At 26.9% G+C, this 62138-nt stretch overlaps 7 protein-coding genes and 1 non-coding gene across 10 annotated transcripts; 2 read left to right on the forward strand and 6 right to left on the reverse strand.

The window, feature by feature from the left end:
* Nucleotides 1-9214: 9214 nt before the first annotated feature.
* On the reverse strand, nucleotides 9215-16837 carry LOC113558427 (histone-lysine N-methyltransferase setd3-like). The gene is made up of 6 exons (XM_026963885.1): nucleotides 16393-16837; nucleotides 15995-16318; nucleotides 15734-15931; nucleotides 14961-15025; nucleotides 13759-13817; nucleotides 9215-9257 (listed from the first exon to the last, which is right to left on the reverse strand). Exons 1-6 carry the CDS (start codon nucleotides 16505-16507, stop codon nucleotides 9230-9232), a joined length of 789 nt encoding a protein of 262 aa, XP_026819686.1. The 5' UTR covers nucleotides 16508-16837; the 3' UTR covers nucleotides 9215-9229.
* Nucleotides 10107-12707, forward strand: LOC113558426. Its single transcript, XM_026963884.1, has 2 exons — nucleotides 10107-10248; nucleotides 10321-12707. Exons 1-2 carry the CDS (start codon nucleotides 10111-10113, stop codon nucleotides 12562-12564), a joined length of 2382 nt encoding a protein of 793 aa, XP_026819685.1. The 5' UTR covers nucleotides 10107-10110; the 3' UTR covers nucleotides 12565-12707.
* A 3622-nt stretch (nucleotides 16838-20459) lies between the features above and the next one.
* LOC113558683 (talin-1-like) lies at nucleotides 20460-23458 on the reverse strand. Its single transcript, XM_026964186.1, is given in 3 exon segments — nucleotides 20460-20488; nucleotides 20491-20685; nucleotides 20744-23458. Coding segments are annotated over 3 exon segments (2931 nt in total). The 5' UTR covers nucleotides 23451-23458.
* A 467-nt stretch (nucleotides 23459-23925) lies between these two features.
* On the forward strand, nucleotides 23926-25214 carry LOC113556234 (THAP domain-containing protein 2-like). Its single transcript, XM_026961059.1, has 4 exons — nucleotides 23926-24243; nucleotides 24339-24574; nucleotides 24673-24792; nucleotides 24863-25214. The coding sequence occupies exons 1-4, from the start codon at nucleotides 24170-24172 to the stop codon at nucleotides 25033-25035; spliced, it is 603 nt and encodes a 200-aa protein (XP_026816860.1). The 5' UTR covers nucleotides 23926-24169; the 3' UTR covers nucleotides 25036-25214.
* A 4701-nt stretch (nucleotides 25215-29915) lies between these two features.
* LOC113556475 (thiamin pyrophosphokinase 1-like) lies at nucleotides 29916-37881 on the reverse strand. 3 transcript variants are annotated; one of them, XM_026961437.1, is made up of 5 exons: nucleotides 37805-37881; nucleotides 33997-34143; nucleotides 33701-33931; nucleotides 33336-33629; nucleotides 29916-30355 (listed from the first exon to the last, which is right to left on the reverse strand). In XM_026961437.1, exons 2-5 carry the CDS (start codon nucleotides 34130-34132, stop codon nucleotides 30225-30227), a joined length of 792 nt encoding a protein of 263 aa, XP_026817238.1. In that variant the 5' UTR covers nucleotides 34133-34143; nucleotides 37805-37881; the 3' UTR covers nucleotides 29916-30224. The 3 variants fall into 3 exon arrangements, with proteins under 3 accessions (XP_026817238.1, XP_026817236.1, XP_026817237.1); XM_026961435.1 differs by lacking the exon at nucleotides 37805-37881 and adding an exon at nucleotides 34295-34589; XM_026961436.1 differs by lacking the exon at nucleotides 37805-37881 and adding an exon at nucleotides 34210-34588 and having other exon boundaries at nucleotides 29917-30355.
* A 4698-nt stretch (nucleotides 37882-42579) lies between these two features.
* On the reverse strand, nucleotides 42580-43803 carry LOC113558291 (zinc finger MYM-type protein 1-like). Its single transcript, XM_026963764.1, has 3 exons — nucleotides 43778-43803; nucleotides 42777-43652; nucleotides 42580-42658 (listed from the first exon to the last, which is right to left on the reverse strand). The coding sequence occupies exons 1-3, from the start codon at nucleotides 43801-43803 to the stop codon at nucleotides 42580-42582; spliced, it is 981 nt and encodes a 326-aa protein (XP_026819565.1).
* On the reverse strand, nucleotides 43786-47690 carry LOC113556912. The gene is made up of 5 exons (XM_026962135.1): nucleotides 47609-47690; nucleotides 45072-46523; nucleotides 44720-44794; nucleotides 44348-44446; nucleotides 43786-44095 (listed from the first exon to the last, which is right to left on the reverse strand). The coding sequence occupies exons 3-5, from the start codon at nucleotides 44720-44722 to the stop codon at nucleotides 43805-43807; spliced, it is 393 nt and encodes a 130-aa protein (XP_026817936.1). The 5' UTR covers nucleotides 44723-44794; nucleotides 45072-46523; nucleotides 47609-47690; the 3' UTR covers nucleotides 43786-43804.
* A 5250-nt stretch (nucleotides 47691-52940) lies between these two features.
* LOC113559509 lies at nucleotides 52941-53063 on the reverse strand. Its single transcript, XR_003406008.1, has one exon. It is a non-coding gene; the product is annotated as a U5 spliceosomal RNA (small nuclear RNA).
* Between the last annotated feature and the right edge of the window lie 9075 nt (nucleotides 53064-62138).

A 62138-nucleotide genomic window follows, 5' to 3' on the forward strand; every position in this document is an offset into this window, starting at 1 on the left:
AACCCGGGAGTCTAAATTATTTATAACTAAAATATTTCTGTATTTATTTTATTATGGTTAGTCAAGTTAACTATTAGAATGTTTACAATGTGGATATAATATAAATTTAAACTTAAAAACAATTAATTCAAATTACGAGCTGTTTAAAACAGATTTAATATTCGAATACTAAAATGTATTTTATGTTGCGTGTCAAAAAAGAATTTGAGAAATGACTCTTTAAGAAAATCTCTTCAAAAATGAGTTTTCTTAAGCAGATAGATAAAGGACTGTGTTTTTGATATAAATCATGATGTGTATTTGAGTTTTTTCTATTACAAATACCCTTGTATTTTTTGTTTAAGAGATTATTGAGATAACATCTTATGGACTTTAGTAGTAGGTACTACATAGTTCCAGATCAAAACATATTCAGTAGCGATTGTTAATATTCGTTATTCAAATTATTTTATAACTTACATAGTGGTACAGTATACAATAACAGTTTTAAAAAGTGCATTTTATTTTATTGATATGATATGATATTATGTAATGATATAAAACTAAAACCTACCTAACCAATTTAAGTAAACATTTCAAAAACAAATCTTTAGTTCTAATCAATGGAATTTAGAACAATAAAGTAGGTATAAACCTTATAAATTATAAACAATAGTAACATTTCGACATGTGAATATCTTCAAATGTTACATGGCTCCATTCCTCCATTTACACATTATGTTGTAAGACATTCATTTTCAATTACAAAATAAAGAAATTAAACAGGGCATTATTGCACTACAAATTACAATATTCACGTGATAGTTAAGTACCTACCTATATAACATAGTTCTGTTGCATGGTTGTGAAGTCTACAATATTAGTTTTTTGTAATAGGTACCTAATATATAATTTCATATATTGATATATTGGAAAATCTTAAACATAGATTTTATAAACAACAACTTTAGTCTGAAACCAATAATTGTTATGTAATAAAAAATATTAATGAGAACCAAATATCTACTTTACAAAAATGAAAACAGTTTTATGATTTTGTGTTGATTTGTAATTGAATCTCACCAACGTAACTATAATTAGTAGTAATTAATTTAACGAAATATGGCTTGTATTAATTAAATACGTAAAATAATTAAATTTTTTAATTAGAAACATAATATGATTACGACGCATTAATAATGCTATACCTAAAGTTAACTGTAATAATTGTTAAAATTGTTTTTAATATTAAATAAATATTAAAACACAATGCTCCAATTTATATACAAATACCTAAAAAGTAGCTTACAAAAAAAAAAAAAAAATCATAACACACGATGCGTATAAACCATATTGTTATTATTGCGGTTGATTTTACTAGTATATTATAGGTACATTCAATAGTATTCAACTACTATATAGGTACAAGTTGGAAATTATAATTTATTATTATTATTATTTACCTTGAGGCTTTATAAAGGATCATTTATTTTTTGATACTATTATATGCGAATGCATTTTGTTACATTTTTGATAACAATCGACTTTTCATCTAATCACCCGCTACTACGTATTTGAGAACAATTCATTTTATTGTAATACTAATATACTGTATGCTTAGGGCAATAATTCTGGTTTCACCGGTACAAAATAAATAGATAAATAAATAAAATATAACTAAAAAAAAGAGAGCGAGGTCCGACACGCCGCGAAGTCCACTGCACGACCTATGCCCTATGTTATTTTCTGGTCCAAAATAGACACTTCTTAGTTTCTCAATACGAAAAACCTTCTAGAATTCAATTTCAATTTTATCGCTATATACTATGTATATATAGAATCCAACTAGGCGGAATTTAGAAAGGCGCTAATTTTATATAATTAAGGGGGTTCGTTATTTGCGCACTAATAAGCTTATTCGTTTGATCACGCTTCGTCTGAGAAAAATATGATTGCACAATTATTATCAAGTTCACGTGTCTAATAAATCACTCGAGTTCGTTTCCTAGTTCCGAATATCATAATCGTAAGAGTATATAGAAGTGTAAAATTGACATTTTCGAGATGCCATTATTTGGCTTTCTCTCAAATACTAGTTGATGCCAATATAAAGTTAATAATTCAGTGATATTAGTAAACAACGTATACATAAAAAATGAAATAAAAATTATGCGTAATATTATTACTATTCTCCATTCTTATTCGTCACGTTATATCATGATTTGAATATATTTTCTATGTTGATTGTTGGCAATGAGTGGATTTCGCATAAACAAAATATATAATACGATACTTTCTATGAGTATGCATTAAAATTAAGTATGTGTAATATAAACAATGTTACTGGAAAGCTAATTCGTTCTCACGAAAAACTGTTATTCAATTTAAATTAAGATATTCTAAGTAAGCATCGTAGGTACACTATAATATTTGAAGGTACATTTTAAAATCTAGGTTTTCAGTAATTTATTCAAAATATTTTATTTATGTACATAAATGTGTGAGTAATTTAATTTCAAAAAAAACTAAAACCATAATATAGCCTATAATAGCAAATTTAGTATGTTTTATGATGTGTTTTTTTTTTATATAATAGCTATTAAAGTTATTTATTTTACTTTTAATATTACGGAAAGTTGATGAAATTTTCCCGAAAATTACATTTATTATATGATTAGCATTTAATTATTATAATATCAACTTATATAAATTCAAATTTAATAATATATTTCTGTAAATTCCGTAGGACGATAAAAATCGATTCATATAGTATATTACATAGATAATATTTCAAAATAAATCAAAAATGTCATAACATATAGCAAAATTCATAATATAATATATATAAATGTTTTAAAAGTCCACGAATGTTTTTAAATTATAATAAAATAATTAACGATGATATTTATTGTTAAAATAAGTAATTTGAACTTAAAATGTTTATAAAAATAACCATCTACATATATATATATATATGAACTACTAAAAATCTTGTATTAAACTTCAAAACTTAGAAATAAAACAAAATGGTTTTATGAATTATTAACTACAAAATAATGTGCAGTTTTTTAATGTCAAATACTTATACATTTAGAGATTATAAAAAACATTGTATTCACGGATTTTCAATATTTTTTAATGGAAAAATTAACAACTTAAGAAGATTTTTATATTAAGTTTCTAATTATTTTTACCTTGCGAATATTCCGTCAACTTTAAAAATTAAATGCATGTAAATAAAATTATGACCCTGCATACCCAGTATACCTACGTAACTGTTTTTGATATTTTTTAAGTGCTACTTAAAAAATTCCAGAGAACCTTGTGTTACTTTTTCAAACTTTTTTTACTAAAAAGTAAATTTTATCATACATATTAAAAACTAGTCGACAAATTAAAATATTTATAAATAGCTTCAAAAAATCCAAATTATTCTTAATATTCTAACTTATCTAAACATTTCTAATATAACAAAATATTTGGTGAAAAATTTAAGTCTATAGTCATTCATTTTCGAATTACAGCAAAGACTGCCTTAATGCATCTTTATTTAAGTGGCCAGTAGAATTTTTAAATTCAATATATAATGAATATTAAGGAGTACACATCATAATTCATAGTATTTAAGTAATGTATAAAAATATATACACGAACAATAAATATATTGATTAGTAATTTATACTAATCCCGAATTATAGCACGAATTTGCATTTTTATCTTGCATGTGGATCGAAATGCCGACGATTTATATCAACTTTAAAAACACAAATTTTATTTTTTCATACTCAAAGAATTATTACTTATTCGATCATATTAGTTAAATTCACATTTCATGTGAAATAAATAAATAAATTAAATTTTAAATAACACAAAAAAAAATTAATAACTGGTATCATTTTTGTTGTTAATTATTGGTGGAATAATGTATTTTAATTAATAATGTATTATTTTAATTTTGATTAATTTAGTGTTTCTTATTGCTACTGATAAAAAGAACAGTGTTGATTTCCGGTGTAAAAGTAATGTATTTTTAAACAATTTTTTATCAAGTCTATCAAGTTTAAATATAATGGATATAACTGCATATTTTGTTACTTTTTCTTTGAATATATGCATCATAATAATTAAATAAAATTCATTTAATTGCATTTATTAAATGCATACCTATAATTTCGAGCTCTTGACTAATTACTTTTAAATTTTAAAATAGCTTCCTCTAAAGTCACTTTGCGCCTAACTCCAGTTTCTTCCTTTTTTAAACAAAAATCAAAAATAGTTCAAACCTAGTTCTAAAAGAAAATAATTCTAAAAATCCTCAATAAGTAGCAGTAATTTATTAAATGGGTTATGCATTTCGAAGAAGATGTTTAAATGATGAGGAAAGTAGTTTTAAGTGCGACGATTAATACTAATCCAGTTAGGATCCGGTTCTTCAGCTCTTGTTTTATCATCGTGACTCTGTTGTATTTAGTTTAATGAAATGAATGATACTCTTGCTTTCTCTAAAGTGTACTAGTGTACACGAAATATTACGATTAAATAGACGTTGTTGATAAAAATAATAGAAATAATTTCGTAACACAAGAAAACTTCGTAACTCATTTATACAATATACTAATCATTATTATTATTACTAAAATTTTCTATATAGGTAGTTCAGAAATCCAAATTTAAAGTGTAAAATATTCTCTAAACTATTTTGTGCATTCTAGGTCTAAAGTTTAAACTCCAAAGGATAAAAAAGCAAACAATAGCTCCAAAAGTAACCAGAATCTAAGTTGGAAATAAAATATTTTACATAAATGAGTACGCCTTTAGAAAAATTAATATATATTTTTTTTTTTTTTGTAAACGTTGATATCTAGTAATAGGCAATTTTACTTCCAGACACTTATACCACTTATTGAATAAAAATACCGATAAGAATATTCCGTATCCCGTAAAAAAAAAAACAAAAAATACTAATTTGTATAATAAATATTATAATTATATACAAAATAATTATTGCAAGCAAAATTTTGGTCAAGGTTTATTTAAAATATTTAAAAAACTATTAGCATATTTTTAAAATTGTATAATTTTAAAGTAAACGTTTTTCGATATTTTTCTTACTTTTAATGTTATATATATTTAACAATTACTTAATGCATGCAATTCACATTACTGGTTATAACCATTAATTTAAGAAATAGTTGTATAATTAATTTCAATTTTTATTCCCTATATTTACACTTTCTAAAACAAATTTAAAAAATCCACTAAAATACACAAGTTGTTAAATATAAAATATAAGTACTAAAAATTTAAATTATAAACTAATCCATTAAATTAATTATACAATAAAAAATATTATATACCTAACATAGTTTAAAAGTGCAATTTTTAAAATTCAACTTATTAAAAATCTGATGCTAATAATTCTTACATTAAATGAACAGAGATGAAAAATAATAAGAAGTATCAATAAGTATTTCAAAATAAATTATGATGGATATAACAAATCGAATAAATGTCTAGGCATATTAGCAAGCGCACTTTATATACCATTATCATATCTAATTTGAACACTACTATTATTTCTTAACATTTATAAAAAAATGTATTTTTTTATTTCTACGGTTTTAAATTTGAAAAAAAATAAGAAATTTAAAGTAAAACAACGTATAAATTATAATACTATATTATATTCATATTAATGCAATATATAATAATTATAATATTGTTATTACTTAACCAAATCCTATTAATTTAATTCAAAACTTAATTACTTGTTGATTTGATAGAATCGATAACTTTATACTAATGTAATATATGAATGTTAGTTACATTTATTTTATTAAAAAATCAAACATTACTACATGTTTAACAAAAAGTAATGATAGTCATGAATAGTATCACTGGACTTAATTCCATCAAATTATTCAGTTATTGCAGATTTACCTCAATTGGTTTTTCAATTTTACAGATTGTACAATATTTTTATTTATTTAATTAGGTATAATTATAAAAATAATACAATTAGTGTAATTAGTGTAATAAATAATATTTTTTATATCTTTTTTCGTTTATGTTTTATAAGTACCTATTCGATTTGATAAATTAATATACTAAACCTTGAAACTGTTATTTTATTTCAACGGATCATCTCCCCTAAGAACATATTCACTCTTATTTTTTATCTTATTATTTATTTTATGTATTAAGCTTTTTGTTCAACTTCTGTAACAGACAGCCTTAATAAAATATTATTTCAAATAAAATGTATATATGAAGACTGTAATGAACTTATAATTATATAATATGATAATGAATACAAATATATACCTCAGAATAGTCAGAATAATATTTTAATATTTTATAAAAACGATTCAACTAGTAGCTAAACCAAATGTTTAATATATAACTCATACTTCAAAGGTATCTAAAGAAATAAAACACAGAAAACGCTCTGCTTATCCATTTACAGTTTATACATCGATAAATAACAAGAAAGGTAGTTGAGATTTTAAAGAAATAAATTCTTGATGAAAATGTATAACAAAACATATGCGTGAAATCGGTAAATAATAATAACTAATAATTCATGTTTTAACTTATTTATTAATAAATATATTCAAAAATTAATACTACCTACACTATATTAATTATTTATGTTGAATTTTACACATCCAACGTTATATTCATGATATTATTATCATTATATTGATGATAATAGTAATCATTTAATTATTTTACATTCCGTTCTATATCCAATGTATTGGATAATATATGTATTAGAACGTAACGTAATATGTCGGTACCCTATTACGTATTTAATGTTTTATTATAAAAATTACTTTGGTCTCTATTGACATACATAAGTATGAAAAAATAGGCATATTATATTATACTATTATATACGTATCACATATGCATGCGGCAAATGAATAATAATTGAGTCTGCCAAATTTTAACGTGTTGAAGAAATGATACACAATAACTGAGATTTTAATTTAAAAACGAAAAACTTTCTACAGGATGTTTTGTTTGACAATTTGGCATATTATTGATACGCGTTTATAGTGCCAATAGTTCGTTTTATTTTTACATATTATTTTACCCTTTCGCCGAAAAATTCTGTGTCAACCGTCAAAATCAAAACGCATAGTTACATATTACATAGATATTTACTACATATTATACGTATGTCTGTAAGTATATATGTAATATGTATAGCATGGAATTATTACTTAATAACCTATAATTTATTAATTCATTCGTAATATTATAAAAGGTGTTTTTTTGTTATCAATGACAAAAAAAAAACAAAATACAAAACAATAGCTCCGTTTAATCACAATTATACGAATTGGACCATTTCCTGGTGTGAGTGTTGTATTCATTTTTGTATCTGCTTCTAAATACCAACTCGCAATTACTTTCTCTTTCTGCACTGTTTTTACTATCCATTGTATTTTAATTTTTTAACTGGATTATCTCCCTATCACGTGTGATCTAGAGTTTTTTTATTCTTAAATTGTTTTATTTTATTTCGACCGTAACATTCATGAGTTAAGTATTCATTATGTAACAAATTACACGTATACACGCTTCAATAGTGAAAATTATTATCTTCGCGAAGTGTTTAATCTATTATTATAACAATAATAGAAAAAACGTACAAAAATCATAATATTTTAGATAATTTCAACCAAAAAAAGTAATAAGTTGGTAATATTTACATATAAGTCATATAAATTAAATAGCGAAATAATATTTATAAGTAATAAGCTATTTAAAACTATTTGAAATTCTTATTATATACAATCCTATTGAATCTCGTAGTTAACAGTTTACAGCTTACGCTTCCAAATAACTTTTAAAAAGTTCCATACAATTTTAAGATCCATAAATTGATTTAATTTAAAATTATTAATATTATCGATTAAAAAAATATATAATGGTAAGTTTTATCGGAGCTTAAAAGGGATTTTCCTCGTGTTTTGATTGTATGTATTTATCAATATTATTATTAAGTATACTGTTCAAATTTACTAATATATTTACTACACTGCCAAATACAAGTACTAAATATTTAATAAAACATATACATAGCAATAATTATGAACCCTTTAGTATCATCTTATAATTTTATGAACCTTATTTTACAAAAATATTTACAATTTGTAAAACTTCATTGTTTTTATAATAACGAAAAACTGTAAGGCTCTATAAATGTAAATATTTAATATTATTGTAATCCCCAATTAACTTGTTATCAAATAATAATTATGCGATGCATATATGTATAATAATATATGTGTGTATAACTTATAAGGATTTTTGTTTAATACGATACATAACTATAGGTTATAACTCTTAAAATCGGTGCACCGTAATTTCGCAAGCATCGTGGCCATTTTATAATAGGTCAATAATAATAACAATTAATAATTCACAATTAAATAATTATTAATTTAATAATTTAATTTAACAAAATTTAACATAATTTCATTCAATAATTAATATCACTTTAACTCCGCATACAAGGTTTTTTTAACACCCCAACTCCGCACATACGTTACTGTATACAAAACTTATCTCACTTCTCATATTTAAATACAATTTAATTTAATAATTTAAAGAATAATATTTTAAGCAACTACTAGTTAGAGAATTCGTCCCGTAAACGTTACACACGGGTAAAATAAATATATTGGTTTTAATGTTTTCAATTATATCAGCTTAATGGTGAGTGGACTTTTAGTGTATAAAATTTATTTAGAATGCGGACCTACGGTGCATCGTTTTTCGACCGCTTAAAGATAGGTACATGCGGTGTTACGGATTCACAAAATATTATTATTTATGTAGAACTATGGTGCGTCCAATAAAACATCTACTAATCTCCTAATGATGTCTTAGACATGAATATATTGCAAATATTTAAGAAAAAAATATTAGATAATCATCCATGATAAGTTCAATATAAATTATAAATAAACCAATATACATACACACATATATATATATATTTGTGTGTGTGTATGTATATGTAATATTATGTACAACAGTGCATCAATAATTTTTTTAACGCTTACAATAAAAAAAAAAGATAAAAGTTCAAAAATGAATTATAACCATTATTGTTTAGAATGTCGAGTGAAATTATAAATCGTTCAAATTTTCTACTGACAAATGAAAATAAGAAAAACACACAATGATCGGGATAACATTATAGTTTATAAGGATAATAGACGTTTTTCAGTTTTCAATCCGATTCTAATCCACCGTGAAAACTATAAACATGACAAAAATACACCATATAATACTATATATACACACAACTATAAATACTATAAAACTACTTTAATAGATGTTATAAAGATGGTCATACAGAGATTAGTTTCACTTCTTCATACCATATTTGTGAAGATTAATTGCGGAGAACTAGAAGTTAATTTGACAAAATTAGTGGTGTATGATTTTTGCGAGATTGACATTAATATCCAACACCTAATGATTACAAAAAAAACCGCAGAAACTTCTTTATTTTTAACAATTCATTTTTCATAATATTATTATTATTAATATTATTTCGATTTGATAAAATTCAGTGTACCATGAACCTTAAACATGTCTCGCGTGGTAAACACACGATGACAATGAACTAACATTGAGTAGCTAGATGAGTTTCATTTTATTTGATTTTCGAATGCACACGATTTAGACAGAGAAAGTATTCTTTCAAGTTCGCAATTATTATTCAACTGACCATCAATCATTTTTGTAAGTTATTTGACGTATAGTTACTAGAGCGTACTGAAATTTAATTTAAAAATCATTAAATCATCGAAACCATACTATATAGTGGTTGTTTGTCAATTGATATGTTACATTCTTAAAAAAAAAATAGTTGTAGATTGAATAACTATATGGTCATCAATTCAAATTATTTCGATTTTTCTCAAAACTAAAACAAAAACAAATCACCTATATTACAAATAGCTTGTACCTAAATAATTCATTACGAATGCATATACGACAAAAATATCATGTTAAACTGATTACAATTTTGTGAATAATAAATAATTATATTTTATAATATACCTAATATATATATATATATATACAATTTTTTTTTTCAGAAAAATGAAGAATGTTGTTTGGATTTTTTTAATACACACTTTAGTATTTAATCTATTCACGGTTACTTATTGTATTAAAAATAAAGAAGAATTAAACGTTAACCTGAAATTGTCTAACTCTTCTACTCGTGGAACATCTGATGTAAGTACTCCTTCCGTTACAAATTAAAATACAAAACATGATTTTAAAGATATATTATTAATTGTATTTTAGAACCATGAACTTGATGCCGAACAGATAAGTAACGATAACGATGATTTTGAACTTGAAGAAACTATTGATGAAGCTTCCTCAGAAATTGTTGAAAGTCAAGTGCCATTTCCGACAAATAAACCTGATGAAATTGAATCTGAAGTCCTAGTAAGGAAGCCTCGTCGTAAAAGACGTCGTCGAAGAAAACGTCCGAGGACATCGACGCACACTTACGAGGAAAATATAAATCATCCTGTAGTATGGAATCAGGAACCGCTAGAGCCAGACTATGCAGAAGGATATATTCGACGACGGCCAATTAAGAGACGAAGGCGACCATTACAAAGAAGGCCATTAATTGAAGGGGGTGGCATTGCAGAAGAAGAAAATATTTTACCACGAAGAAAACTTATCCGCAGGCCAGCTGATTCTGGTAATAAAGTTAGCAATGAAGATGTAAAACGATGGGAACCAATAACCTCAACCGAAGAAGGTAAATGGAAAATAGTCACGACAACAGAAACCACAAATACAATTTCAACAGTAACGCCTAAATCTACTTCTATTGCAACTACAACGACTAACACACCAAAAACATCTACGGTTTCACCAACATTATCAACACATAAATTACCTGACGATAATATCAAGATTAACCATAGAGACATTGGATTATTGAAAAAATCAAATTCATCGCGAGCCGACATTATAGTATTGCATAAAAGACCGATAAATAGTAACTTGCCACCAACGTCTGCAGTGATAAGACGTCGTCTTAAACCACAAAATACGACTATTGAAGAAATAACAACAGTTAAACCGAAAATTACAGTAATAAAAGAAGAACTACCTTTATCATTACTTCCCCCAGACTTCAAAATGACAAATAACGAACCACCTAAAGAATCTAAAAATAGCACGGATGATTATCAATTCAATGACGAAGCACTAACGAAAATGATGAAAGAGCAGCCAAATAATAACAACGACGAATACAAATTCAAATCCGATAGCATACCTAAGGTCAAAGACGAAATATTAAGTTTATTAAAAACTAAAACTGGATCATCGTTATTATCAAATGTACTAAATCTTAGAAACATGACTTTAGAAGAACTTTTACAACACAGAGAACGAGGATCAAGTCAACGGCATCAAGAATTTATAGACACAAAAGAAGAATTGGTAGACATAAGTGCCGATGAGCCAATAGTATCAGAAAATACTAAAAATTTCACTAACTATTTAATAGAAACAAAACGTTTAGCGCAAAATAACAAAATTACATTACAAGCGGGAAAATTAAATGACTCCGAACAAACTAAAGATAAAAACAAAGAGTTAACAACACAAATATCAACGATACCTACAAATTTAGATGAAGAAAATCATGACAATATATATAAAAATACAACTAATGAACCAAAATCAAAACTCACACAAGAGAAACAAATTGATGATATTAAATCGTCAATTCAAATTGACGAAAAAACGCTTGACCACGAAGTCGCAAACTTCTCTAAACCACCAATAAACAATGAGCATTTAAATAATTTGAAAGTTGATCAAGAAGCGGAAATTGGTAAAATTCAATTGGATACGATTTTTGAGGAGAAAAAAGTATTTAGTTTTCCGACAACGACTACATATACAACAACAAATGTTAAAAAACCCGAGAATGAAGGAACTTCATTTGTTTCAAAAACCCCAAAAACTCGTATCATTATTGAAACATCTGAAAGAGAACCGCGTCTTTTTGATAGCATGCCAGATTTCACTATAAAAACTACCCAAAGGCCTCTTATAGCACCGACTATTCCTTCACAGGTATTATTCATTCAAGACACAAATCATTTAGATAAATATCAAAGTTATTCAGAGAAAAATAAAGACATAGACGAGGAAAATAATTTGGTATACCGTCGTTTTGAAATGAGAAAGTTACCAGTAGCTGTTAAATCGGCTATCATAGCTAGTGCTGCAATATTGGCAATAGCAGTCTTAGGCTTTTTCGTGTTGCTCATATCATGTAGAATGAGGCAAAAAAAACGGGTTATAAGAAAAAAATCTGTGTTTTGCCCACATAATCTACATCATGACCCAGATCTTAGGTCTAGCGCTCGTAGTACAAGTCCTGTCATGGATAAACATTGCGAGGATCAATACTATGATGGATATGGAGGACGTATCGATGCTCACACAACTGCAGTTAATCGTCAATATTACCTGTGGAGAACATTGAGGAAAACATTCCGTTATGACTGATCAATGTTACAGTTGTTCAATGTTCGTATCTTGGACAAAGTTTAAATTATTTTTTATATTGTTAAATTTATACTATTAAAACAAATACGCAATTTAAAATAAATGATACATTATTTTGTTTTTAATCAATAAAAATAATCTCATTATTTATTGTAAGATAAAATAATTTGTTCCTGTATTATTTTATCATACTCATCGCATTCTATGTATTGTAAATTAAAACTACATATTATCATTAGCCAAACAAGTGCTAATAAACCATGATACGCGTATTATAAATTAAATAAGCAAATAAAAAATTCGATATAATATATGTGAAACAAAAATTATATATTATAACACATAAATAAAAGTTATATTATAAAATTGACAACTTATTAAACATAGAGATCTTAAATTTTGGTTCTAGCTTTTAAGTATATAATATATATATATATATATATGTGTGTGTGTGTGTGTGTGTGTCAATTAAAAATAATGAAGTTATTAATACAATTTTCAATCACAGGATAATAGAGATTATTAAGTGGTATGACTAATTCTACTAATATTCAATTAATCTACTGTCAAAGTTCCACTATTCTACTTCTACATTTATTATTGCCATTTATATAGAGCAATATTTAAAAAAAAGATACTAACAACAAGTACTCAGGTAATTTATAAGCTTGGAAAAAAAATCATAGAAATGATGGTGATACATTAATTAATAGTTAAAAATAAGTATAAAAAGAATTATATAAATTCTTTTAATTACATAAAAACATGTTTTGAAAAAATTCAAAAATAAACAGATCATTAGTATCCAGTCTTCTATAAATCACATTACAACCTAACTGAGAATTTTATTCTTTAATATTTACAAGACAATAAGTTCAAGTATTAATAAAAAAATATTATAACCATATTATAATAATAATAATATTTCTCTTGTTAGATTTTTAAAACTAAATTTACACTAAATATAAAGAGTAAACAAAAAGATTTATGATGAATATTATTAAAATCTGAGATTTCCTAATATTTCTTATTAAATTAAGAATAAAATAATTAACACAAAATAGTTAAAGTCTAATTACTCAAGACGAGTAATTTTTTGTTCAAAGCTGTTAGCAATTATACTTCTACTTCATCATTAGATTTTAGAAACACTCATAAATTATAAATCAAAAACTCAAAATGAATTCAACTTACCTATAATACTCATAAGTAAACGTATCTTTTAATATTACACTAGCGGGATCATTGGATAGCTGAAAATATAAATATACAATTATTATTAATCCAAAATAGCAAATTAGAGTTTATATCCCTCATTTGATCAAACAAACAGTAGTTAATACCACAAAAGAAATTAAACTAGTAGCTTATTATCTCAAGGTAATGTTTTTTATTTTTTAAATTTGGATAATTGTGGTTAAAATTAAAAATTGACAATTTTATTTAAAGATGTGCAAATACTTAAATATATTAACAGATGAGCAAGAAAAATAACTTATCTTTGATAACTTTTCAGATGCCAAACAAAAATTTAAAGTTTAATTACTTATTATAAATTTTTATGTATTCTTAAAAAAGTTTCAAATTTCAATTATTTTAATTCTATGGAATCAAATTAGTTATTTATAAAGAATTTTAAAAAAGTTAAAAGTGTAATTGAATAAAAACATTTTCTTAAATTAATTCAGTCTACTTTATTCGTCAAAAATTAAATATAATTCATTAAGTAAAGTCAACATTTTTTGTGGAGTATAACTTTTTCATTAACTCATAACTAAAGTTACAATATTTTTAGTTAGTCCTATAGATATCAGATAAATTATATTTTTATTTTTATATTCTTATAATTATTCTTATATATTATTTTCAATAATATAGATTTCATAAAAGACAGAAAAAAGACTATTTGTCTTTGTCATCAACTTCATACTGATAAAAATTAATTTATAAATATTTTGTTGTTATAATCAAGTCAACTATTAAAACTATTCATAAACTTTAAATAAATTTAACTTTGAAATATATTAAACATATATAACATATCTAACGTATATTTAACATTATATATTATACTTATATGTATTGTCATTAGGTGACACTCTATACTTGTCATATGCTATCCTATTTTATTTAATATTGTTGCATAACTTCATAGTAAAATGAATATTTTATACAATGTAACAAAAAATTGCAGATGTAATTGTAATAGGATTTGTATTTGTATCTCGAATAAAAAAAAAGTAAAATTAATATTTTTGATTTTTTAAAAAATACATTTGTCTCAAAACATATGTATATATCTACATATTGCATCTAAAATACGATAACAATAGAAAAAAAAATATCAATAAGTTATACACGATAATAAGTTAATAATAATATCTAATCATAATTACCTGAAACAGTTTTTTGAAGTATGCATATTGTCGAGCTATATTTCTATTAAGTTTCAGTGCTGCTTCTACATTAATAAAAATATGTTAATAACTAATTGCAAATTGAAAAACATGTTATGTAAAATTAAATCTGCAAATATACAAATATACAGATCTGGAGCAATATGATAAATGACTGAAATAATATGATAAAAATAAATATGAAATTAACTGAGATAAATAGAAATTCTTAAGTAAATTTAAAAGTGCAGCAAATAAAACAGTGCAGTTTTGAAAGACTATTAAAAATAAGGTTTATTTTATTTTAATCGGTATTTCGTGCTGTTTTATACATTAAGTTTTGAAAATTACATCAGTAAGATAATGACCCCCAGCAGCAATACATTGTTAAAAGCGATTTTTGAAGTTTTCTGCCATATTTTTGCCTATAACAAAGGGTTAGCAGCAATTTCCTCCCAAATTCAATCTTGGAGTTCTTCCAAGGTGTAAAGTCAATATTTTAAAACATTTTCATTCTGGAAGCTCAATAGAAAAAAATAAACGTTGAAATTGGTTGAATGAGTGAGCCATCTCACATCACCTCTCAGAAAAACAAGGCGTACAGGAAACATCTATCATAATTTTGTCATAGAAACTGCTCTGTTTGTTTGGCCGCATCCTATAGTTATTTATACTCATATATTCAAAGTAAACAAGTTAACATCATAATATACCAAAGGTTATGTACTAAATGTATTTGAGCAACCTAAATTTGTTAAAACTGCATATAATACCAAATGCAGGCGATCCTTTCAAAGCTTCTAGATCAGCTACATCAAAATATACTGGCGTTGAATAAGTTACTGGCAAGGTAGTTAAATATGAATGCCAAAAGCTTTTCTTATCTTTTCGCAAACATTCGACCAAAATGAATATTGCCAGAGCCACATTTGGCATATTACGCAGCATCATGTCTTGTGAATGCAATTTCCCTAAATATATAAATATAGAAAATTATGTGATTAAATACAATATCTTTAAAATTAAACATTTACATAGTGGAGATGATGGTATATTTTCTTCAGTCATCATCAATGCTCTAGGTACAGTCACAAGCTTATCACCAACAGCGATATCTTTAGTAGCTTTCATACCATACTCATAATTTTCAAATTGATGAATTTCTACTCCATTAAGAATAGCACCATTTTTTGTGGCCCATTTAGTCAACTTCTCGATAGATTGATCATTTCTCTGAGACAAGGGCTTCAAATCAAACTCTGCTTCAAACTGATTAATCTTAGATAATAGGTTGACAATCACCAAATGTATGGACCATTGCTCTTTGATTGATGGAGAATTGGACATCATGCTCGTCGCTAAATAACAAAATATAAATTTATTATCGCATATATTATTGAAACATTCCCAACTAATAAATAAATTTTTTAACCATCAAGTAATTCATCCACCAGCTTTAATATGACTGCTTTGCAATCATTTAATTTCATGGTTTGCATTTTAGCAAGATTCTTCTTTTGACTAGTATTCTTGCCTTTCTTTTCCATATCTATATTCACAACTATTTGACTTCAATTATCAATAAAAATAATACAATTTTAAGATTTACAATATAATTGTAAGGTAATTTTATTTAACAGGTTGTAGTATATAAAAATAAAAATGAATACTACAAAGTAAACAAAACAATATAACGAAGGAAAGAAATAAATAATAGTAAATATAATAATGACTTAGCGTTCTATAATACAACTACAGGCTATAATATATTGTTATATTATATTAGTAAAGTACTAAGCTCCTTAACATCGTAATGAGTAAGGTACTGAGCTTCCTCTTTACGATACTCAATATTGAGTATTTATACTTAAATCATAATAATATTATTATGAGCCTTATCATCATGAGAACGAGTTATGATCTATGATAAGAAACTTCTAATCGAATATCTGTTTACTAGAGCTCCAAGCGATTAAAATCTACACTACTACACTCATTAAAAGACTAAAAAAGAATCAGCGACTCGGTGTCGGACGTGTCGGTTCCTTAGAATCTTATATATATTATATATATATGATCTAAGATCGATTCTTGGTAGTCGGTTGGTTGGCGGTACTACAGAAACGCAGAATTCATGAAATCTATTTAAATCCATTTCATCCATTATATCAGATTTCATTTAATTTTTTGGCTTTTTGCCACGGTTGATGGACCGTTTATCGCCGTCCTGTCAGAATATTCACGAAAAATAAAAATGTAAGAATATACATTAGCATAGAAATAATAATCCAAATGAATAAAGCCTAAGTACAGACTACAAAAATATCAAATACATAAAAATACATTTATTTATTTATTTATTTATATTTAAAATAATAATGTTAAGATTTGATTTTTTTGTAATTTAGATTTGTCAAACGTTATTGTAGTTACATATTGATTAAAATATTTCTTAACAGTTAATTATGAAAGTACATAAATTATTTATCTGAAATCAAATTATTTTTTTGCATATGTTTAATATATTTATTATTTAATATTATTAAATTACACTATTATAGAAGAATTATAACGACACTGCCAACACTTATATTTTTAGATAGATATCTTTGAAATTTTAATATTTTTGCCAGGCGCTGGAATCTTAAAACTATTTTTACACCTGGTGACTAGTTAAAGAACAATTTGATATAAACAACCAGGATCATCTGGCACACCCGGGGATTCTCGGCGGCTTTACATAATAGACCATTTACCTTTTACCATCTAGACAGCTAGTCGCTAGATGTCTTTCAAATTTATTACCTACATTTATTTGTTTAATTTATATTATTATACGACTCATAAAATGTTTGAAAAGCTTATTAGCTTCTTAGCTCACTTTCCTCCCTTTCTTAAATTCCATAGAAATATGTTAAATTGATTCGACCACCTTCCTCCCGCGAAATTTTTTTTGCATACGTGACTGAAATCCGAATTGAGGATATTTACAGAAAATATGGCCTGGACAAACATTTTTGACTCAAAATTGTTTCAAATGCCACTTCTGAAGACAAGAAAAATATATTTATATATATAATGCATTTGGCACAGTTTTATGCTAAGAGACTTAATTGCTTAACAATCTGCTATTTTAATTGGTATTTGTGCTTGGCACCTGGATGTTAAATCAAAATTTAATAATTATTAACTATGCAGTTATATTTTAAAACGCCGAACACGAACGACAAAGTTCAACGCGCCTCATCCACGTGGGAATGCGACCACGTCCACGCGCATCGACAATCTCGAACCTCGAAATATAACCATAGACAAGAATACTAATTGAATAGAACGACTATGACACGAAACGTCCAGCGCGCACCTCAAGGCAACCACCTTTTAACGCACAACGGTCTTGTTACATTTCTCGCGAACTTCGACAAACGAGCATTTGCACTCGAAATGCGCTTTCGTCGCTTTCGACCCGCTCTCATCCCGTCGACGAACCCATCACACGACGTTCTTGGACTCTCGCCGCGAAGGCCGAACGACGACCACATCTTCGTGCTCAACCTTATAGTACCTAGTCCCTTACTTTTCGACGCAAAACTCGCATGCCCCCGAAACTCCGACGCAATGCTTCACGCGCGAGCATCGAGCACCAAACGACAAATACTATACGCCACTACGCCCAGTCACCCGTGCAACTAAGTTGTTCAATGTTCAACTATATTTGTTCTACGAATCCTAATAATTATACTAAACTGACAAATCATCTCTGTTCAGAATCGTGTTTCGTATACAATGGTACCTGTCATTGCATTCAACTTTAACACATCCATTATAATTTATAGTGACCTAATCTCCATCTCTACTATACAGCAGAGCGATATCCTTAAAAAGGCAAGTGCACTTACTACCCTTTTTAAGGCTCAGCTTATAAGTAATGGCCTTAATTATTGTCTTATAAATTAAAATACACTTTAATTTAATTAATCTTATAAATGCAATGAATAGCAAATTGTTTGTTGTGAAATTCCATTTAATTCTGTCATGTTTTAATATCACAGTGAATTATTATAATTTAAAAATAATAATATTATCTAGTGAACCTCATAGGTTTTATTTTAAAGTGAGTTATGAGCATTTTAAAATGTACAAACAATTAGGATTTTTAATAAGCTCATAACTTACTTTAAAATAAAAATATTTAAAAAAATCTATGGGAGTCACTAGTTAATATTATTAGTTTTAAATGTCGAGATTAATGTGACACAGTTTTTTTTTTAAATTCAGTATCAAAAACCCAAAAACATAAAACCTAGTAATTATTTATTGTTGCATTAAGTTTGAATTACTTTATAACATTAATTTACATTATATGACTTATGTAGTAGATAGGTATTTTATTACACATATTTTACAGTATTAATTTTAAGAAAATAGATTATATCTTCTTTGGTCACTCATAAAATACGTAGAAAATATTGTTCTAACACTTGATTAGGGATTTTATATTTTTCAATTTCTTATCACTTTTCTCTATTTCTCCCATAATTTTTCAGCACCAGGTAATGAATTTAATTAATTTGCAATATCTTTCCCATCTTACTTTGGCAATTTGTTTGGTAAAGTTGACAGAAAATTTGCCAGAATTCAGTCTCGGGTTATTGGACACAAGTTCAATCAACGTTTTCATCTAATTGTTGGTTGGTCTTGATTTTACCAAAATATCTCAAGCAAAATAGTTCAAAAATGTGAATGTGAATGTCACACTTTAAAAAAAATATATGTTTGTGATTCAGTCTTCACTCTTCAGTGTTTTACTTGAAATTTTACTTTACAATGCCGTCATCTAACTATTGTGTTTTAGACTGTAAAAGTAACGAGCAAAAACACGTATTTCCACAGAATGACGAGGATTTTAAACAACAATTTAATATAAACCTTAACTATGTAATTATCTTTTCTACGGCCTACATTAATAAATATCACATTATTAGGTATACCTATTAATATGTTATACAAATAAAAATAGAAAAATTAAAAATTATTTTATTTCTTCACATGGTTAATATAAAAATAAATTTAAACTAAAAATAGATAATAAAAAAATATAGATATAATTTTTTTTTAATTTCTTAAGACATTATATAATAAAAAAACTAATTCTACAAGATACTATTTTAATGTTATTTTTACTTTTGTTAATATTAATTAATTTGAAACACAGATTAAATTGTATTAATTGTATAAGTTGTTTTTTTTTTAAATACCAACTTGAAGAGAAAACTAATGTTAAAATTTAATATAATCAAATTACATGAAGTATTTTTATGACCTCTGGTAGAAAAAAATCTATAATTTGAAATGGATTTGTATAATTCAAATAATATTATATCTATAAAAAATTTTTTAACATTTAACACAAGGAATGTATCAATTTCAATAATTATATAATGTTACAAGTAAATAAATTAATGGTTTTTAAGGTAATTTTTAACAAATTGTAATATACTAATAACTATCAACGCCTCTATTTTTGCTTGTCTGATAACCACCAATCTTTTTCTCGCTTCTTCTAACTCTCTTTCAATTCTTAACACATCAGATCTAGCATCTATTTCTTGGGCCATACCACCAACCATTTTTTCATTTAGTATAAGATTCTTGATTTCATCCGTTTTCATGGCTTGGCGAGCAGCACGAACTACATTTTCAGTTGCACGTTTCACTACATTACCTAAAATAAAAAATTAATTAAAAATCTTTTTTAAAAAAAATTAATCTAAAATTATTACCAGAAGCTAAAAGGCGCTTTGTAGCATCACTATTTGGATCTGCTTTGACTTTACATGCTACCAAAAGTTGTGTTGTGCAAGAAGCCACTTGATTAGCAGCAGATATAAGTTTGTCTTCGCTTGATAAACCTTCAATTATTTCACGAGCACATTCTACTAAGGTATGAGTTGCTGTGGCAACCATTCTAGCAGCATACACTAATCCATCTACCCCTTCATCAACTCCGATTTCATGTTGTGCAAGTGAAGCTGTTTTGACCAATGCACAGGTAGCAGCCGCAATTGATTTTACCGCTTCTAAAATAACTTCATCAGATTTCCAGCAACTTTCATCAACTTTGAATTCATAAGGCCTTGGTTGAATTGTGTCAAGTTTTTTTACTGCTGTATCAATTGAAGTTGCTGAATCTAATAAATGATATTCTATAGTTTCAATGTGCTCCACAATCGTAATTAAATAATGTACCTTTGAAGACAAGCGTTGAGATACTTCTTCTAAAACCCGTTTTGTAGTAGTACTAGGTCTTTTGGAATTTTCTAAAATTGTAGACAAAAAAGTCTTAAATTCTTCAGCAACTTGACGTCCAGCATCCAACACTTTTTCATTTAAATTTTTCCCTTGACAAGCGGTTAATAACTCACTAACTGATTTACGACTTTCTTGTACTGCATTTCTGACATCATTTGGTTTTCCTTTATAGACAATATCCAACATATTTTTAGTGGTTTCATCAATACATTTTGCAGACTGAATAAGTGATTCTGTTGTTGTCTCATAATTTGATACATTATGATTCTTTTGTAAATCTTTTTCAATCAATTCAACTGTTGATTCCATAACATTAGTATTTTTTGTACGTTCATCATCAACAGACTTCACAGTTTTCAATAAAGAAGTAACATTAGTTACCAACACTTTTGCTTTATCTTTTAGTTCATCCATAGATGGAGTTTCAAAACAACCCTTAATTAGTTCTCCAAGTGAACTAGCAACATCTTTTACAGCTGTAATCAATTTAATTTGAACTTCACGGTCGTCTAGTGAGGCTGCACCAGACTTCACAAGTTCTACAAGTTTCAATACTGTAGTAACTGCATTTTTAGAAGAATCGTCCAATTGTTCTTTGGACACTCCAACACCTGCTACTAATGATTTAGTATTTTCCACCAACGTTTTGGAAGTTTTTAGGATATTTTCTCTGTAATCAGAAAATTTCTGTTCATTAATTTCTAGTTCTAAATTATTACTTTCAGACATAGTGGTATCAAGATCTTCTAAAACACCTGATATGGCTTCAGTGCAGGTGATTTCAATAGAAGTATATTGTTCCTCAGAAATGTAACCAGTTGTATAAGATGTAGCCTCTTGTGGAACTCTGAGAATAGCAGGTTTAGCAACTGATTCAGTTTTTACCTTTTGACCATTACTTTCTATCACAATTGCTTTTAATGGGCTTACCGTATCTTCCATCACTGTAGAATGTTCATTTGCATCAATCCCAAAATGATCCTTAGCTTCTTTTTTTTTCAAAATTATATCAATATAACCAGATATTAATTGTAGTATTTGCTCTGCCTCGGTGGTTTGTACAGAATAATAACGATCAGAATAATCGCCAAAATCTAATGTAAATGTATGAGGTGAAGCTCCCCAGCGCCGAACACTGGTTAAAGGCCAATTTTGTAATATTTCTTTACTTCGTTCATCCAAACGTAACACAGAATCTTTAGTAACTCCAAGAATTCTAGGCACAAGTTTATTTTTACCTTTCATTTCCTCTTTAACTAAGAAAAATGTAACGCCATAAGTTGGAAGTGCTCGAACAGTTCTAGTGTACAAAACTTTAGCTTTAAGCTCAGGCAAATCAATATATTTTTTGTGTTCGTTAAGTATTTTTTTTTCAATACCTTTATTTTTTACATAAGATTGTGGCAAGAATTCTTTTAAATCCAATAATGGAGGTTTATGTTTAGTTTCATCATGGTTACCAAATTGAATATGTGTTTGTAAGCCAGCTAACTGGATGGCAAGATTTTCAGTAACAGGATGAGTACCTTTTAAAATAGCATCCCTCGTTTCAACATATAGCAAATTTAATTGAATCGGATCGTGCGTATCTATATTACCATCTGAAAAAAAAAACTTACGTTTTAATAAAACGCCTTCCTTTTCATCAATACCCTGTTCTTGTAAACTTGTTCCTGGATTAATCCAATTAGTTTCTTCGTCTGTCTTCAACTTTTTGCGCAAATGTTCCATCTTATGATCGCGTTTAATTGAATTTCCTGCATTGGCATTATTTTCATCGCCTTCAGGAAATTCACGTACCAAACTGTACTCATCATGGTTAGTAATTCCTAGTTTAGCACAAACCACGGCCATAAGGTTGGAGACGGGCTGAGTATCGTCTATCATTAAAGTTTTTAATGTTCCATCAAGTGTGCTAACCTTAAGTGGACGCACTTTCTTACGATATTCAAGCAAGTCGCCATTTCGTAACATATAATACTCTAAATTACGTACAGGTTCAAGGTATATGCCTTTTTTGGAATCTTCGTCGGCCAAAAACAATGTGTATTCCGACAGATGGTCAGGTGATGTTTTTCCGCCAATCTGACAGCACGCATCGTACACAGACGTAGATGGGTCGAATTGTATCGTCTTTGTCACCCCGTCGTCTACAAACCGAATACGTAAAGAAAGCATTGCAATTATTGAAGTTGAAAATTACGACTAAACACTGTTAAACATTCAACAAAAACGCACTTTCGTACCGTGGGTTTCAAGCATAATGAAACAACAGGTGAACATTGCCTTTTATGGACATTGCTATGTGTGCACCTACTTTTCGTTTCGTAGATAGGATAACTAAATATGAATGTTTTCCTAAGGTCAATAAATCGCGTCGAATAATAAAAAAAACTGTATTTTTATTAAGTTTTAATTGTAAATCCATATTATTTAATATCCAGTGAAAATAATAATTTTAATCCGATTATTATATTTTGTAGACAGTAATTCAAAATAAATTAAAATGTATTGCCAGCATTCGGTGTTAAACCTATTATCATCTCGTTATCTGGTATTTGTATTTTTTGTATTCTATGCTGATATTTTTTATTATCACTGAAAGATGAAAATCACCAAGATGGGTTGATTGCATAGACCTTATAATATCACAGATATGTATAATAAACTAGATTGCTAACTGATGATAATATGCGAAGTTATTATCCGCCATTTTAATCGAGGCCGATGTAGATTTTGCCTTATCAATTGTTGTTGTTGTCTGTTGACTTGTGTACTGTACTACTGTGAAAACTCAAAACTGAGTAGTTGACACTGTTGACAGTATTGTTGTGTTCTGTTTTTTGCAATAGGTATATTGTTTTGAGACTTAATATTTTTATGCTATTTTTCCAATTATGCCATATAAGTGCTGTGCTGATGGATGCAGTAGCAAGGACGGGGTTGTTGGTTCAACTACAAAATTATTTAGGTAACTAAATACTTTACAAAAAAGTTATCAAAAATAATTAGCTCTACTGAAATACACTTTTAATAATGTGTTTGATATTTTGTTTTTAATTATAGATTTCCAATCGATGAGTTAAGGAGACAAAAATGGGTGCACTCTATCCAAAGAGATAACTTCATTCCAACAAAATTTTCACGCTTATGCAGTCTCCATTTTAATAAAAGTGAATTTGTTGAAGCCCCCGAAAAACTTATATTAAAAAATACAGCTATACCATCCAATTTCGATTGTTCCAAAAAAGCAATAAAATGTTTAAGCAGCAACAAATTTGATCACAATTATAGTTCTTCAGGTAAAATTAAATTCTTCTTTACATTCAATGTTGTATTTGTACTACTTACCTATTACTACTACTTACCTATATTAAGTAAATTACATTTTTATCTACAGTTTCTTCTTCATCAAATATAATTAATATAATAACTACTTCTCCTAATTTACCTATTGATTCTGGTGTTGAAAATGCTGGGTGTAATTATGAAGTTGTCGATCTGACTTTTATTGGACCTAGTAAGTTAAATATGTTAACAATTTTAATTTATATACAATAATGCTTTGTCATGTATTAAATTTGTTGCAGATTCCAGCCAGTCACCTCATACCCCTACATATACACCAACACTTAAAAGAAAATTTAAAAAAAAATTGTTTGATACACCAAAAAAAGCCAACCTCAAAAAGCGAATTAAACTTTTACAACAAACGGTTAGAAGGCAGAACACAAAAATAAATTCACTTGAGGTATTTACGTAAATGCTAACTGAGAAAGATTGGCTTAGTCTTAGTACACACTTAATAAGTTATTATAATATGTGAAATGCCTCTAGTGATTAGTGATGACTGATTACCGGATGAGTGAAACTTAACTGTATATTTATATATTAATAAACTATATTGTAATTTTTATTAATAAAAATTATTCTTATCAGCAATTGATGTCTACTATTGGATCCTGTACTGATAGAGAAACTACTAATATAATTGAAAAAAATTTTACTGAGGTTTTTTTAAAAGATATTATAAATAATGGTAATGTGGCTCCTACTGCAAGGCGATACAGCGAAGAAGTAAAAAAGTTTGCAACTACACTTTATTTTTATTCTCCAAAAGCATATAACTATGTTAGGTAGGTATATATCCTCAATAACTGAAACAATTATATATTTGAGTTACAGAAATTGTAATTTTGAAAAATAAATTGTAATTTAAAGGACTTCAATTTCTTTGCCTAATCCAAGTGCTATACGAAATTGGGTATCAAATATAAATGCTGAAACTGGTATTTTACAAGATGTCCTATTAGAAATAGGTAAATTTCCCAAAGAAGACAAATTTTGTTGTTTGATATTAGACTCCATGAGTATTAAAAAATCAGTTCAGTGGGATAAAGTTAGTCATATGTATGTATTATTAGAAAATATTATTCATAGTTGAATATATTATAACTAGATATAAATTTATAAATTAAAATTTTTTAAGGTTTGTTGGTTATTGTGACTATGGTAATAGTTTGACAGTTGAAGACTGTGAAAAAGAGTCAACGGAGGTTTTAGTTTTTATGTTGTCTAGCTTAAAACAAAAATGGAAATGGCCAATTGGGTATTGGTTTGTAGATAAAATTAAATCAAATGTACAAGCTCAATTAATTAGGATTGCTATTACCCAATGTGATAAATTTGGGATTAATGTTGTGGCAGTCACCTGTGATGGAGCATATGCTAATTCTTCAACTTTTAAAACTCTAGGATGTGATCTAGACCAACCTTTTGATTTTATCAAGTCTGATTTTTCGATAACTTCAACTAAAGCTAATGTTTATTTCACACCTGATGCATGCCATAATGTTAAATTAGCTAGGAATGCTTTGGGAACACTAGGAGTATTTAAAGATTCAAACAACAGTCTTATTGAATGGAGATATATTCATAAATTATTTGAACTGCAAAACGACATGGGCTTTAAATTGGCAAACAAGATAAACTCTTCACATATAAATTGGAAAAGCAATAGTATGAAGGTAAAGTTAGCAGTTCAAACACTTAGCAGTTCCGTCGCAGACTCTCTACAATTTCTATCCAAGACCTCAAAAGATTTTGAAAATTGTGATGCAACAATAAGATTCATCAGGGTTGTAGATGAGATTTTTGATTTCTTGAATTCCAGAAACCCATATGCAAAAGGCTTTAAACAACCAATTAATAAACAAAATATTCAATACTTAGAAACAAAAATGAAAAATAATATTGACTATTTGTATTCACTGAAGACAGCTACTGGGCAAGATCTGTGGAAAAGTAAAAGAAAAACATTCATATTAGGTTTTGCTGCATCCATAAAATCTACTATAGCTATAGCAAAGGATTTGTTAATAAATCAACATTTTAAATTTATTCTGACATACAAATTAAGCCAAGATGCAATAGAAATTTTTTTTGGATTTATGAGAGGTCGATTGGGTCATAATAATAATCCTACCTGTTTGCAATTCAAACATGCTCTAAAAAGTACTTTATTGCACACTTCAATAAGACTTAGCTCAGGAAACTGTACACTGATGTCACCTCATGAAGATTCTCTTTTTTCAATCAAATGGAAATATAAAGCACCAGAACAAAATTTAGAAAATGAATTTGATATTTCATTGTTAGCAGAACAGTACAATAAATTAGATTTTAATAGCATCACTATTGAAAATATATTATATTACATAAGTGGATATATTGTTAAAAAACTAATCCCAACTTTGAAATGTGATGGTTGTATTGAAGCTATTACAGATCCATACATTGAAAATGATCACGTTTATCAAAATAATACCACACCAAAATATTTTACAATTATGAAAAACAGAGGCGGTTTGAAGTATGCTTCTTATGGGGTATACAAAATTGTTAAATTGACAGAAACATTATTTAAAACCATTATGGTGGATAAAAAACAAATGTTTATTAAAAATATGGATTTAAAAATTATGATAAATGTCCAAAACTCACTGGCGACAGACACCACGCTATTTCCAAAATGTGATGCTTGCTGGAATTCAACAGATTTATTGGCAAGACCTCACAAAATCGATATTATAAACAAAGTAACCAGAACCTATCTTAACGTGAGATTATATTCTTACAGTAAAATAATAACATCCTCGATTATGAAAACTGCTAGTAAACGACAGAAACTCAGTAAAACCATTTTATTTTATAACATGTAAAAATTGTTAACCTATCTGAATAAACTATGTTAAAAATTGTTATTGATATTTAGATACAAAATTTGTTTAAATAAGAAAAATAACGTGCAATAAAAATTTGTTTTATAATTTAATTATTTATTTTTTTTATCGGCTTCCTTATCAAACAAATCTAAGGCCGTGATAAAGCCCATAGGCCTCGAATTAAATGGCTGCTGTCTGCTTCAACTAAACACATTGATAGGATGCAGCAGTTAGCAATCTAGTTTATTATACATATCTGTGTATAATATGGTCTATGGTTGATTGATTAATCAATCCAACTTGGAAATATTATATTATCATATTAATGATAACAACCGATGGGAGATAGGTCACTACATAATTAATTAATTAATCGTGGGTCACTATTTACTATTATTACACTATTATAGTTATTTCCAGTTTTCAATATTTACACTATTATAATAGGTAACAAGTAAAGGTAGACGGTAGTTGTTACCATGATAAAATGGTTGTACACAGTATTCTAAGATAACTTATAAGTGTTATGACTATGGTCTTAAATTATATTTATTTCATGATATAAGATATAACCACATTAAATAGAAAAATATATGATAAATAAATAGTTTAAATAAAAAACATATGCCAAAAATATTGAAAAAAAGTGAAAATAATTACTGAACATTTTTCTAAGTTTGGTTCAGTAAAAATATGAAGGTTTAAGTCGATTTGACTTTATTAAAAAATTTTATGGTTTGGTTCAATTTCAAAAATCAATATTGACCTATCAATTACTTATAATTACTATTATGAACCACTAACAATACAAAAAATAATATAGTTTTTAAGCTTTTTTAATCAGAACTTTAACAACCAAAATATACTAATAAATAATAATTAAAAATAAAAAACCGTGTCAATGAAATAATTATAAGGATAAATCATAAATTCATAAACAATTATCATAATTAGTAATAATATGGAATGGGAACAATTAAATATTTAAGTAGGTAATACAGTTCTCAGAAACAATTTATTGTATATTTGTTTGAATGTCTTAGTCAGTTTCAATTTCTTCTCTTCAGATATATTAATTTAAATTTTAAATTATAGATATAATTATCGTATATTTTAATTGATTATAGTAATTAACTATAATAGGAATTATTAATAATTATTTTCATAACTATATTTTATTAAAAAAGAAATAATACTTAATTGCAAAGCTTGAGGTATGGATAAGTCATATAAAAATGTAAAATAAATACTTGGTCACTATTCAAGAATGAGCAGTTTCTGTTAAATATCAATAATTAAATAAATAATTTTGTACAGTAATTATTTTAATTTTTCAAACTGATTAAATTATTGGCTTTGATAAGAAAAAGTGTCATTGTATATAATAATAAACATTACTCAATATTTGTGGACAAAATCCCTTTTTGATGCTACTGAAATGTAGAATGTATAAAAAAACAACCCCACATAATAGATTAAAATATTAAATTCATCATGGTCTAGATATATTAAATAAATAAGTAAAGCTACAATATTATTGGAACTAATTTAAATTGGTAGATAAATTTATACTTTCTACAAAATAATATCTACTTATTATTTAATGTTAAATCATATTTTTATGTTACAGTATGTTTGATCAAAAGGAACTTGATACATATTTATTCAATTTACAGGATAATTTTACAACATTAAAATAAAATTTTGTTATTTTTTTATAATATTAACATAGATTTAAGTTTTTATAGTATGAGCAAAATCAGCTTTTTAGTGTTTAAACTGAAAACTTTCTTTAAACTAAAGTAGTAAAATAACAATCACGTGTCACTGCAGTAATTTACTCATCTAACATGAGGGTATCGTATTGGAATTACATAATTATTCTCTAAAGTATTTAAAATGTAAAAATAACATAACTTTATATTCCAATAATTTAGATTACAGTATTATCTAAACAATAAAATATATAATTCTTAATGAAATTTTAAAAATATAATTGAATATAATGTACAAATTAGCATTATATGTATTGAACAACTTTAATGTGATTATGTCATGAAACTATTTGGTTTTTTTTTTTAACTTTTCATATCTCTTCGAGTATTTGTTATACAATGGATTTGCAAAATGTTTTTAAAAAAAAAATTTAAATATTGAATAATAAATTTAGTGAGAAGATAATTGTATTACTAATATAAAAAGTAACTCAAGATACTATATTTAAATGCAAAGATAAAAATGTATAAAAGGGTCAAGTTAAAGTACCAATTTCTAATTTTTGAAATTAAATTGAAAATTGATTTAATATTATATTGTGTTGTTTTACTCACTGATTATCTATCTTAACATAAAAAATTTATCAAATGCTTACAATAAAAATGGAACATCATCACAAATACATGTGTATAAATATATTTGATTGAAAAAACAATTAAATACATTATTGCATAGACTATTTTAAACATAACAACCCTTAAGGCCCTAACAACATATATATTCTAAAAACATATAACAAACTTCTATAATATTACTTTATAAAAATTAAGCGTACAGATACATTGGACAATTACAATGGTATGTAGTAAATTTTATTGTAGTCACACTGACAGTACAGATCATAAAATACACAATAATTATTGTACAGGTAAAAAACAAGTGATCAGGCAATAGGAAGGGAAAAATTTTAGTTTTAAATAAAATATACCAATCTAACAGAGTTCTTCTTGATTTAGAAACTTTCTTCATACCCCATAGTCATTGTCCACAATAGTGGAGAACTATTGGTGATTGTGACGATTGGTTCTCCATTGAATGTATTACTACTACTAGTAAGTCCTCCCATTTCCATAAGTTTTCCACCTAAAATGAATACTAAGACTAAAATCTTTATGTAAAAAAATTGTATAGAAAATATAGTTCGTTCACAGACAGTACAATGAAAAATAAGTCATATCGAACAATTTCCAAATAAAAGCAACCAGTGTTGTTCATGCAGAGCCTTTTATAAATTAGTTATATAATTACTGACACAAAAAATGAGACCTGTCCTCAGCGGCCTATCATTAATTTGCACCGTTATTGAAATTTTACATGAATAGATGGTAACATTTCTACCATTAAATGTTGTATTTGCAGACATGAAAAAATAAGCGCTAACCAACTATTCACTAGCTAGACCTAGTCTTTTAACTATGTCCTTAAAATTCTATATAGCATTGAAAATTAACATTTTTCTGTTGTAAGAACCACTACTAAAAAACTGTCATTTGGTGCATAATAAACAAATCTCATTTTCGTGTCTACGGTGATATTAAATAGACTAACTACAATCATTAAAAAAAGCTATCAACATAAATATTGAAAAAAGCCCTCTTTTTTCTTCATAAGAAATAATATTTATTTGTATTCCATCTAACTAGAATTACTACTTATCACAACTAAAAATTGTATAACTATTTGATAAAAATAAAAAACTATACATAATTTTTTATCAGGCCCGGATATAAGCTAGGTATAAACGGTAGATAGTGTACAACCTACAGATTCATGATTGGCCACAAATTTAGGGACATCGTCTATATTTTATTTGATACAAAATATTGAATATTTATTATCTAAATTAAGTACAAGAGTTTATAATACTGATTGATTAGATTGTATCCAAAACTAAAATTATTAAGTTGTTGTACTATTGTTTAATTTAAATTTATTATACACATATTTAAAATAAAATAAACCATTATATTTTTATTGTTTTACTTTTTATTTATATATATTCAATAAGTTAAAACTTTTATTTTACTACCTATTCAAGCTGAATAATCAGAGTTGTTTCAATGTTTATACATTGATTGAAAAATGTATAAGGTAAACTAGTAAAATAAGGGCACCAAAGTTTTCACAGCCTACAAGCACTGTAATTGTTAATCCGGGCCTGGTTTTAATTTAAAAAAATCTATATTATCGAATTTAGTAAGCAATCATACATTTTTTAACCAATACAAAATTTAAGTCACAAGTTCAAAATAAAAATATTTAAATAGTAAATAGTTTATATTGATTTTGAAGCATATTTTATTTTTATGCGTTAAGCTACAAAATTATACATTGTTTCACAAAGTATTATTAAATCAATTAATGTAATTAATTAATTACTTTTATAAAAGTGTAAACAACTGCCCATTTCTCTAAAAATTGTTTTGAATAATTAATAAAAAAATATAAAAAAAATTATAAAAAATGATGGTACATAATTAATTTTTAGAGTAACAAGAATTATAGTCTAATTATTTTACCGTTTGAGACCATAGACATTTCCTAATAATATTTCTTCTCATTTTAAGACCATATGATTATTATAATGCTACAAAAGAAAAAGTTAATGTTAGAATAAATTGAATAAGTAAAAGTTTTAATAATAATTTAAAAATCTATTAAGAATTCAACACCCAGTATTTGATTAAGTAAACCAGTAAAAATCCATTAATTATTATTAAATTGTGAATTATCCAGACATGTATAATTCTATAAAAAAAAAAAATAAATAATGAAAAAAGACCATTTAATTATTACAATTTATTTAGTTATAATAAATAAAATCTATATACCTATAACCCATAAACTTACTAAATATATTAATGTTGATAAACCTAATCTACTCTATGATAAATATTTATGGAACTCTCTTGTTATACAACTATAATTAAGGCTCAGAAGTTGATGACCTTGAAAACATTAAAAATTGACCTAAAAAATATATGCAAATAATGAAAAATAAATTTTTTTTTAAATTGTACTATATTTTACTATAAAATTCTATATACATTTATCAAAGCTTACGAATTACTCAAAGTATGACAAAAATGACAAAAAATGTCCTTAAAAATTAAATAAAAAAATTAAAAATATAGTAGAAGTAGATGAGCATTAACCGAAATTTTAATTTTCGGCATTTCGAAAATATTACAAAAAAATAATAAAGTTTAGGTACAATAATATTCATTACATCACGACAACAACGACTGTAATCAGTAACATAAAATTGGATAGTTACTAATCTTAATCCGTGGTAATTTCAAAGTTTTAAGTAAGTTATCGGCATAATGGCAATCGACAAGAAACAATAAGAAGTGAACTAATGTGAAATCAGTAAAAACGACTAAAAATATGGGAAAATTACCTAAAAATGATATAAAAAACACCAAAAAATGCAAAATAAAAATTAGTTGAACAAATTCACATGCTAATGAAACACATTTGTGGCCAGGAGAGCATAGTCTACAAAGTTCAAAAAAAAAAAAAATGCAAAATTCATCAACTTCTGAGCCCTAATTATAATATATATAACATTTGTTAAAAGTTTTATTTGATCTAAACATTACTTATAATATTATTATAGTTAAAACTTCTTTTTATTGTACCTATTAATATTTTTATATAATAATGCTCTAATGGTTTTAGATCTATAAATACTAGTATATAAAATAAATTAAATTGTCTAAAAGAAAGCTAATATCTGTGAATTTAAAATTGTCTTAACACATAATATATATAATCAGATGATCAATCAACAATTAAAAAATATAAATATTTTATAACATTTTGGCAAATTGATTAATAAGATTTTAAGATATAAAAATGTATTACACAGTATATTGATTACTTTACCACCATTAATTTTATTTACAAAACCAAGTGCAAGATAATTTATAATAGCTAAATAAAAGGTAAAGCAACTATTACTCTAAAATAATAATAAATCAAATATACCAATAATTTAGTAATAAAAATTGGAAATGATTTAATAATACATATCTAGCTAAAAAAAAAAGCAACTTACTTAAATTCCATTTGAGTCCTGTAGTTGTACATTCGTTGCATGCCGAACCCATTGGAAAAAAGCCTACATAATTGTTCTCAGGATGAAACCTGAGGAGCTGAGGAACATGGATACGATGTGTGCCGGCCTGGAGCAACCAGGTCAATGAATTTCTTCCCAGAAGATATATATCTTCATCGAAATAATGGTCTTTAGTCTTAGACTTGTACAAAGTGTTTAAATTTGATAAGAAATGATCGACCCTATGGCACATGTTTACCATAACGATAATAGAATCTATTGATTTACAATTTTCTAAAAAAAAAAAATCAATTTTGATTATCATGAGACTATTACAAGTAGCTCATAAGTTTATGTATAATTACTTTCTGAGTATTTCTTAACCTCTTTAAGTGCTTTGGTGAAGTCTGTTTCATCCTGGTTAGGTGTGGGAATGATTGTTGAGCCCATGGATACAAACTGCTCAACGACAGCAGGGTTGGCCGAATCCAGATCTCCAGTTATAAGGTCAGGGAATTTTAAGTCATCAAATGAATTTTGTTTGACGAAACTGTGCCATTTGTTGGTGCCGCCATCAACAGTCACTCGGAGCCAAGCTAGAAATAAAGATAAAAATAAAATTTAGTTATATTGGACGTGATTGCAGTGACAGAACACTCACAATTATTCCACAGATGCCGCACCAGCTTTGGTGGATTTTCGATACTTGTGTTCAGTACAACTACAGCTGTGTTCGACAGTTTTAAGTCTTCCAGATCCGGCCACCAGTCTCGGGTCTTAGGAGGATCAGAAATCATAGCTAACGGATCTGTAAAAATATCCATACACCAACCTCTTCACAATAGGTAAGTACTACTAAAACACTTATTATTACCGTCACTACGCCGGAATAATTGTGCGACGCATAAAATTACCAACTAACTACCGAGTACAAAACTACGGACTGCGTGAACACTAACCTCGTAAATAAAAAAATTTCGATAGCCAATTAATAGCAATGGCACGTGGGGTTTTCATATGAATTACGAGCAAGTTTTTAGCACGAATGACCGTGGCGCAGCACGACCATAAATTAAAGAATACTACTGTCTCGTCTAACACGCACTATGTATAACCGATCGAAGCTGACCACCGCCACTTCTGCCGATCATCGTTGATCGTTGTCGTTCGAACCCTTTTTAATTTACTAATAGATTTCTAAATCGGGGCAATTATTCAATTATATGTAATTTAATATTTATATTATTATTTATTTTTGTATAATAATAAAATAACTGATAAGCAAACAGTGTGCAGTCTTTGATAATAAGTGTATACATATATATATACAATACAAATATTATCTACATGTACAGCGAAGCGATGTGCAACACTTCTCTGACCGTTGCAGTACTTCGAAATAAGAAAGTGCCTTTCACTGAGAACATATGTCGCTCAAATACTCGATCACCGTGACGTCAGTTACGCGTAAGATTTGAAGATTATTACTATATAATTATTTCTGTAATCAAAGTTGTACGTCATGCGTATAAAACTATCAGGGTTAATTTTTAATTTTTTTTATTTTTTTTTATCAATAAAAATTTAAAATTACTATACACAATTTCATAATTACAATACTTGATTATCTATTTATTTTAAGCATAACTCGAGTTAGAGATAGAGAGTGTAACAATGTTATACTAAAAAAGATCAAAAATAATAAAAATGTACAATTATATAAATAAATAAATAGTGTACAGTTTAGTTAGTTATTTAAATACAATTATAAAATTAAATTAAAGAAAAATCAAAATTACAATAAAAATAATAGATTTAGTTTTTAAAATTTAAAAGTAAGATTCATAATAAAAATAATACAAAATACAAAATATTATTCTGACATTATTAAGTTAAATTACTTGAATGTAACTATCTAGTAATATGTTCATAATAAAATAATAAATTAAACTAATTCTAAGAATAAATACTTATAAACACATTTTTTAACACTATTTTGATGCTGATGGATGTTTTTTTTAAACTCATATGGTATTAAGTTAAAGTACGTAGGCCCTAAGTAGTCCACAATGATTGACCAAAAGATTTTTTGGCATATTTGACGAGAATATTATAAACCATATTTTCTCTATTATTTTCAAAAAATGTGTTCTTTTTTCCCTTTATTAATCGTTTAAATATAAACAAAATTGCTATTTTTTTATAGAGGGACTTTATTGGTAGAACACCCAAATCCCTATAGTTTCGACTAGTCGACTCTTCAAGAGCATACTTATTCAAACATATTCTTACTATTTTTTTTTTTGATTTACTTGTAACTGTTTTAAAATACAATCATCTAGTCCACCCCATATTAGTAACCCATATTGATAAATCGACTGATACAAAGCAAAATATATTATACGAATTGTTTGTGTAAGTATTAAATTTTTAAGCTTTATAAATTTGTAAGTTATTGTACGTAGCTTTCCTAATAAATTATGTGTATGTAAATTCCATTTTAAATGTTTATCAAAAACAATACCTAAATATCTTATTAGAGAAACTTCATTTATTACTTTACAAGTACCTATGTATGTTGTAAGGATTTATATTAAGGCATCTATGTATGGTTATTGAGTTACCATTTGTATTAGTTGAAATCCTATTAATAGAAAAGGACAAAACATAGTTTTATCTTCATTTAAAGTTAGATTTATATTACATAGACATATATAAACTTTATTTAAACCAAACGTAGCTTTATCATGAACTCCATTCCACGATTTTTCCGAAAAAAGTAGACAAGTATCATCTGCAAAAGTAACGACCAAGCCATCAATATTAATATCACAGACGGAGTTAATATGAAATATAAACAAAATAGGCTCCAATACACTACTTTGCGGAATTCCATAATTAATAGAACTTTCTTGACCAACATTATTTATTTTTACCATTTGTTTTCTATTTATTAAGTAACTCTTAAACCAATTGAAACTAACATTTTTTATTCCAAAACTAGGTAGTAACTGTAGTAGAATTTTATGATTGACTGTATCAAATGCCTTTGCCAAGTCCAAGAAAATCGCTATTATTTTATTGTCACAATCTAATTCTTTATATAAAAACTGAGTTGTACTGTAAAGAGCGTCCTCTGTACAAATACCAGGTCTAAATCGATACTGATTTTTAAATAAAAGCTTATTATTTTTCAGAAAAGTAATTAACCTTACTTAAATTATTTTTTCTAGGATTTTGAAAAAATTTATTAGCAGGGATATTGGCCGATAATTGTTAATATTCTTACTATCTCCACCCTTTAAAAGAGGTTTAATAACTGCTACCTTAAGATTATAATCATATAATTAAGCCTAAGTGTCTTGCAGCTTTATTGAAAATTGTAGAAATGTGTATGTAAACAGTTAAATTAGATTCAAATATGACACCAAAATCCTTAATATGAGTAATGTCGTAGCGACCGGTACCTTATTCAAAGTCTGATATTGTATATACTATATAGGGATGGGAATATGGGATACACTATTGATATTTTATACAATAAAATTAAATGATATAACATTTAGATTAGTTTAAGTATTAAGTGCATATCATTTTCTAAACACCACTCTTCAACTGCATATTTTATATTATTTTCAATAAGTACATACGAATCGTTTACTAATTTAATTTTACCAAGTAATTTGTTATCATCCACAAAAGTAAATAATTTTATAAACTGTAGATTAAAAGATACATCATAGTCCATAGAGTATATTTTTTAATCTTTCTTTACCAAGGTCTGTATAAATATCAAATCAATATTAAGAAAGACATTTGTTAGATAAGCCTTCATGGGCCCCTGTACAAGTATGCTCGGTACAAGTAGCTCGACCCATTATTCTGTTAAAATAAATAAATGAATACTATAGGCAGTATGGGCGTACTACATTGTCATTTGTCATAGAGTAAATGGTAGATTATTATAATCTGTATAAATGTTTAAAATTTGAATTCAATGAAAAACAATCCTAGCGGAAGACTATTACGAAAAAATGATGTTTAATGTTGAATAAATTCAAAAAATTATCTATATTAAATGTTTGATTAAATCGATAATATAACCTTATCTTCATACCCTTACCTTCGTTCGATTATTAATTCAAAAATACATAAATAGATAGAAGTATTGTATTTTGGAAACGTGAAGTATCATATGGTTAAACTCATCGTCACTAATTTATAAATATATAGGAAATTGACCTATTTGACCAAATTAGGCTAAATACATAATCAGAAGTCTTCAAATCTTCATTATTATTAACTATAAACTTTTCTTGATTTTGATCCCGTATCGGCCGTATCTATTAAGAATTTAGTATTTACTGGTTTATTATATTTAACAACATAGCTTTAAATACCATAAATTATAGCTTTGTAGTGATAACCGCTATTTTTGTATATATTTAAAATAATAAATAACAATTTACCAATACTTCAGACGTTCTGATAAAATGTTTGACCACTGACTTCTGCTACTTCCACTGACTCCACTGACAACTGACTGAACTTAATTAGTTATAACTTATTCATTTTAGTCTGAAAATAAAACCATTTTTATTTGTTCGATAATTGTACCATTGTACGTATATCTAATGTGTATTTATTTAATACATCGTACTTTGTACAGAATTACATAAAATATTGCTAAAACTCTGTGATATAGAATAAACGTATCAATAAACCTTGAACGATTTATTGTTAAACATCGAATCTAAATAATTATATATTTGATCATTTGAATACATTTTAATATTTACTAAAACTAATATATATTATATTATATTGATGAAAATAAGTTTTAGTGAGTTCCCCACTTGGCAAACAAAGATTTTGTTAATGCCAATTATTATTTGTACGAAACGTACATACCTCGGGTATATTGACATACGTAATAAAATTAGATATATCGTATATTTACATTGTTACATTTTTTTTAAAAATAAATGGTATTTATCAAATTGATAATATTTATCGATAAATAAGACTTTTTAGATAATAATTTAACGTTGATAAATATTATAATAATATACTTAAAACAAAATTCAATAATACTACAGTTAATATTGTTTTATATTTTTGGTTTTAATGCAGGGGGACTTTCTTTAAGACTTCAAATATATAAAATATTTTTGCGTTTAATTAACAGTCGTTTATTATTCATTTCCACTATATTTTTATGAGTTACCTATAGATAAGTTAGATAAGATTGTTATAACTATAATATATTAATATAAATGTAGTTTTGTATAAATTAAAAATTATATATTTTATCATAAGAAATGCTATTTCCATTCAAATCCGTATTCTAATCATAACATATAATAATATTAATTATACGTGTTGTGAATAATTTATAATCGATCGCAGCTATTCAAGATCACATAAATTTTATACAGATTCCATTTACAGATTACAAGGTCCGGCAAAAAAATCTCTCTTATTTAGAAATAGCGCTGTGTGAGTTGTGGTGGTGGTACAACGTACAACAGCGAAGAGAGTATCGATGGATAGTGGTATAATTGCCATTTTTAGTAGATGTAATGGCAAGGAACAAAAAAAAACAAAAAAAATAACGAAAATAAAACTTGATTTTAAAAAAAAATTCTAAATTTAAAATTTTTAACGTGATAACCCTGTGAGCTGTGATTACGTTTTTTGAGGATATTTAAAGGCACAGTGTACGATCATCGCCCCGCATCCCTACAAGCACTTAAGGAGCCAATAACCAGGCATTGGCCTCCATTACACCAGCAATGACACGAAGAGTTATGGAAAACTATCGGGAAAGGCTTCATGAATGTGTTAACAATGGAGGATACCAGGTTAAGAAATAAATAAATAAAATAAAATAAATAATTAAAAGTGGCATAATATTTATTAGAAAAAAATAAAAGAATTTTTGCTATTTGTTTGTTTGTTTATTTGCAACTACCTCTTGAAATATGGGAGGTTTTTTGCCGGACCCTGTATTATCTACCATAGTTACAAGAGCTAGAGTTCTTAGAAAACCAAAGTTAAAAATAATTTGAAGGCTAATTAGAGGCTAAAAAGTAAAACCTCATAGGGGGGCTTAATACAAATACAAAGGACTAAGCCCCCTCTAGACCCCCCCTAGTTACGCCGGTGCATAGATACTCCTTGATAGCTACATAATATTTTTCGTGGGATGATTTTACAAGTGGCGAATGTACAAATAATAACAAAAGTATTATGGGACATAACGCAGATCCAAAATAAGAACACGGCTTATAAAGTTTAATTTAAAATTAACTGACTCAAGTCTACGAATTTGTACGATGACCACAAGTATTATTTTGTTACGGAAAATTAAAAATAACAAATAAGTTGCCTATATAATGCTCCTTAAAATCGAATGATGTGAAATACTGAAATAGTTCTTGTTTGTAAACAAATATTGTAAATTGTTTACTCGAGTTCTCAGCTTGACCAACTGGTTAGGTTAGATTAAAGATTATAAAAATGTATAAGACTGTAATATCGGGTTGATAAATATTTGTATACCTAGAAAATATACGCTGAAATAAAATATAACTGCGAGGAGTACTGTATTCATATGATTTTCCGGATTGTAATCGTTTTTAAATTTGAAATTTTTGTACTTAGGTATTAACTTATATAGTAAGTTTAGTTCTTTAAATTTTCAATTATGCTTTATAGTCTAACTTCCAATCTGTGTATCATATTTTTAATATTTTGTTCCGATACTTGCACAAAAAACTACAAAAAGTCAAGAATATTAATTTTAAAAAATGTGTGAAAAAAGTTATGCAAAGATTTAAGTTACAATGTGAATTATTGATACATATACCTGTACTACGAAAGTGTACGTTAAAATAAACGCCACCGTCCAACATTTATTGTACGGTTTAAATAATAAATATATATATATATTATAATTATCATTTTGTTTAACTTTATAGTAATATAGTGTATACCAGCTATATTATTGATAAAAATTAGTTTAATTATTAATAAATTAATTCTATATAGATCAAGTGTAATTAAACTATTAGGTTTGTTTAAATAAGACATAACATACTTGGCATACTTACTAAAGTTAATACGTAATTTACTGACAAATAATTAATCGTAAATATTAATAGTATAAAAAAATATGAACGCTTTGTTTGTATGTGGATTATTATGCCTTGACCACAATAAAAACAACTAACTACATATAATACCTCAGGTTTTTTAAATAACAAATCAATTAATACGTCGATTAATGCTAAGGGGATAAGACAATTGGCACATGGTGGAAATAATTATATATGTTATTGTAATAATGTAAAAATAATAAAATAAGTAAAATTAAAGTTAATATAACTAAAAATGGCTAATACTATATATTAGATAATATGACTTTAGTCCAGGGAGTTTCTTCCTTACACTTATAAAGTGTAGTATATCATACCATATAATTGTATATAAAATATAAGTTTAATACGAAATGTATACATACCTTACGTTAATTGACTTGCAACTGCCTATAGGCTATACTGTAGTATGATAAGATCAATACTTGAATCCAAGTAAAAAAACATAGTTAGTTAAAAACAAGTCTAATTGTTGTTTACAGCCTTATAGGATTCGATATAGAGAGAATGAGTTGTTGCCATAATAATATGACTGAATATGATTTATAAAAAATTATACGCAAATTTATATAAATCTATTACTTAACTCAAAAAGTATAGGTATCGAACACAAATTATAATTTGTAAATACTATATATTTATTAAATATAAATAAACAAAACTATTAAAAATAACACAATATAGTTATATAATAAGAGTTTTGTACATATTTCTGATTTTTATTATTATTTGATATTTTTCCAAAAATAATGGTTCAAAATAAAATTATTGTTACAAATAAATAATTAATTGTGTATGCAAAAATAAAGTTTAATTATTTATTGTACTGAAAAGTTAAAACAAAATTTATTTAAAAATAAAATAAATGAATATACATAAAAATTAAAAATGTTAAAAACTTCAAACTTGTATTACTAAAAATATGTTTAGAACTATTTAAGGCAATACACAATATTTTAACTTATTACTTACTGGTTTATATATTATGTGAACACAGTGGCGTAAATTGGGCTAAATTGTTAGGGTTGCAATCAGTTTCTAGGTTAGACAGACTTGTGGGGGGCTTTGCCCCCCACACCCCCCTAAAATATTTTATTTTATTCTAGATTTAACATTACAAGTACATAAATTCAACAAAACTATTTTAACCTTAAACACATATTGTATCTATTGGCAATTAGTATTATGAATATACGCTATAAATAGGGTATATAATTACTTACTGTCAATAAAATATTTATAATTTTCTTAAACAATATATGAGTACATTAAAAAAAAACAATTTTTTTATTTTATAAAATTTATATTTTAATAACAGCTGCCATTTATATTTTTTGTGTAATATAATACCTAATACAATATAATATATATATATACATTATAGGTAGATTTAAAATATTAGTTGGTTTTTTACTGAGGGAATAATATCATTTACTGCAGTAGTAATCGGCGGCCTCTACATTCTGCGGCAGCACTGAATTTTTCTATTACTAAATCTTTATCTATAAGAGATGATCTTTCACGTTCAATTTGCAAGATTCCAAGACTGTTTAATCTTGATTGTCCCATTGTGGTTCTTAAATATGTTTTTAACCTACGTAAACAAGAAAAACTTCTTTCGCATGATGCGGAGTTAGTTGGTATAGTAATAAATAATTGTATCAAACTTGTTAATGTTGGAAATCCAGCTTTATAATTTTCTGATGCAATGAAATTGATTTTTGATTGCACATTACTTTGATTATGTACAGCTTTATACATCCTATTTAAAATTTTTGTTTCTGCTTTAAGATTATCCTCATCAAAACCATACATTTTATTTATTTCTTTAAAAGAATTATTATTTGGAGTATCATTTAAGAGTATATCTTGCATACAGTTTAAAATATATAAATTATTTTCTTCAAACCTTTCACTCATGTCATTTATAATATTATCCAGAACAGCAAAATATATATTTATTTTATAATGTTTATTTATGGTAGTATTTTCAACCTCCTTCAATCCACCGCCAAGTTTAGCTGGTATTTTTTGCTTTCTGGGAAGTATAGGAGAAGAAACATTATATTGTTTTCTTAAAATGTCTACTTCATTCCAAGTGTTATTAAAACTTTCTTCACACCGCATATTGCATAATTCTTGTATTGTTTCTTTTGCCATTGACTGTACATTACTATAAATTATTGAACTTGATTGTAAATACTTTGATAAAATATTAGTTAACAACAGTATCTTTTTAAGAAAGTATATACAAAATAAAAATTCAAAAGTATTTATTGACTTTAGTAATGCATTAGCATCAGATCCATAAACAGCATCATTTTCCGAAATATCTTCTAAAGTACTAACCACAGTTTGAAAATTGAATAAAACCGCCTTGAGGGCATCTAGTCGGCAACTCCACCTAGTATCACTGAGACTTTTTAAAGTTTTAGGTCCTTCACATGTACTTATATTTAAAACTGAATACATTTTTTCAAAAATCGCATGCCTCTTGGATGATGCACCAATAAAATTATGTAATGTATTTAATGTTCCAAATACATTTCTTACATAAGATACTTGTTTAGCCAAATCTATAAGGCATACATTTAAAATATGTGCATTACAGTGAATGTACATTGCTAAATGATTTTCTTCTTTAATTCTTGCTTGTACCCCTTTATACGACCCTCTCATTGACGCTGCACCGTCGTAACACTGCCCTCTCAAGTTTTCTATTTTTAAACCATGAGATACAAGAGTTGATTTTATTAACATTGAAAGTGTTTCTCCATCTGTATTTTCTGTTTTATAAAAACCAAGAAAAACTTCTGCTGGAGATAAATCTTTTGTTGCGTATCTTATAATAATTGCGACTTGTTCATGTCGAGACAAATCTTGAGTTTCGTCAACTATTATACTGAAAATACCCGCAGCTATTACATTATCAATTATATTTTCAATAACAATATTAGCTAAATACTCAAGAAATGTATTTGTGTAATCACCACTGACATAACGAAATGTCTTTTCTTTTTCAATAAAATATCGTTGAATAATATCATTATCTTTAGCACGAAGTGTTAATAGTTCTAGAAAGTTTCCTTTGTTTGAAGAGTCTTCGTCTACTCTATGACCTCTGATAGCTATTCCTTGACGAGCACAAAAAAGTAAACTGTCTAAAATACATTTTAAATAGGCTCGATTATCAGCTACTATCTGCTGATGGTGTGTATTAACTTTGCTAATTATACTCCCAGATTTCTTAGAATTTTTATAACCAGCTAATTTGGCACTAGCTTCTTTGTGTCCAAATGATTTTTCATGCTAAGGAAAAGACTTGAAACTAGCTTTTGACCATTGCTTGAATCCAACACTAACAAAAGTTGGATCTGATGTTTTAGATGGAAAAACACGACAGTAAAAACAATATGCAGAGTTACTGCTAGGACTATATTCTATCCAAGGAAAAGAAGTATACCACTCTGTTCGAAATTTTCTTCCTAAATGCTGTGGAAATATAATGTTATTTGGTTGATACGGTCCAAACCCACTTGAAAATAAAATTAAAGCATTTGTATTCTTATGACCAGGATCTCGATTAAGATTGTCACTTATCTAGATAAATATATATACTTGAAATTAAAATAAATTTTAACAAATACCATATACAATTATTCAATTTATTAAAGAGTATAAAAATGAGTGAATATTGACTATTTTGTACAACATTTAAAATTCTACAAATTGAAATTATAATTATTTCAATACTTGTTTTATGTTTTGTGATTGCATGTACATACTATTTAAAATTCAAAACTTTTATCATTGGTTTAAAGATTAAAATTGAATGCAATATTTTATATTTACCAATAGTGTATTTGTAGTTTGATCTGACTTTGATGTACCTACATGGCTAGATATAGCATTCTGAATTTGATTTATGTCCTTGGTATTTGGTAGAATATCCTAAAATGATCAATGAAATTAATACAAACATGATTTATATACATATTTATCACTTTTATACTACACAAAATAACCAATACATTTACTATTATTTATTTAACGTAGGTAACTAGTTACAGAATTTTCACTTTAAATTTATTAAGGTAAAGTGTTTACTGTTAACCAAAATATCCTTAAATGTTAAATGATATTAAATTAATATAAATTTAATTTCAATAAATTGTAAATTAATACTAAAGATATGATATGAAATTAAGTATTAACTGTATTTACCATTTTTGATCTTTTTTCTGGGGAAAGGTGGTTTTCTTCAGGTAAGTTAACATTTTTCTCAGCATTAGTATTTTTCTAATAAGCAGGTACAACAATTTATTAGAATCAAAATAATAAAAAAATATATAGCAAAATAAATTTAATTTTCCCAATAATATAATATTACCTTAATAATTAATATAAAAATTAAATTACAGATCAAAAATAAACTGTTTTATTCATCAAAATTGTAGTTTTAATATAATATAAATCAGTAATATATTTTAATGGCTACTCTTAACTTAATGTATACTAAATATGTGTACTAAAGACTAAACAATTATATGAATTTAAAGTAAAAATAGACACTTACTTTTGACTTCGATACTTTTATAAGAAATTTGTCCACTGTAGTAAGTACTTAATTTTAAGTCGATCACGAATAAGAAATAACAAGTGTAAAAATTAAATTCATGAATAAAACAAACAAATAGTAATTTTAAACTATGAAACACGTTTTCATTATCAGCTACCATTGAGACTCGAGTCGGCCGATCACAATAAATATACATATTGGTATAATAATAGAAAATTATTAATAACAAAACTATAAATAAATGTGGAAAGGATATAGTATAATAATAATTCCAGTGCTTCAAGACAACGTTAAACATTGGTTCTCAAAATATAAATTAGTTAGTTTATTATTATATTGATATTTCAATTTTTTGATAATTGAAATCGTAATTTTTTGGAGTCGCAAAAAGATACTCTTGCGACCCTATGATATTTTCAGGGGTTGCAAGTGCGACCCCGTGCGACCCCCAGTTTACGCCACTGTGTGAACATATATTTTTTTTATTTTCCTATTCTAGATTTTAGTCTATATGTCTATAACTAAATAATATTATGATGAAATAAAAACACAAAACATGAACAATTTTTGTAGATAAATGTCATGTTATACAAAATAAAATTATTGTTAATTGTTATAATATATTATATATTTATATATACATAGAAGCACCATGGTATATGGATTATACATTAATGTCACCATTTCTATAACAATAATATTCAATAATGTTTAATTGTGACAAACTCGTATGTATATATATACGACTATGGGTATATAACTACAACCATAAGAAAATAAGTAACAAAACATTATTAAATCACGAAAGATATTAAGCTAACCTAACCAAGTATACAATAATGTATGGTGTATTGGTGTATCATAATATTTATGTTTGTACGAACCTGTACATATATGTATTATAATAATATGTTAATAACCTACAGTAGCCATAAATAACCGATTGATCCACGGCCACGACAAGGATAGAATATTGACACTTATTTTATTTTAAATAGAAGAAATTATACAAAATGTAAAACAAATGAGTAAAAATATTAAGTATTATAATTTCGAGCGGATGATGAGTGACGACTGACGAGCGCAGAGGAGACGCCGCGACAGCTAAACCATACGTGCATCGAAAACCTTCATACTCGTTCATTGACGTCAGCGGAGGATGCAACGACGGGTTAAGGCTCAAAATTAACTAATAATATAATATATTGTATAGGTAAGTACTATACTATCATCAGGCGTCGTGGCTTCCATCCGTTCGATGTATGGTGCCGCCGCGGGTCGGGGTAAACTTCCATCCGTAAGATACCTGTAGAGACGAGCTTCTGAACGTATCGATTATTCTACAAAAGCCCGGATCTACAGGGTAGATCACGGATGCGTTACATTTCTGATGTGACCGGAGACTTACACATGGACCATGACAAGTGACGATGAGCAAACTGTAAATTACTGGAAAACGATAATAATAATAATAGTTTATGTCTATAAATAAGTAGTAACCTAGTATGAATGGCAAGAGAACAAAAATGTATTCGTCATAAGTAAGCCAGCTTATATAAATATGTTATACTACGACAAGTCTGCACCGGAAACGAAACGGCGCATTGGGGCGTTCGAACACGTCGGGGGATGTAAAGCGAACGCACCTCTGACCTTGGCCGAAGGGAGGCCGCCCGATTAATGGAGCTAGCAGGGTGGTGGTGGTGGTGGCGGAGGGTGCTGCGAATCTCGGTGCGGCGGCCGACGTGTATTGATCACGGCTGCTGATGCTGCTGCTGAGTCCGGGGCGTGGGCAAAGGGCGAGAGTTGCGTAGAGAACGTGTCGCGGTGGGGGACGAGACCGGAACTCGGCGGCGGCGGCTGCTGCTGCTTTGTAAATATACGATGTGAAAATCGAAAATAAAATATGTACATATTATGAAAACACGAAACGCGGAAAAAAAACTGTCGTACATATTTATCTCCCAGACAAAAACCGGGACACGACCGTTTAAATAATAGTGTTACTTATATAATATAATATACGATGTTTGAATCGGGAAGAAATAAACATATTTTATGTAGTAATAACAACCCAATACGGATATCTACTCAAAGCTCCTCTGCACTAACTCGTCTTAAACGAATACCTTACATTTACAAAAAACGGAAGTTTACATTACGTGTATAAACACACCACGCGTGTTGTGCGAATGCGTGATTTTAGTGAGCGAACGAGGAACATACTACGTATAAATAGGTGCGCATAACAAAGAAAAGCAAACAACAATATATATATATATATATATATTAATTATAATAATATATATTAACGCGTGTGTAATATAGAGGCCCGTAATGTAGTTTCCACGATGCGCAGTATCACTGATAAAATATTCAAATAGATATACATATGTGAATAGAATAATAATATTATGGCTATAATCGTTGCATTATAATACGTACATTTTAACACAGGAATTCCGTAAGAAAAAGATGATTTATAATAGTTTTAATAAAGGCATAGTATAATATCGGCATACTATTATACTTACTAACAGCAGACGATCGGATGTGATTCGTACAGTATGCGGTCCACGGCCGACGTGAGGGTTCTCCGAGAGTCGTGGTCCTTCTGCCGGGCCTCCGATGCTGTGCGCACCGCTGCGAAGGGCTGCTGCTGCGGCAGCTAATAATGTACGGGAAGGGGCGCGACGCCACCCTCGGCCACGCGCACGCACACACGCCGCAGTCGGTTTAATCTATAAAATGCAAAAGTCCCGGCGCGGGGAAACGCCATCGTCGAGGTGGACTCGTCTCCTCACTTTGTGTGTATGTGTGTGTGTGTATGTGTGTGTGTGTGTCTGTGTCTGTGTGTCTGTGTCTGTTTGGGTCAGAGTAGAGCAACGAAAACTTTAGCTGTTAAAAATCAAAAACATTTGCATATTATGTCCGTACACGATTAAAAATGGCACATAAAAATATATGCACAGAAGAAAAACATTTAAAATAATGAAGATGTTATAAAAAGAAATGCTATTAAATCTTTGCGGGTTGCTTCTTCTTTTCGTAAAGTGTATAATGTATTATGTATATTTACCGAAATATCAATACTGTGATGTCCAATATATTTTAATGTAATTATGTATATGAATGATTGATTTACAGGTCGACAACGTAGGTACATCTACAGGAATACAAATATGTAATATTATACAGTCAATAAAACCAAAATTTTCAAAATATATTTTGTAGATTGACATTATACTTTACGAAGTATGTAACCTCGCAGTGAAATTAGTATAGTATTTAGTATAGTAACGTTGAAGACTTTTCTAAAATATAAAAACTCGGCCAATATTATGTAGTGGAAACACAGTAGCAGCTGCAATACGACAGTAATCTGTTACTAGCGACAGAGAGAGAGGGAGAGGAATAGCCGATGGCGTTATTTTTGATTTAATATTTTATGTCGGAAAATCATATCGATTTTACCATGGCCGCACGAATTGCTTGCGCTTTTATTTGCGGAATACTATGTATATGTTTGTGTAACTAGTAACTACCTACATATATATACCTATAAAATATGTGGTTTATTAAATATGTCGCACTATAATAGCATAATACAATACGCGTATTGTACGATTCAAGGCGTGCGAGGGAACGACGTGCGCGAAATCGTTTGTATAATAATAATAATAATATACGATATTATAAAATCACTCGCGAAGAACTGTGTAAAAAAAAAGAGTAAAAGGGGTTGTTGGAACATAGTACAATAAATATTATACTATATATATAATGTATTACGCGCATTCGTTAGAAAAATGCGTACGCGACCATTATCATCGTATGCGGAGGGTTAGGCCGTTCATGGTCCGGTCGGCTACCGATTTAATTTTTTTTTTCGATCAACGTAGGATAACGTACTTGAATACGAATCTAAAATAAAATTTTTTGCTGGTCCAGTACAGTAACAATCACATTATTATAATGACAATGGTTATCGCAAATTCAAACATTTGACTGCTGCAGGACAAGAAAATCTAGTAATACTAATACAAGCAGTTTATATCGGGTTAGCTAGGCTCGTCGCTGGTAAGAAACATCGCATTATTCGAGGTGCCTACACCTCTAGCGTCTAGAATCTAATAGAATCAACGAATAGTCCCGATGGAAAAAATATATGGTCTACAATAAGAGCACGAATAACTTAGTTAGGTTAACCGAAAAATTTATATTACTTACTATTTATATGTAAATTATTTTGTGAAAAATCTATAGATCAGCCAGCCTGGTATATTGGCAGAAATCTGACATAACTTTCATCTGACCAAATAATGATATATAATATAATAACACTGCAATTATGTGAGTGTTTTACATATCATATTATACCAATAATGGCTAATGTTATTTAAACGTACTATATATTTACACGTTAATGTTTGTAATCGTTGGGTACACAAGATGCGTAATATTATTGATAATATGAGACTTATCATTTATAAATGTCATGTTTAATATAAATAGGTGTTTACAAACTGGATTTAGTGGGTTTGAATATAAGAAAAAAGATTAATGAAAATGAAGATGAAAATACCAATTACCAATATCTGTATTTGTCAGATTTTAAATTATAATAGTAGATATTCTACTTTTCATTTATATATTATTACTATAGTAGACGTATAAAATCGATAATTACGATCACATGATAATATAATATGTTCAATCTTATAATTATACAAGACATTAAATATAATCAAGGTATACATCACACTTAATTATTTTAAATACAAACACATTTACTCACGGTCTTATTAATAAAATATAATTACATAATATGGTGTCAAATTAAATTAAAATTGGCAAGTATTTTTTTGAAGAAAGAAATAAAAGTATTATATTGAAACGTATTATAAATACATTTTTTAAAATAGTTAAGTATCTATCTATTTATTAATTTAACTATTTTGTAATTTCCAAATATATATGCGTCTAAGAGACTAAAAATTATAATTTATGTTAGTCATATTTTTAAAATATATTAAATTCGTCTACTATTGCCAAAATAAAATATTAAAACAAAGGCATAATATAAGTACATGATATTATAATATTATCTATATAAATATAGTAGTCCTATAATGCTCAAAAAACTAAAAACATAGTTTGACTCATTTAACGTATAGCTCCGGCCGCTCCAGGTAGCAATGTTGTTTTGTGACTTTAAAATTACGCCTTAACATTTCGGGGACTTAATTATTACCTATCAGAATAAATAAAAATAAAAATAATATTAGTCAATGACCAATAGATACGTTTGAAAGTTGAAACTATGCGTGCGCCTTACGCTACTCCTCCAAACAATTATCGCGAATTCGTGAATATCGATCGACTCGCGTTCAATGTCAATATTCTGGTTTAAAATTAATCAGTAGTTCACAGTAGGTATATACATATTATTATATTTTATATTATTACTATTTTGCACATACTACATACTATTATTATTTTTATTATTAATATTATTACTTCCGTGTTCCATCGAACCTATGATGTGTATAAATCTGAACACCGATTAGAGTATAAACGTGTAAATCAAAATGTTTGCAAAACGAGTAACACTGTAAAAACACTGACATGAAAGTTGAGTTCATGACGACGAATAAATTGTATGCATTTAATTGGCAATAATAAATAATATAATTGTTAAATAATATTTTTAAAATTATTACAACAGACAAATTCAATAGTTGTCAGTTGCGCCATCAAATCGACGCATAACATCAGTCCATTAGTGCCTCTCAAATTTCCAGTGCGCAAAGTTGAAGGGCACAAAAGAATTAAAAAATATTATTATAATGCCGATGGATAAAACACGAAACGAGAATTGATACAAAACGAAATATGCAGCGCTATCTATACGCCGTAGGAAGATGAAATATTAGATTATACACAAAATAATATTTCAAAATTTGAAATTAAAAAAAACGTGCTCACGTATTTGAAATATTTTTAAATATTTTTAAAAAGTCTAAAATTCCAGTCTAAAATTAGCTAACAAAAAATTAAAATATTTTGAAAAGTACGTATAAATTCAATATTTTATGTTTTAGAAAATCCCAATATAAACATTTGGAAAACATTGTATTGTATGTATTAATGGCCATTCGTTATTGAATTATACGAAAAAATCACAGACGTTACATGTATTTAATAAAAGTGTACATGTTACTTCACATGATTTATTATTATCATTATTGCTTAATTATTCTTATAAGTTATAACACAATAATAATACGAAAATTATTTTAGTAAAATTTGTAATACTTGCACCTTTTTACAATATCATACCTAAACTAACCTAGGCTTTTAAAAAAAAACTTATTGTAATGCTTTAAATAGTATCTATAGAAATTATTTTTATTGAAATGAGTATTGGTAGAAAAGGAAAAGGTACACTTTTGGCGAAACCGGCTTATCACCCAAAATAACAAAATCGATTTTATCAATAATAGGTTTTACGTAAAAATTGCTATTTCCAAATTTTTGTTTTTCACAATTATTAAGATTAGTACTGTAAAATTGTTTAATTCAAAATACCAAATAGATTCGTTTTTCTATCTGCAGATAGAAATTCATCAAATATTATAGTAGAGGATTGAAACACTTTTACTAAAAGACGACTAAATTTACAATAATAAAACTTGTTAATTTAATCTTAAATCCGCTTAGAATCGAAAATATTATTACATTTTTAAACAAAATTATCTTTAAAAGCGACATCAGTTTTAGACTTCTTTACATAAATAGTTAATTTTGTTGTTTGTCTGTGCTATCATATTTTGCATCAATACTTGAAATACCAATACTAGGTAGTAGGAACATATAACATATTTTTTATATAAAAAAATCGTGAACAATTATAACATTGAGATTATATTTAAATCAATGATATGAGCAATATGTGTACACACAGTAACTGTTATATAACTGTAGTCATAAATTAATTAATACGAGTCATTTAGTCATTACAATTTACGACTTTTCTTGGTAAATAAATTACCATAGATAAATTCATAAATAATTTAAATAATCCGTTTCTCAACAGTCATTTGCCAGCCAAAAATACTATAACGTCTATAATACTGTTGAATATAAATATATTATTAATTAAAAATCATTATCTTATAGTGATAATAATACAATTATTATTATTCAATTGAGTAATATTATAAATTAACGGTTTAGAGATCAACCCAGATCAATATATAGGTGTTTACGTATAGTTAATTCATTATTTTAAAAAATATGATTATATAAATAATATATATTATGTATATTACTCGCAGGCATTACTATTGAGCATCTTTACAATCTACAGTCTACACAATTTAATATTATAATAGTACTACAGCGAAACCTCGATATAGAGGACATTTGCGAGAAATTACAAAATATGAACTATAAGAAAAAAATTAGTTATATAATATATTTGTAAATTATAATTGGTATTATTTATTAAAATCTATAAAAAAATTATCATTATTATACTGTACTAAGTGTACTATACTACTATAATATATTTATTATTTATGTATTAAGTGGGTATGTAACTCTATGTACAATTAAAAAATATTAAATTAATTTTTTTGCGTAATGTTTGCAACTTTCAATGGTAGAGTACTTTATACTTAAAATATGTTTCATAATCTTCATCGAACTGTTTGATTTTTTCTTCACTCCATTCGTCTGACTTAAATATTATATTGTTTTCTGTTGGATCTTCAAATTAATAAAAATTTCCAAATTTAACCAGTAGTCAATCGTTTAACATAGATACATAGCATCAATTATATTGTTAGATCTGCCATCTGGGCCCGACCAGAAGGTCAGGCGTTTCAAAAAAATTACATTCTATACTCCTTAGAGTGTTCCCCTCCACGGAAATCTTTAGTAAAAGGCGAAAGATTTTTTCGATTTGAAAGGGAACCAGAGTTGTGAGACAGTCTTCGTTCAGTTCATTATATACGATTGCACAGGTTACGATACCATGTAGTAAGTGTTAATCACACCTTGTATTCCCTATTTCAAACACAAATCTGTCAGTTCATACGTACTGACCATTACCAATGCAAGCTTTTAATGTTATCTCGAAAGCCGATCGCAAGAATCGTTCGGCATGGTGCGCTTAAAACGCCCTGCTATAGTAATAAAATTACGTCGGTAAACGATTTAACCTGCAAACGCCATCTACTGGTTGTTTGTTGGGGTATTGGTGTGCCGTGGACGATGATATCTAGTAAGTTGGCGACGAATGATCTAAATAATAAAATTACAAGAATGTAAGGAATAATAATACCTGTAACGTTAATAACGTAATACAGCGACGTTGTTACGACGATAATTTTACGATGGTGATTCTTTCTGTGTTATCAAAATTAATTATAAATTGTAACTGTATTCATAATAATTGTTAATTATTATTGTGCAGCTCGACAACTGTAAAAAACATTTAACTTAAAATATAAAAACGCTCTCGAATCTCATACAGGATGTGATAATGAGGTTAATAAAAGTAAAGTTTATGCGTTATATATGTAACATTGATAATTAATAACAAATGTAAGACAATTAAGTTATTGAGTAAGGCACGTTGTAGTCCATTACTATAAATGCATAGAATTATTATAATTGTATATTTGTTTATGTAATATGAATTATAGGATTTTAAAGCTATTGATAAAATTTAGATAAAACAATGCTATACTTCACTTTTATCTAGGTACTAATTTATATGGATTAATCATCATCTAAATTGTTTGTTTTTTTTAATTATTATAAACTATTTATATTTTTTATTAGTATTATAATATAGCAATATGTGACTTAAATAAATACAATAATTAATAAACTACTAATCACAAGATCACAAGGCCATAACGTATTTGGACTAATTGCTTTTTCATACTCTGAAAAATGTCATTATTTTTAGGCGAGTTGTGTAAAATATGTTCTGTCTAGTATTATATGATAATGAGTTTGAGAGACCTTATTAATGTATAAAGTGTTACTATGTATTACTAAATTATGATCTAAAAGATGACATTGGATTTATTTCTTTAAAATCTTAGGATCGGTTTATACTTTATATAGAGTGAATTAACAAGAATGCTAACCCTTTTTTCAAAGTTAAATTTGTTTAAAATCTGTTTTGAGAATTTTTAAATACACTTACCTTAAGATCATATTTTAAAATTATTGAAACTATTTGTCATTTAAGGAAGGTCCTACGAAGATATAGACTTTTATTTTTCAAATGACAACTCCCTTTTTGAACAGTAAAATATTTAGCAGATAACTGTTTTTAGTATATTTCAAAATCAGAATTTGAAAAATTCATTATTAATTGAAAAAATTAAAATTACCATTGGGGTACAGTAGATAAAATGGGGGCTTGGTGAATCATTATATATATTGTTTATCTACTACAATCTCATTATTAGAATATTTTACGAAGAAAAATTAAAATTTACAATTTTTTTTTAATTGAATGAACTTGTTGCTGATGTGTAATTGTATATGAATATATTTTAATATTATTTTATTTTTTTTAATACATTAATATTTACTGCATTATTTAATCATATTTGTGATATTCACATCATAGTTCCGTATTTTTGTTAAAATAATAGAGAAAAACAAAAATATTTCAATATAATTATTATACAGGTAGGTCGCATATGCGCAAGTAGGGAACTGCATTTACAATTGTCATAGGAAAAATTATTATACTATGAGAACATTTTGAGAAACTTAGATTCAGTTGGGTGGATTACCCTCCTCCCACTAAAATAATCCACTCTATTTGCACCTCGTATCTATCATATTTACACTAACTATTGATTAATGCTTTATTAGTTAATTATATTACTATAATATATTCTATAATATATACTTTAATTATAATTTATAGATAAAACACACACACAGCAAAAACCATTAAAGATGCCAGTAATATATTATAACCACTCGAAAATTAGACTATAGACCTCATAACATTTTGCAGCTATGCGACAGACATTGATATTGCAACAATGGTTTTACTTAAACGGCAAGACTTTTATAATATATCAACAGCAACAACATAATATAGAGCACATTATTATTATAGTAAATTGAGCCATCTGTCAAAATCAATTTATTACCGTCAGGGATACTAAATCGCAACAATTAGCCACAAAACGTTCGGTGTGTCTTTGGACCCCAAACACACTATCTCTGTATATACATAATATATAAATACGCTTCAATTCGTATGCCACGTCCTCCCTTGACAGTAACACACACACACACACACACACACACACACAAACACTGACACACATATAATATATAATATAGCCTGTAACAGCGCACGGTAGGCCTTTGCTGTTTGGTGGGATTCGCTGTAAATCGTAACGCACAGTGCGCGTGCGTGCGTACGTATATATATATATTTTTTTTTCACTCTCCTTCGAACGGGACTATAAAGATAGGATATCATCAATCATCCTATGGTGGGCGGAGGGAACTGTCGGAGGGACACACATAGACGAGAGAACATCATACACCACTAAGTGTGACTCAACGCCACTCTTTGCCCTAGGCTCAGACATCTGCAACGTTTTTGGATTTCGAACAATTGACGAGATCAAGACTCACACAAACCTATATATATATAATATATATTTATGTATGTATGTACGAATTTATTTATACATAGTACCTATATACTATTATACAATTAAGAGTAAATCACAGACAATATTGTTTCACTTTTATACCACTCAACTCATCGCGAAATACTACTTCTTAAATATGTATTATAATTAATACAGATAATCATATTTTGACGTTTAATTGGCTATTCAAAATTATTTTCACGGGCACACGATTTGTTCACATAGTTTAAATTATCTATTAACAGAAATAAGGTGTACATTTTAAAACGCATTTTTCAATTTGGTTTTATAGTATTAATTGTACATTATTAACATCATTTTCTAGCAATTAATTTTCATAATACATCACGATTTAAGATGCTATCTTAAATCGTGTAATATATTAATATGTTAGAATATATCGCATATCGCTTCAACGTTATCGAATACCGAGAACAATTATTTTAGTTTTAAAAGTGTGGTGTATGCTGTATGATGATTCAATTTAAATATATATTAAAATTTTTATGATTACACAATAATTATATTATATTTGGTAGATATTTTATTTTCCGAATAATAGTACCAGTGTACCTCATATTTCGTTTATTACTCAAAACGCGAGATGTCGTTAGATGTTTAGTTTGAGTCAATACTGTAAATGTCGATATTATTCGAACATGATATTGAACAATGTTTCCTAAATCCATTATTAAGAAGATGACTGTTTATTACCACAAAAACAAAAAATTATTGCAATAACTGAGTGCTGACGATGACAAAATAAGTATTAGATACGTAATATTAAATGTCAAAAGTCAAGGAGAAGGATATTATAACATGAATGAATATAGTTGAAATTTATAACATGATAAACCTTGAATATATTGTTTTAAATTTAAATATTATCATTAAATAATATCCTGTACGTAAAATTTAAAAAAATGTATCATGGTTATGTTAAAATAAATAAGTATTGAAAAAGTAACAGTATTCAATAAAATATGTAGTATGACATTGAAAAGTGATGAATGTCATTGAATGTATATAACGTACATGATATATAATATTATATAATATTTATTTGCATTTTATATTTTACTATATGAAATTCAAATTAAATTATATCAATATTATATAATTGATTAACAATTATTATACTTCAAATATTAATTTATGATTAGGTTGGGTTATCCATAAACTTAAGTAGGTATACTTTTTATTTCAAATATCTATTTAATAGTTATATGTATAGGCTTAACGTTTACATGCTGTTAGGTAGGGCGGGACCCGTTTCGCCCAAAAATGACCCTCTCCGTTTCACCCGGGTACCCGTTTCGTCCAAATTTTATTTTAATACCATTCCCGTTTCGCCCAGAGTAGTTTAGACCAATTTAAAATTAAGTTGGCAATTGTTCAGTCAAATATTATATTTTAGGGAACGTTATAAAACCTATAGTAATAAAATTACAGTAATTGAGTTAAGAAAATAAAGCCAAAAGAAATATCGTTTATAAATGATAATATATAAAATCGATAGCAGATAACACATAAGAAATCCAGTCGTTATCGAATTAAAATCGATCAAAATCTATAAAGCGCACCGAAAAAATTATGCCTACGAATTTATGAACGAGCTGCATCATCACTGTAGCTTATCTTATCTAATATAAAAGGTAACTAACCATAAAACAAATTACATACTTAAAACTTATAAAAGTAATGAACAAAAAAGATTATCAACTTTGATCGTAGTGCGTATATGTGACATCGACGTGTAAACATATCACAAATTTTATTAAAATGGCTATGTTTTTAAAAAATAAAAGAGACAAAGATATGGTAATGTTTAATAATTATAAATACAATTTCGGTTCAAATAACGTAAATACATGTGAGGTTTGTTGGTTTTGTGTAAAACGTTCGTGTTCTGCCACGTTGTATACCTTTGGTTCTAAGTTGTAAATGAAAAAAATATTTTACTATCTGATCAAGATCACCACAATCATATGCCATGCAATAATTCAGATATAAACCGGCAAATGGTGAGTATAACTTGTAAACGAAAAGCTTCGGAAGAACTTTTTATACAACCAAAAAAAATTATTTTAAAAGAATAAGCACAAAACTTTCAACTTTCTGATGGCCTAACATCAAACGATTTTAATACAATTAGAAAAGTAATTTATAGAAGTAGGCGTAAAGTTCTTCCTGTGTTGCCAAGTAATATAATTGAAGCACACATGGCTTTAAATACATCTGAAACTGTAACCTCAAAAAACGAACCAATTGTTTTAATAAATAATCAAGAAAAAAATGTTATTATTTTTTCTTGTAAGACTAATTTAACATTTTTAAGTACAGTAGACACAATTTATATGGATGGAACTTTTCCATATTGTGCAAGATTTTTTACGCAAATGTTTACCATTCATGGTTTTCAAAATGGACATTATATACCGTTAATTTTTTGTCTACTTCCCGATAAAAAGTATGAAACATACTTCTATACGCTTAACGCAATTATTGATAAATGTAAAGAAATTAATTTAAATTTTTCACCTAGATATATAACTATTGACTTTGAACTGGCTATACACTCAGCTGTTAATGAAATATGGCCTATGTCAAAAAGGGTTGGATGTCGTTTTCATCTAACACAGGAGTGGAATAGAAATATTCAGCAGTATGGTTTAACAACAGAATATAAAACAAATTCGGACATTGTCAAATGGATTAAATACACTTTTGGTTTATTATATTTGGACTCTGAATAAGTATCTGATTGATGCCAGAATGCCCAACTGATGAAAGAGTCACAAATATTGTGATTATTTAGTAAACAATTATATTTCTGAGGATAGTACATTTCCTCCTTATTTATGGGCATGTAATTCAGCAAGTATTCTACTTACGACAAATGCGTGCGAGTCGTTTCATTCGTTCTTCAATGACCATTTTTATTCTAATTCTCCATCTATCTTAAGTTGGTTAAATGTTATGAAAAATTTCGTCCAAACTGATACGTATATAAAAATCAATAGCGTTAAAATACCAAAGACCAAAAGATGCAAATATAATTAAAAGGAAAGTACACAATCAAAAACAAATAACGAGGTACCGATCAAATGATATTACTCGTTATGAATTCATAAAAAATATGTGTAATAATTTTAAAAATAAAGTGTATATTAAATATTTTTAATATATTTATTATATAAATATATTTTGAACGATTAAATCGATTTTATTATACGAGTATATGTAAATTTTTATTATGACGTAAATTTGATTTTTAATGATAAGTGTTTATAAATGTTGTGGACTAAATTTTAAATTTGTTAAATTTATTACTATTGTGAAAAAAAAAATTTTGGAAAACAAAGAGTATTGCCTTCTCGAGGTGTTTTCGCTAAATAATACTCAAATATTATAATTATTGCCAACTTAATTTTAAATTGGTCTAAACTACTCTGGGCGAAAAGGGTGTCATACGTACATTTATTAAAAATTCACAATAATTTGTATATGATATATTAATTTAATTTCCGAGTTTCAGACAATAATGCAATATAATATAGTTAATAAAATTCGTATTATTTTTGTCAAAAGACTACCGAATATTATAACTTATAATAATGAGTAATGAGTAATGAATATTCGATTTATTTTTAATCTACAACCTTTATGCCTTATGGTTGACTCATGTTTTCTTTAGTGCACAATCAACCAAAATAATATTCTAGACGTATACAATCATGTAACTATTACACGATATAAATTTAATTTACAATAAAAATATAGCTTATCATAAACATCAAAGTTAATGTTAAAATTATTAAAACTTTATAAAAATCGTAGTTATTCAGTAATTGTTCAGATAATATGTGGCTACTAACTATAATGATCATCAATCATATAATTTACTTTGAAAATTAATAGAATATCATTATATTCTGAATAGGTACGATTTAAAGTAATGGCGTTATTTATAGTAAGTTAGTTTTTACTTTTTAGTATATTGTTTATATAAACAAAGTACATGTTTTAATTATTAGTACTATAAAATATTCTACTAAATAAATGTCTTCTAACAGTTTAACTTGTAAGACTCATAATGATCAAAAAAAGGTACATATAATGTAATATAATGTTTAGGCAAAATCAAAGATATGAATTAGATATTCTAAAGCGTAAGACACCATATTAATAAATATTAAAATTATCATTTATCATTATTTTATTATAATTATTAATTACTATTCATTTAATCAACGTTGAAATATTTTTGTAATAATTTACATGTTTCTTTTATGTTTAGACATTTTAAGTTTAAAGTAATTAGATATATAGAATATGTAGTATTAAAAATGTCGATAAAAGCAAATAACTAGTTATAAAATGGCTACATATTAATATCTATCTTGCAGTTAAGTTATTTCGCTTTTCATCACATAGAATAATAAAATATGACAACGTTTAAGCTCCAGCTAACTAAATATATATTCCAACCAAGAATATCATATATTTGTTAGCACCATTTTAAATCTGTTCAAGAGCAATCATTGAATGTATTTCAGTATTGTGAAATATTCGTGCCGCTTAGCATCTGTTTTTATTTAACCTAACTAATGTTTTTAACCTCAAAAATTTTTGCTTACTTCTAATAAAAATACTCATACTGAAAGTAAACTAGGTATATGAATTTTTATTTAAGCTAGTGGAATAAACTTCAAAAGTGAGAGAATGTTATCACTGTACTATAGAGTATAGTGAACAATGTAAGTTGTAAGCATTCGATTTACATTTCATGTGTAGAATGTAATATCTAACTATAAAATAAAATATATTTTGTAAAAAGTATCACCTAGTAAGTATCATTCAGTGGTTTGCCTGTATAGAGTAACGTAGTTAGGGGAATTTATATGATAGTAGTTATACAAGAAAGGATTTATATTCCTAGTATTTCTTATGGGCAAGTTTTCTGTAGGTAGGGGTTGAATATTCATCAAGTGAAGATTTTATATTAATAAAAAGACAGGCATTTGGTTCATAAATCTAGAATGATTATTAATATATTATAAATAATACTATACTCTATATATACGGTTGTTAATTGTATAGATGGGTTAGCTTGTGTTGACGGGGATTGTTGATTTGTGAATTAATGTTCATATTCTTAACCAAAACATAACATGATTTTTAATAAATATAAGAAGAAACACACATAATTTTACAAAATAATACAATGTTTGATATAATATAAATATAAATTTTACATATCGAGCATGCATTATTTTGATATTTTTACATAAATATTTCTTTTATTACTTTTTAAAATATAATACTATGTACTGTAATATCTAAAAAAATATACATTTTTACTGTTATTCTTTGTATTTATTTAATAATATATTTTTGATGTATATGATTTTAAATAAATATATTTATTTTTTTTAATTGATACATTATTATCTATTTACGAGAATTTCAACTACTCCAATGGAAAAATCCTTTTTAGATCATAATATGTATACATAAAAACCTTAACAACATTTATTTTATAAGTAAAAGGTACTCGTTTTACGTAATATTAGGTATTTTTTTTGTATTTTTATAGTATTTATATATATATATAATATGTATGTTATTTAAAATTAATTTAGTTTATATGATATTAATAAAATTAAAAAAAGTTGACTATAATTATTTAATATCATTATACTTTAAAATAATTATTTAATAATTGTCGATCAATATTAAGGGAGTCAAATAGTTTTAGACCTATCTATATCTGTATCTATATCTATATCTATATCTACTTCTCCATCTTTTTATTAATTCATTAATTATTGGTAGACAGGTCTACAAATGGCGCTTTACCCTAAATAGAATTCAAATTCACACAATTTTCATAAGATATATAAATACAATAATTTTGCTTACATATAGTTTGAATTCAATGTTATAAAAATTAAAATAATATTGATAGTTAATTAATAGTTCATATAATCTTTGAAATAATAAAATAAGGTTAGTTTGTAGAATACTAATAATATAATACTATTATTCTCTCGCTAAATTTATTTTTTTAATAGTTTCTTATTATTAGGCTTAGGGACTTGTTGCTCTAAAAAATACGCACAAAAAATGGCAAAATATTATGTTCTAAAATATGGACCTAAAAATAACCGTATATGCACTAAGATATGGCCCCCTTCCCCCCAAAAAATAGGTATAACAAATATGTGGTAAAATTAAATATTTATTTTTTTAGAATTTAATTGTATATTAGAATATTACTTTTTCTAATATTCTTGTTTTCTAATAATATTTTAAATTACACTACACAATATTTATTTCCTGATGTTTT

Source organism: Rhopalosiphum maidis, chromosome 3 (genome assembly GCF_003676215.2).
Source record: "Rhopalosiphum maidis isolate BTI-1 chromosome 3, ASM367621v3, whole genome shotgun sequence".
NCBI lineage: Eukaryota > Metazoa > Arthropoda > Insecta > Hemiptera > Aphididae > Rhopalosiphum > Rhopalosiphum maidis.

Bases quoted from the DNA above. Each gene is read 5' to 3' on its own strand.
- LOC113558426 (XM_026963884.1), top strand. From the start codon at position 10,111: ATGAAGAATGTTGTTTGGATTTTTTTAATACACACTTTAGTATTTAAT. The intron at 10,249-10,320 runs GTAAGTACTCCT...ATTGTATTTTAG, and splicing joins CTACTCGTGGAACATCTGAT to AACCATGAACTTGATGCCGA.
- LOC113558427 (XM_026963885.1), bottom strand. From the start codon at position 16,507: ATGGAAAAGAAAGGCAAGAATACTAGTCAAAAGAAGAATCTTGCTAAA. The intron at 16,319-16,392 runs GTTAAAAAATTT...TTTGTTATTTAG, and splicing joins GGTGGATGAATTACTTGATG to CGACGAGCATGATGTCCAAT. The intron at 15,026-15,733 runs GTATTATATGCA...TTATTAATGTAG, and splicing joins GAAAGGATCGCCTGCATTTG to AAGCAGCACTGAAACTTAAT.
- LOC113556234 (XM_026961059.1), top strand. From the start codon at position 24,170: ATGCCATATAAGTGCTGTGCTGATGGATGCAGTAGCAAGGACGGGGTT. The intron at 24,575-24,672 runs GTAAAATTAAAT...TTTTATCTACAG, and splicing joins TCACAATTATAGTTCTTCAG to TTTCTTCTTCATCAAATATA. The intron at 24,793-24,862 runs GTAAGTTAAATA...AATTTGTTGCAG, and splicing joins TCTGACTTTTATTGGACCTA to ATTCCAGCCAGTCACCTCAT.
- LOC113556475 (XM_026961435.1), bottom strand. From the start codon at position 34,352: ATGAAAACCCCACGTGCCATTGCTATTAATTGGCTATCGAAATTTTTT. The intron at 34,144-34,294 runs GTTAGTGTTCAC...ATATTTTTACAG, and splicing joins GAAATTTTTTTATTTACGAG to ATCCGTTAGCTATGATTTCT. The intron at 33,630-33,700 runs GTAATTATACAT...TTTTTTTTTTAG, and splicing joins GGTTAAGAAATACTCAGAAA to AAAATTGTAAATCAATAGAT.
- LOC113558291 (XM_026963764.1), bottom strand. From the start codon at position 43,803: ATGAAAAATCATTTGGACACAAAGAA. The intron at 43,653-43,777 runs GCTAGTGCCAAA...TATTTTAGACAG, and splicing joins AATCATTTGGACACAAAGAA to TTTACTTTTTTGTGCTCGTC. The intron at 42,659-42,776 runs GTCAATAAATAC...AGTAATGTACAG, and splicing joins GATGCTAATGCATTACTAAA to TCAATGGCAAAAGAAACAAT.
- LOC113556912 (XM_026962135.1), bottom strand. The intron at 44,096-44,347 runs GTAAATATAAAA...ATATTTATCTAG, and splicing joins AAACTACAAATACACTATTG to ATAAGTGACAATCTTAATCG.